Source organism: Nicotiana sylvestris, chromosome 7 (genome assembly GCF_000393655.2).
Source record: "Nicotiana sylvestris chromosome 7, ASM39365v2, whole genome shotgun sequence".
NCBI lineage: Eukaryota > Viridiplantae > Streptophyta > Magnoliopsida > Solanales > Solanaceae > Nicotiana > Nicotiana sylvestris.
This window is the reverse complement of record NC_091063.1, coordinates 145,901,899-145,973,987: the sequence shown is the minus strand read 5'-3', so window position 1 is coordinate 145,973,987 and position 72,089 is coordinate 145,901,899. Positions and strand designations below refer to the sequence as shown.

At 37.6% G+C, this 72,089-nt stretch overlaps 4 protein-coding genes and 1 long non-coding RNA gene across 5 annotated transcripts; 4 read left to right on the top strand and 1 right to left on the bottom strand.

The window, feature by feature from the left end:
- Positions 1-15,496: 15,496 nt before the first annotated feature.
- On the top strand, positions 15,497-21,293 carry LOC138874182 (uncharacterized). Its single transcript, XR_011401211.1, has 2 exons — positions 15,497-16,196; positions 20,989-21,293. It is a non-coding gene; the product is annotated as an uncharacterized lncRNA (long non-coding RNA).
- A 9,620-nt stretch (positions 21,294-30,913) lies between these two features.
- On the top strand, positions 30,914-33,833 carry LOC104246088 (uncharacterized). The gene is made up of 5 exons (XM_009801829.2): positions 30,914-31,074; positions 31,200-31,320; positions 32,069-32,172; positions 33,354-33,485; positions 33,576-33,833. The coding sequence occupies exons 1-5, from the start codon at positions 31,072-31,074 to the stop codon at positions 33,600-33,602; spliced, it is 387 nt and encodes a 128-aa protein (XP_009800131.1). The 5' UTR covers positions 30,914-31,071; the 3' UTR covers positions 33,603-33,833.
- Positions 33,834-36,566: 2,733 nt separating this feature from the next.
- LOC104246089 (uncharacterized) lies at positions 36,567-36,956 on the top strand. Its single transcript, XM_009801831.1, has one exon. The coding sequence runs from the start codon at positions 36,567-36,569 to the stop codon at positions 36,954-36,956; it is 390 nt and encodes a 129-aa protein (XP_009800133.1).
- Positions 36,957-38,368: 1,412 nt separating this feature from the next.
- LOC138873906 (secreted RxLR effector protein 161-like) lies at positions 38,369-39,058 on the bottom strand. Its single transcript, XM_070152394.1, has one exon. It carries the CDS (start codon positions 39,056-39,058, stop codon positions 38,369-38,371), a length of 690 nt encoding a protein of 229 aa, XP_070008495.1.
- An 11,788-nt stretch (positions 39,059-50,846) lies between these two features.
- Positions 50,847-56,891, top strand: LOC104243828 (probable proteasome inhibitor). The gene is made up of 9 exons (XM_009799091.2): positions 50,847-51,141; positions 52,090-52,261; positions 52,454-52,600; positions 52,691-52,777; positions 55,693-55,770; positions 55,888-55,919; positions 56,006-56,069; positions 56,151-56,228; positions 56,575-56,891. The coding sequence occupies exons 1-9, from the start codon at positions 50,967-50,969 to the stop codon at positions 56,648-56,650; spliced, it is 909 nt and encodes a 302-aa protein (XP_009797393.1). The 5' UTR covers positions 50,847-50,966; the 3' UTR covers positions 56,651-56,891.
- The last annotated feature ends 15,198 nt before the right edge of the window (positions 56,892-72,089 follow it).

Genomic DNA, 72,089 nt, shown 5'->3' with positions numbered 1-72,089 from the left:
GTACCGCTACTCAGGACTACCATCCTTGAGGGAGGCGACTGCTCTAGAGACTTCGAGGTACATCTGCCGTGTCCGCAGACCGAGGAGTCACTTTCTATTCTAGTTATTAAACATTGCCCTTCTGTATTTTCTTTCTTGTTAGATATTCTGGAGTTAGATTGTTAGATATTCCAAAGGCTTGTGTTTTCCGTGAGTTTCTGATTGTTGGGATAGTGTACTTGGTTTTGAGAATGTTGTTTTGTACATGCCGAGCGACATTATAACTATTGTTTCCATTCAGTTATTTTGGTTTTTGATTATTTCTTCCGCCATTTTCGTTTATGTTCCGCATTTGTTAGGCTTACCTAGTCGTAGAGACTAGGTGCCATCACGACAGTTCACGGAGGGCAAACTGGGGTCGTGACAAGTTGGTATCAGAGCTCTAGGTTCATAGGAGTCATGGATCACAAGCTGTTTTATTAGAGTCTCGTTGATCGGTACGGAGACATCTGTACTTATCTACGAAAGGCTATGTAATTGTTAGGAAAATTTCACTTCATTTGATTTCCTTGTCGTGCAATATTTTGAGATCACAATTCTAAACTTCTGTCTTCTATTCTCTCATAGATGGTGAGAACACATGCTACCCGAGATAATCAGGCACCCACGCCCCCTACTGCATCCGTTAGAGGCCGGGGCCGAGGTAGAGGCCGAGGACACGTGGTGTAGCCAGTGCACCTGCGCAAGCTACCGCCGAGGTACCACCAGTAGTTCCAGCTGGAGTTCAACCACCTGACACGCCTACTGCTACTACTAGTCCAGCTCTTCAGGAGACTCTAACACAGTTCATGAGCATGTACACCACTCTGGCTCATGCAAAATTGCTTCCCCTTGCTGCAGCTACATCTCAGGCTGGGAGAGGAGCACAGACTCCTGCCGCCCTCACTCCTGAGCAGCGAGTGCATGTTGAGTAGGTCCTTGAGATTATTCCTATACCGCCTGCAGCGCCAGCTCAGCCCGAGGATAGGGCAGTGGCTTCCGAGGAGGAGTAGCTGAGGCTTGAGAGGTTCAAGAGGTACAAGCCTCCTATATTCAGTAGTCTAGCATCGGAGGATGCTCTGGGATTTCTATATAAGAGTTACCACATTCTCCGTACCATGGGTATATCAGGATCGAGCGGGGTTTCTTTCACTACCTTCCAGCTTCAAGGAGCCACCTATGAGTGGTGGCGCACCTATGAGTTAGACAGTCCGGATGAGGCTGCTTCACTGACTTGAACTTAATTTTCAGATCTGTTCCTGAGAGAGTATGTTCCTTAGAGCCTCAGAGACGCATGGCGCATAGAGTTTGAGCATTTGCGCTAGGGTACTATGACTGTCTCAGAGTATGCTGTATGTTACACCAGTTTGGCTAGGCATACACCAGCCTTGGTTTCTACTGTTCGCGAGAGGGTTCACCGATTTATTGAGGGCCTTATTCCCAGAATTAGGTCTAGCATGGATCGTGAGTTAGAGATGGATATTTCTTATCAGCATGTGGTGAGCATTTCTAGGAGGATTTAGGGTATGCATGATAAGGAGAGAGAGGAGAGAGAGGCCAAGAGGTCTCGAGAGTCGGTCTATTTCTCTAGTGCCCATGCCCCAGCAGTAGGTCGTCATGGTAGGGGTTATATGAGTCGCCCTATTCATTTAGCTCTTCTAGCAGCCAGTGGTATTCCAGCTCCTCCTCGACCTCAGGAGCCTTATTATACACTTCCGGTACCTAGCGGGGGTGCTTTCAGAGGTCAGTCCAGTAGACCTGGCTCGAGCCAGCCATAGCCGCCACGTCCTCCCAGAGTTTGTTTTGAGTGTGGTGACACACGTCATATGGTGAGGGATTGCCCCAAACTTGGGAGGGGTGCGCCTCCACAAACTTCTCAGCCACAGCGTGCCCCGCAGAGTTCTCAGGCTTTGGTTACAGCTCCAGTTGCTACCCCCACCAGCTCAGCCAGCCAGAGGTAGAGGTCGGGGAGGTAGAGGTCACCCTAGAGGGGGAGGCCAGGTCAGATACTATGTCTTTTCTGCCCGTACCGAGGCTATTGCCTTCGATTCTGTCTTCACAGGTATTGTACTAGTTTGTCATAGAGATGCATCGTTCTACTCGATCTAGGCTCCACTTATTCTTATGTATCTTCTTATTTTGCTCCGCATTTGGGTGTACCTCAGGATTCTTTGAGTTCCCCTATTTATGTTTCTACTCCTGTGGGAGATTCTCTTATTGTGGACCGCGTTTATCGATCGTGTTTAATTACTCTTAGTAGTTTTGAGACTAGAGCCGATTTATTGTTGCTCAGTATGGTAGATTTTGATATTATCTTGGGCATGGACTGGTTGTCGCCCCATTATGCTATTCTTGATTGTCACGCCAAAACCGTGATGCTGGCTATGCCAGGTGTACCGCGTGTTGAGTGGAGGGTACTTTAGATCATACTCCCAGTAGAGTTATTTCTTTTCTTAAAGCTCAGTGTATGGTTGAGAAGGAGTGTGACGCGTATTTAGCTTATGTGAGAGATGTCAGTATTGATACCCCTTCAGTTGATTCAGTTCCAGTAGTACGGGATTTTTCCGATGTGTTTCCAATTGACCTTTCGGGCATGCCGCTTGATAGAGATATTGATTTTGGCATTAATCTGTTGTCGGGTACTCAGCCCATTTCTATTCCTCTGTATTTTATGGCTCCTCTTAAGTTGAAGGAGTTGAAGAATCAGTTACAGGAATTGCTTGATAAGGGTTTTATTCATCCCAGTGTATCACCTTGGGGTGCTCCTGTCTTGTTTGTAAAGAAAAAAGATGGTTTTATGTGCATGTGTATTGATTATTGCCAGTTAAATAAGGTTACAGTGAAGAACCATTATCCTTTGCCTCGTATTGATGATATGTTTGACCAGCTTCAGGGCGCACGGGTGTTTTCTAAGATTGATTTGTGCTCAGGTTACCATCGGTTGAAGATTCGGGATCCAGATATCCCGAAGACTGCTTTCAGGACTCGGTATGGTCATTACGAGTTCCTTGTTATGTCATTTGGGCTGACCAATACCCCAATAGCCTTTATGCATTTGATGCACAGTGTGTTCTGGCCGTATCTTGACTCGTTCGTCATTGTCTTTATTGATGATATTCTGGTTTATTCCCGAAGTTGGGAAGATCATGAGCAACACTTGAGGATTGTGCTTCAGACTTTGAGAGAGAAGAAGTTATATGCTAAGTTCTCGAAATGTGAGTTTTGGTTGGATTCAGTGGCATTCTTAGGCCACGTGGTATCGAGTGAGGGTATTCATGTGGATCCGAAGAAGATAGAGGTCGTGCAGAGTTGGCCCAGACCATCCTCAGCTATAGAGATCCGTAGTTTCCTTGGCTTGGCAGGTTACTACCATCGTTTTGTGGAGGGGTTTTCATCGATTGCAGCCCCTATGACCAGGTTGACCCAGAAGGGTGCTCGGTTCCAGTGGATGGAGGAGTGTGACGCGAGCTTTCAGAAGCTCAAGACAGCTTTGACCACATCCCCAAATTTGATACTGCCTACAGGTTCGGGGTCTTATACGGTCTATCGTGATGCCTTGAGGGTTGTCCTCGGAACGGTGTTGATGCAGGACGGTAGGGTGATTGCCTACGCGTCCAGACAGTTGAAAATACATGAGAAGAACTACCATGTTCACGACCTCGAGTTAGTTGCCATTGTTCACGCCCTGAAGATTTAGTGTCATTACTTATACGATGTGCCTTGTGAGATTTATACTGACCATTGGAGCTTGCATCACCTCTTCAAGCAAAAGGATCTAAATTTGCGCCAGAGGAGGTGGTTAGAGTTGCTGAAGGACTATGACATCACTATTTTGTATCACCTGGGCAAGGCCAATATGGTGGTTGATGCTTTGAGTCGCCGGACAGAGAGTTTGGGGAGTTTGGCTTATTTACCAGCGTCTGAGAGGCCTATGGCGATGGATATTCAGGCCTTAGCCAGCCAGTTTGTGAGATTGGATCTTTCAGAGCCCAGTGGGGTTCTAGCTTGCGTGGTTTCTCGGTCTTCCTTATTTGATCGTATCAGGGAGCGGTGGTATGTGTAGACATGTGATTTTTGACTTTCCCCAAGATTTTTCATATTTTAGCACGTAAATATTTAATTTAGGCTTAATATAGCTATTTCAACTAATTTTTACGCTTTTGCTTTATTTTTATTACAAGAAAAATGAAAATTACAAAAATTGTTCCATTAATGTTTTGTTAGTCATTTTTAACCTTGAAAAATACAAAAAAATAGTTTGTTTTAATGGTCAGTCTTATTTTAACAGTAGGACTAATTAATAAATAAGATCGTATTTTAGTCTCGTTCACGGAGAAAGTATAAAACTAGGGCTCGAGCAACCCATTTTTAGGTCTAATTTTGGACCTAGCCCATAATTCCCAAACCCATAATTCCTAGGCCCATACCCCTAACCTAATCCCTACCCCTATATATAGTATCTAACACCTAAAATAAATGGGACCTAAAAAAATCTTATCAACGGTTTTCTTCAGCGAATAATACAACAAAAAAGAGCTAAATTCGCCGTTTCTGATGGGGGATAAGACCCAATTTCCTAAAAGCTAAGAAGAGGTCAGCCGCATCTCAGAGAAAAAGCCCCTCCATTTCACTGCTTTGCTCGTTCCCAGCTTTCCGATTCTAAGTGAATTGTCGTTTCCTGTCACAAATTTTCCAAACGTTCAAGGATAAGTACTTCACTTCGTGGAATCAATTCTAATGACCCAAAAGAGGCCCGCCGATCTTCTTCAGATTTTCACAACCTAAGAACACCCCTGGCTTTCTTCTTCTTCTTCAACGACACCCCTCCTCACCAGACCCGCAACCATCAAGAGGGAAATAGTGGTTGATTGCTTGGTATTTTTCCGTTAAATTGTCTTTGAAATTGTGTTGCAAAAGCTATTTTTCACGCCATGGTTCGTTCGTTGTACTAAACAGTTGGATCGATTTGAGAGATTCCACAGATAATCCAATTTCAAAGTTCTTTTATTTTCTGTTTTAAGGTCAGTTTCCATTTCCTAGTGTTTTGATAATAGTATTGTATCGGTTGGTCAAATTTTTGTTGCTATTTGATTTTACATCTCTTTGTTTAGCTCACATATAATATGTTATTATCTTTGGCTTTTTGATTGTTGAATAGGTACATGCTTTTTTTGTGATTTTAAACTCAAAGTTCAAATATAGAAAATGGGTTATATGAACTGTTTGCTAAAGTTAAAAGTTTTGTTAAGTGATTAGACGGATACCGATTTATCTTTTAACGTGAATTACTCATGTGCGTCATGTAGTTGCCAAGATTAGTGTCTTCATGTTAGATTTAGCAGTTAATTTTAGAGGTGTAAACGGAAATTACATAGTGTAAATGACCCTTGCGATTTCAAATAGTTAAAATCATATACTTATCCCACAAATAAATCCCATAACCTATGGCCCTCGCATTAATATTATAGTTTAGGTATTAAGAAGAAACTTTGTAGTTTGCTTTAGGCACGTTAATTATATAATTATCATGGCTACTATTAAAATTCGGGGGTGCATTTCATGTGACCCGGTTCTAATTTCCAACAAGGTTAAATAGAATGTGTCGTGAATCACTGGTGCATTTCATGTAGTGTAGTTTGCAATATGTTTTAAATAACCTTGGAATAATCCGTTAAATCAATAAAAGCAGTTTTAAAAGTTAAAAAGGCACATAAGTTTAAAAGTGTTTAAAATCAAATAATAGGCCAACTATAACAGTTGAGCGACCGTGCCAGAACCACGGAACTCGGGAATGCCTAGCACCTTCTCCCAGGTTAACAAAATTCCTTACCCGGATTTCTGTGTTCGCGAACTGTAAACAGAGTCAATCTTTCCTCGATTCGGGATTTAACCGGTGACGTGGAACACCATAAATTATCCCAAGTGGCGACTTTGAATTTAATTAATAATCTCATTTCAATTGTCACTTAAATTGAAAAAACTCCCTTATATCCTCTTACGGGGGTGTAGTAAAAAAGAGGTGGGACAGCTCTGGCGACTCTGCTGGGGAACAGAACCCAGAATCTCTGGTTCAGGGTTCAGAATTCGAGCTTAGAGGAATTGTTATATTTGGCTTTATTTATTATCTGGTTTTATTCACATGTTTGGGCCTTATGTGCTAAATGTCGCTTATACCGCTTTGATATTGTGTGAACTGTATATAGACTGCTACGAAACCCTTCTTCTCTCTGAGTCTTCTAAATTATTTGGGGAGTGTGCACTTCATGTGACTTCTCTCCTGTCTAGAGTCTTATCCAATTTTAGAACGAGGTTCGGACAAGTTGCAAAGCCGGTAAAGCTTCTGTATTCCCGGTACGCTGCCCCCCCTCGGCTCGAGCTGTCCGCTGGGTAAGCCAGGTCTAGAACAATAAACCCAGGTTTTCAAACCTAGTATAACATACCCTCATGCCGGATCCCTAGTAGGAACGCTTGTTTGCATCATGTGCATTTTGACTTTGGGGACTCAACACAGGGGTTGGGTCCTTCTAGGACAGGTGTACCCAAAATAACAGACCATCTTGATGTATCCTATGTGCTACATGTTGCATTTCTTCAAGGGTAAAAGGGTCATTTGGCGGACTAATGATAGTTGAGGGCAAATGAAAAAAAGAAAGAAAAAAAAAGAGAGGGTGAAGTGTGAAGAGAGTGAGGCCCAATTATGTTTTCTGTCACATTTTTTGTTAAGGAAAAAGAGCTTGAAAATTCAAAAAAAACGATTTTGCACTCTTTCATCATTTTCCGAAAATCAGGAAATCAAAAAAAATCCAAAAAGAGCTTACATGTTCCATCATTTTTCAAAAAAAAAAAAGATAATTTTTTTTTTCAAATTAGTGTTTTTATAATTCTCGCCCGTATCCAATCTACCCGAACTACGCAAACCTGGTTCTCATCTTTCAGGGCGTGATACGTAGGCAACCCACATAGGGTTCAGTCTTCCTAGTAAACCTTAAGTTCTTGGCTTTGCGGGGTCTTAGCCAAATTTTGCACTTCTAGCCACCTTTTAGCCAAACAAACTATTTTGTAAAAATAGCCTCAACCATGTCTTGCATTGTGTCTAGTAGGGAATGTTATTTATTGTCTCACATAGTGTTGGTTTAAGTTTTCTCATACATGTGTGGATTTACATACCGGAGTTTGAGCATAACAGATACCCCAGGATCACTGCATTCAGGAGCTGCTCGAGGAGCCATTTTATGTTTTTGAGTCAATTGTTCATGTTTTACTTTCTAGTCCTGTATAGTAGTATCCAGTCTTTTAGGTGATGTTAGAGTTTGTAATAGTCTAGTTAAGTTTGCCAAATCTTTTGTTATTGTATTTCTTATTTTGTATTTGGAAATGTGTTACAAGTCAAAAATCAAAAAAAAAAGAAATTTTGTGTTTTTATATTTCCGTTATAAGTTTTATTGTAGTACTTCTTTAAAAGTTTTCTTTAAGATATTAATTCCAAAAATCCAAAAGATTTTCTTTTGAGGTTATTTTTTGGGAAATTAATGAAAAAAAAATTCTTTTTATTTTACAAGAACTTTAGGACATTGTACATAGAAAAAATAACATATCTTATCTTCTGTTTATCTTTTAAAATTTCTCGTTTAGGTAATTAAAAATTGAAATCCAAAAACAGTTTTTTTTGTTTATCTTTTTCATTTCTCATTTTGAAATCTTTCTTCAAGGATATCAAATGAAAATTTAAAATATTTTTCTTTGGTTTATTGTTTAGATTTCCTTCCTAAAAAAAAGAATCAAAAAATATTTTTCTCTTGTAGGGTTTTTTCTTTAATAATTTCTCATAGAGTATTTATTTCAAAAAAAAAAGAACAAAAATATTTGCTCGTTAAGCTTGAGTTTAGAATAGGTTATAGGTCATTGAGTCTAGAAAATAAAAAAAGGAGGGGGGGTTGCTTCTTTTATTTCTCTTTTCTCATCAGAGTAGTTATTAAGGTAAAAACAAGAAAAAAAAGAAAAAGAAAAAAAGAAAAAGAAAAAGAAAAAGAGAACGTTGGTTTGTTTACTTTATCCCGATCTTCAAGAACTACGCAAAGATCTGATTCATGCGGGGTCATGATACGTAGGCAACCTGCATAGGGTTCGATCGAATCATTTTTTTAAAAGAAAAAGAGAAAAAAAAGGGAGAAGAAAAAGATGGTGAAATTCTGGGACATGAGAAATGAGAGGAAAGAAAAGAGTGATAATTAGGAAAAAAAAGGAAGGAAAATGAGCAAGCCAAGAAGTGCTAAAAAGGAAAGAAAAGGGAAGATTGAAATGAACAAAATCGGGATGATGCCAAGTGACCTTGTGAACCTTGAAGTCATTCTAGAACCGTTAATTGTTGCTAGGTGCATTACACGCAATGTGATATTTTTAGTTGTTAAATACCCTAATGCTAACGGGATGACCCCATTTTGTTCCTTTTGTTATCTTCATTGAACAGTAGGTGGTTGGTTTGTGGTTTTTAAGTAACTCATCCATACAACACAAGGTCAAAGAGCAAGGTAGCCATGGCTAGCAAAGACTTGGACACAGGGATTGTTGATCCGTTTAAGGGAATTGTTGAATCAGAATCTGAGTTGAAAGAAGAGGTCTTAAGTTGAAAAGACAGATGACCGAAATATACCAAGCTTGGATTAGTGGGAGTCCTCCACCATCAGTCCTCGATGCCCAACACTATGCTCCAGAACCAATTTTCAAGGTTTCGAGTCCATACTCTCACGCTCCTCATTTTGAGCCTTCCGGTGAGACTACAAAGCTTGCTAAGACAGTGGAGCAAGATGAGATATCCAGAAAGCTGAAAGGGTTTAAGATGCCAAAGTTTAATTTGTATGATGGGCGGGGAGATCCAGTAGCCCACCTGAGGGGTTATTGCAGTGAAATGAGAAATGTTGGCGGGAAAGATGAGGTGCTAATGGCGTATTGTAGTGAGAGCCTGACTAGGGCAGCTTTGGAATGACATACTTATCAAGATGTCAGTAAGTGGCATACATGGGATGGGATGGCTCAAGATTTTGTCCGACACTTTCAGAACAATATAGACAGTGTCCCAGACTGCTCATCCCTATCTCATATGGAAAAGAAACCCAAGGAAAGTTTTAAGGAATTCTGGTTCAGATGGAACGAACAAGTTGCTCGGGACAGTCCTCCCGTTGATAGAAAAGATGCTGGTAAGCCCCGCCAACGATAGGATCCAGTGGGCATTCCTGCTAGACGCTTTCAGCCTCAATACCAACCCTATGAATATCCCCAAACTCCACATAATCCACCCCAGTGTTATCCTCCGAACAATGTCCGGCCATCTGTCCAACCACTGGGTCACTCCAAAAGGCGAGCACGAGCACCGCAGAATCCCCACCAGCCTCCACAAAATTTCCAAGTACCCTATAACCCACATTCAATCCAAGAGTGTAGAAGGGAACAAAGGCTGAAAGATAATTTTACACCAATAGGAGGGTCCTATGCAAGTTTGTTTGAGAGATTAAAGTATTACGACGTGATTGCACCTATTCCTCTAAATTATATAGACCCACGTGCGAGAAGTTTTGACCCTGCTAAAAGGTGTGAATACCATTCCAATGCCCAGTGGCAGAATGATGAAGATTGGCGTGCTTTAAAAAGGGAAATAGAAAGAATGATTCAAGAAGGAATAATTGTGGTCCAAGGCAGTAATACCCCAAGTGTCATATGCAATCCTCTACAGGTACATGACAATGCACAGATTGTTGGAGTAGTTGGCAATGACGAAGGGTTGGTCAAAGGAGTCAAGGAGCCACTTAGTGAAATTAATGATATTGAAATTGGTAATGGACTTGGTAATATTGATGTGGAACTCAATGGCTAAGATGCCGAGCTTGGTAATTGGAAAGACGCTCCTTTCTTGGCTAGCCAGGAAGGAGTCTTGATGGTTCATTTTGTTGTCATTTCTGTTGTCTGGTTTATTTCAGGGTTGTAATCCGGACATTGTTTTGTGGCTCAAACCCTTCTATCCTTTTATTTTGCCTAGTTTGTTTAGTCGTAGTAGCTCGTTTAGTGTTGTCTAGGTTTGTTCCAGGGTTGTAACCCCAGTTTAGTTTGCTTGTTTTAGTGTTCGAACCCCTTCACCGTTTGCCTAATGCAATTTCCTATTTTCTGTTATTTTTAGCCATTTCTGCTTAGTTCTCTTGTCCTTTTATAGTTCTCTTCTTGCTCGCTCTAGTGACATGACATGCACATAATTCTAGGCCTAGTCTTAAAAGTTAGTTTACTCATGAAGCAATGAAGCAATTTTGAAGATGACTGGGGCATTTGAAGGAAATAAGTACATAATTTTGAGATCATTTGAAGCCCGAACTGTGTGAAACTAGGGCAGATAATTTGGGAAATTAATAGGGTAACAAGAATTCGTCAAAATAAGAGTGCATCCCGGACAATTTGAAGCAAAAAACTTTGAGTTCAAGTGCATCTCAAGTTACAAGATAAAATCAAGAAAGTTGTCTCCGAATTGACGGAGGATATCCATTGTGAAAAGGGAATCACCCAACGAGGGTTCTGCACTTGACAAGGCGCTAAAGAAAAGTGGAAGGCATATCAGTAATACCAATGCCGAAGCTGCAAAAGAAATATTGTTCATGATCTTCAATTTTCATTTCAAGTTGCATGTGTTGCACTTGGCATTTTCAGGGATTGGGAGACCCTCTTTCAGTTACCCAAACACTTATACCATTTGATACCCTCTTGAGCCTGTACTAGTTTCTTTGACCTCCCCTCTTTTGGAATCAAGTTAGAGTCATAAAAAAATAAAAAATAAAAAGTTTATGTCTCAATAGGTTTATTTGAAAAGGTTCATACCAAAAGAAAAATTAAAAAAAAAATAGAGATAAAAAAGAAAAAGAAAGAAAAGAAATAAAAAAAAAAGAGAAAAAGTAAAATAGCAACAACAAAAGTAGTCTTGTGAACTACGTTTGACCTGATTCTTACAGTTCGGTCATACCAAATAAAATATTTCATAATCCCATGAAGTCGAGAGTGGGAGATTCAAAAAAAAAAAGAAAAAAAAAGAATCAAGTTCCCTTATTTTAGAAATTGGGGCAAAGTGTTTAGAATGGATTCCAAAAGCTGTAAATAAGTTAACCCCATTATCTTAGTTATTTAGAGCCTTTACGATATCTTTTCTTTCTACCCCTGTCCAAAAGCCACATTACAGTCCAAAAAAGACCTCCCGGATAATCTTTGAGAGTGCTGAGTTTAGACATGCCAAGAGTATATGATGTTTTACCATGGTTAATGCCTTGTCATCTGCAGAATCAGAGGAAATAGGGAGAAAAGGAACAAAATGAGAGAGTCTTATTGGTGAAAACCTTCACAGGCACCATAAGACAACGGTGAGTCAAGAGAAATAACAAAATGAGAGAGACTTGATGGTGAAAACCCTTCGGGCACTACAAGTCGAATAAGGATTGTGAATTAGATTGGATAATCGGAGCATTGAAGCCCAATTTCACATTTTAGGGGTATAACAAGAGTTGAACATCAGACTTGCTTGACAGATTAGGCCACTTACTCCAAAGGTGCATGTCATGGTCATTAGAGTTGGTATCCACATCTGATAAGTTTCTACTTTGTAGTTTTCTTGTTAGGAATCGTCTCGTTCCATTGTCTTTTACTCTGTTCTTTTTGTCTTGTTTACTTCCTTTTCCTGAGTCTGTTTGGTCAGAACAAGTGAGAAATAACTTCAAAATTTGTCACCATCTTTCCAATTGCACAAAACGGGACCTCGCTAGCATATCAAGGTGGCATAAATCAGGAAAAGAGCAGCAAACGCACTGAGTTGGTAACAATCAACGTGCTTTGAGATTCATGTGAAATACAAAGGATCGGTATATGTCAATTCATGAATAATATAACAGATAGAGGGTGTTGGGTTGGAACGAATCAAAAGTATTTTCTGTGATAAAATTGACAAAAGAAAGTGGTTAACCAGTGACAAGCAAGGTCTTCCAAGCAGAAATCAAAGTTATCATGGCAAGTGATGGAGCAATAGACCTCAAGGCCAAGGCCAGTGGTTTAAGTCAAGAAGGAACAGCATACACACTGAGTGGGTGGAAATTTATGTGTTTTGGGATTCATGTGAGACACAAAGTTTTAGTAGATGTCAGCTCATGAGCAATGCAACAGATAAAAGGTATTGGGTCTAAACGGAGAAGAGGTATTTTCTGTGATACGGGTGACAAAGAAAGTGGTTAGTCAATAAACAAGCAAGGTCTTCGAGTGTAAATCAAAGTTGTCACGGGAAGTGAAGGAGCAATCGCTCTCAAAGTCAAGGCCATAAACCAACCACCATATTTTTAGAACTGACAAGATTTTTCTTGATTTGAAACAGGGGCAGAAAATTTTGTTTGTTCCGAAGAAACCCTCTGTAAGGAAAAGCAAGCACCAGACAGGTTTGACCGTAAATTATCAGGACCCTCCTGGAAAATGTGACCTAGTTTAAAATTCAAAACAATCATGAGTAGCAAAATCTAGCATAATGCACCCCAAAGGAATATAAGTTGGCTTCAAAGTTTTCATGCTTGAGATAGGATTCAATTAAGAGCTTTTAGGACCCTCCTGAATAATGGGGCTTAGCTTTAAGATTTCCATTAGATAACAAGATTTATCGTAAGTTCTGTTGTAGGGTAGTATAATTCAGCCGTAAAAGTTGTCACTCTTAAGATAAGACTTGATTTTTGATTTTCAGGACCCTCCTGGATAATGGGATGTAGTTTTAAGAGCCTCTTAGATAACAAGGTTTAGTAGGAGTCATACCTTTAGAAGATATAATTTAGATGTAAAGTTGTCATTTAACTAGGAGTTCTCAGGACCCTCCTGGATAATGGGATACTTTCAAATTCATAGAGATATTTGGTAACATGATTCAATTAACACTCACAGATGCGCCCAACACCAAACTGGGGCAGAAAAATTTCTTTTGTTTTGTTTTAATCAGGTTCAAAGGCAGTAGTTTCAGAGGAGCAGTTCAAGTTTTGGCAATCAGGCGCCCACCTGGAGAGTAAGGGAATACAGTTGAAGTTTTGGCAATTAGGAGCCCACATGTAGAGCAAGGGAATGCAGTTCAAGTTTCGGCAAGCAGGCGCCCACCTGGAGAGCAAGGGAATACAGTTAAAGTTCAGCAATCAGGCGCCCACCTGGAGAGCACGGGAATATAGTTCAAGTTTTGGCAATCAGACGCCCACCTGGAGAGCACGGGAATACAATTCAAGTTTTGGTAATCAGGCGCCCACCTAGAGAGCACAGGAATACAATTCAAGTTTTGGCAATCAGGCGCCCACATGGAAAGCACAGGAATATAGTTCAAGTTTTGGCAATCAGGCGCCCACCTGGAGAGCACGGGAATACAGTTCAAGTTTTGGCAATCAGGCGCCCACCTGGAGAGCACAGGAATATAGTTCAAGTTTTGGCAATCAGGCACCCGCCTAGAGAGCCCGGGAATACAGTTCAAGTTTTGGCAATCAGGCGCCCACCTAGAGAGCCCGGGAATACAGTTCAAGTTTTGACAATCAGGCGCCCACCTGGAGAGCACGGGAATACAGTTCAAGTTTTGGCAGTCAGACGCCCACCTGGAGAGCACGGGAATACAGTTCAATTTTTGGCAATCAAGCGCCCACCTGGAGAGCACGGGAATATAATTCAAGTTTTGGTAATCAGGCGCCCACCTGGATAGCAAGGGAATACAGTTCAAGTTTTGGCAATCAGGCGCCCACCTGGAAAGCACGGGAATACAGTTCAAATGTTGTAATCAGGCACCCACCTGGAGAGCAAGGGAGTACAACTAAGGTTTTGGTAATCAGGCGCCCACTTGGATAGCAAGGGAATACAGTTGAAGTTTTGGCAATCAGGCGCCCACCTGGAGAGCAAGGGAATACAGTTCAAATGTTGTAATCAGGCGCCCACCTGGAAAGCAAGGGAATACAACTAAGGTTTTGATAATCAGGCGCTCACCTGGAAGGAAAAGGAATACGGTTAAAGTATTGTCAATCAAGCGCCAACCTGGAGAGCAAGGGAATACAGTTCAAATATTGTAATCAAGCACCCACCAGGAGAGCAAGGGAATACAGCTAAGGTTTTAGTAATCAGGAGCCCACCTGGAGAACAAAACAATTCAAGTGTTGGTAATCAGGAGCCCACTTGAAGAACAAAGCAGCAATGCAAGTGTTGGTAATCAGGAGCCCACCTGAAGAACAAAGCAGCAATGCAAGTGTTGGTAATCATGAGCCCACCTGAAGAACAAAGCAGCAATTCAAGTGTTGATAATCAGGAGCTCACTTGATGAACAAAGGGAAGCAGTTCAAGTGTTGGTAATCAGGAACCCACCTGAAGAACGAAGGGAAGCAGCAATTCAAGTGTTGGTAATCAGGAGCCTACCTGGAGAACAAAGGAAAAGCAATTTAAGCTTCAAAGGAAGATAACACAGATTTCAAGGGAAGGCAGTCCAAGCTTCGAAGGAAGACAGTTCAAGTATTGGAAATCAGGCGCCTACCTGGAGAATAAGGGAATTCACTTCAGAATGCAACTCAAGTCAGCAACAAAAGAAGCTCGCGACAAGAATGTGAGTCAACAGTCCTAGATGATCAACAGAAGTTAGTCACAATCCAAAAAAAAGGGAAAGGCAAGAAGTGAATCCAAATACATAAGTTGATGAAAGATGTGAGTTGCTCAAGACATGACTGAAGTCACAAGTATGGTGTGTCCGATCTTGATCCAAAAAGCTGAAGAAGAACGACTAGCACCTGCAACTAGCAAGCGTCAATGTTCAAATACAAAGTCTGCATGAAGAACCATTCAAGACTCAAGATCAAGCTTCAGAAGGCTTATAGATAGGAATCTTGTAACTCGTAGTTAACAGGCTTAGCTAGTCTTTTTCATTTCTTTTGATTTTAATGTAATAACAGGACCGCGAACCGGAACCTCGGCGGAACGGTACCTCGACCTGCTCTCCACCTGGGCATACTCCATCATCTCACTCACCTCTGAACTACACGTGGCCTGATTCCTTTATAGCCAAGGATATGTAGACAGCTCAGATACCAGGGCTCGGTCACATTCCCCTTTTCTCTTAGTTTTAGTCTCTCCAAATAAGGGTCGGGTCAAAAAACTTATCTAGTCGATCTTTGTCTAAAAATACTTCGTCTTTCCAGTCAAAGAGGGGCAGCTGTAGACATGTGATTTTTGACCTTCCCCAAGATTTTTTATATTTTAGCACGTAAATATTTAATTTAGGCTTAATATAGCTATTTCAACCAATTTTTACGCTTTTACTTTATTTTTATTACAAGAAAAATAAAAATTACAAAAATTGTTCCATTAATGTTTTGTTAGTCATTTTTAACCTTGAAAAATACAAAAAAAATAGTTTGTTTTAATGGTCAGTCTTATTTTAACAGTAGGACTAATTAATAAGTAAGATCATATTTAGTCCCGTTCGCGGAGAAAGTATAAAACTAGGGCTCGAGCAACCCATTTTTAGGTCTAATTTTGGACCTAGCCCATAATTCTCAAACCCATAATTCCTAGGCTCATACCCCTAACTTAATCCCTACCCCTATATATATTATCTAACACCTAAAATAAAGGGGACCTAAAAAAATCTGATCAGCGGTTTTCTTCCGCGAAAAATACAACAAAAAAGAGCTAAATCCGTTGTTTCTGATGGGGGATAAGACCCAATTTCCTAAAAGCTAAAAAGAGGTCAGCCGCATCTCAGAGAAAAAGCCCCTCCATTTCGCTGCTTTGCTCGTTCCCAGCTTTCCGATTCTAAGTGAATTGCCGTTTCCTGTCACAAATTTTCCAAATGTTCAAGGATAAGTACTTCACTTCGTGGAATCAATTCGAATGACCCAAAAGAGGCCCGCCGATCTTTTTCAGATTTTCACAACCTAAGAACACCCCTGACTTTCTTCTTCTTCTTCAACGACACCCCTCCTCACCAGACCCGCAACCATCAAAAGGGAAATAGTGATTGAATGCTTGGTATTTTTCCGTTGAAGTGTCTTTGAAATTGTGTTGCAAAAGCTATTTTTCACGCCATGGTTCGTTCATTGTACTAAACAGTTGGATCGATTTGAGAGATTCAACAGATAATCCAATTTCAAAGTTCTTTTATTTTCCGTTTTAAGGTCAGTTTCCATTTCCTGGTGTTTTGATAATAGTATTGTATCGGTTGGTCAAATTTTTGTTGCTATTTGATTTTGCATCTCTTTGTTTAGCTCACATATAATATGTTATTGTCTTTGGCTTTTTGATTGTTGAATAGGTACATGCTTTTTTTTGTGATTTTAAACTCAAAGTTCAAATATAGAAAATGGGTTATATGAACTGTTTGCTAAAGTTAAAAGTTTTGTTAAGTGATTAAACGGATACCGATTTATCTCTTAACGTGAATTACTCATGTGCGTCATGTAGTTGCCAAGATTAGTGTCTTCATGTTAGATTTAGCAGTTAATTTTAGAGGTGTAAACGGAAATTACATAGTGTAAATGACCCTTGCGATTTCAAATAGTTAAAATCAAATACTTATCCCACAAATAAATCCCATAACCTATGACCTTCGCATTAATATTATAGTTTAGGTATTAAGAAGGAACTTCGTAGTTTGCTTTAGGCACGTTAATTATATAATTATCATGGCTACTATTAAAATTCAGGGGTGCATTTTATGTGACCCGATTCTAATTTCCAACAAGGTTAAATAGAATGTGTTGTGAATCACGGGTGCATTTCATGTAGTGTAGTTTGCGATACGTTTTAAATAACCTTGGAATAATCCGTTAAATCAATAAAGCAGTTTTAAAAGTTAAAAAGACACATAGGTTTAAAAGTGTTTAAAATCAAATAATAGGCCAACTATAATAGTTGAGCGACTGTGCTAGAACCACGGAACTCGGGAATGCCTAACACCTTCTCCCGGGTTAACAGAATTCCTTACCCGAATTTCTGTGTTCGCAGACTGTAAAACAGAGTCAATCTTTCCTCGATTCGGGATTTAACCGGTGACTTGGGACACCATAAATTATTCCAAGTGGCGACTCTAAATTTAATTAATAATCTCGTTTCGATTGTCACTTAAATTGGAAAAACTCCCTTATACCCTCTCACGGGGGTGTAGTAAAAAGGAGGTGTGATAGTATGATGACCCTCATTTGCTTGTCCTCAAGGACAAGGTTCAGTATGGTGATGCTAGAGATGTGATTGTTGGTGATGATGGGGTATTGAGGATGCAGGGTCGGATTTGTGTACCCAATGCAGATGAGCTTCGGGAGTTGATTATGGAGGAGTCTCATAGCTCACGGTATTCCATTCATCGGGGTGCCGCGAAGATGTATCAGGATTTGAGGCAGCACTACTGGTGGAGGCGGATGAAGAAAGATATAGTTGGATTTTTAGCTCGGTGCCTCAACTGTCAGCAGGTGAAGTATGAGCACCAGAGACCGGGTGGGTTGCTTCAGCAGATAAAGATTTTGGAGTGTAAGTGGGAGCGGATTACCATGGACTTTGTAGTTGGGCTCCCACGGACTTTGAGAAAGTTCGATGCTATTTGGGTGATTATGGATCGGCTGACCAAGTCTGCTCACTTTATTACTGTGTGTACTACTTATTCCTCGGAGCGCGGATATCTATATCCTAGAGATTGTTCGTCTGCATGGTATTCCAGTTTCCATCATTTCAGATAGAGGTACTCATTTCACATCACGGTTCTGGAGAGCCGTTCAGCAGGAGTTGGGTACTCGGGTGGAGTTGAGTACATCATTTCACCATCAGACGGGCGGACAGTCTGAGTGCATTAGTCAAATTATTTAGGATATGCTCCGTGCGTGTGTGATTGAGTTTAGAGGGTCTTGGGATTAGTTTTTGCCATTGGTAGAGTTTGCTTACAACAACAGCTATCAGTCCAGCATTCAGATGGCACCGTATGAGGCTTTATATGGGAGACGGTGTAGATCCCAGGTGGGTTGGTTTGAGCTGGGTGAGGCCAGATAATTGGGCACAAACCTAGTTCAGGATGCTTTGGAGAAGGTCAAGGTGATTCAGGATAGACTCCGTACAGCCCAGTCCAAATAGAAGAGGTATACGGACCGGAAAGTTCATGATGTTTCCTATATGGTTGGAGAGCGGGTTCTGCTTTGGGTATCGTCTATGAAGAGTGTTATGAGATTTGGGAAGAAAGGAAAGTTGAGTCCAAGGTTTATTGGCCCTTTTGAGATATTGAGGCGTGTTGGGGAGGTTGCTTATGAGTTTGCCTTACCTCCCAGCTTAGTAGGAGTTCATCCGGTATTTCATGTTTTGATGCTCTGGAGGTATCACGGTGATCTGTCGCACGTGTTGGATTTCAGTTCAGTCTAGTTGGACAAGGATCTATCCTATGTTGAGGAGCTAGTGGCAATATTGGATGGGTAGGTTAGAAAGCTGAGGTCAAAGAACATTACATCCGTGAAGGTTTAGTAGCGAGGCCAGCTGGTCGAGGAGGCGACATGGGAGACCGAGCAGGATATGCGCAGCCGTTACTCTCATCTTTTCACTACTTCAAGTATGTCTTTATGCTTGTTCGAAGACGAACGAATGTTTAAGTGTAGGAGGATGTGACGACCCAGCCATTCGTCTTAAGAATTTACACTCTGATCCTCTATTAACTGTTTTCCCCAAGTTTATTTCTGCTATTTTGATTTGCCAGGATGTTCGGTTTCGAGTTTTGGAGGGTTTTGGGACATTAGTCCCTAAACGAGAGCTTAAGTGTTGAAAAGTTGATCGTAGTCGGAACATTGTGAAGACAGCCTCGGAATGGAAATTCGATGATTTCGTTCTCTCCGTTGGGTGATTTTGGGTTTAGGAGTGTGTTCGGATTGTGTTTTGGAGGTCCGTAGCTAATTTAGGCTTGAAATGCCGAAAGTTGAATTTTTGGAGTTTCCGGTCCGATAGTGATATTTTAATCCGAGGGTCGGAATGGAATTCCGGAAGTTGGAGTAGCTCTTTAGTGTTGAATGTGACGTGTGTGCAAAATTTCAGGTCATTCGGACGAGGTTTGATAGACTTTTTGATCGAAAGCGTATTTTGAGAATTTTGGAGTTCTTAGGGTTGAATCCATGGTTAATTCGAGGTTTCGATGTTGTTTTAGGTGTTTTAAGGATTGGTACAAGTTTGGACAGTGGTTTGTGACTTGTTGGTGCCTTTGGTTGAGGTCCTGGGGACCTCGGGATGAATTCGGATGGTTGACGGAAAGATTTTAGAGTTAGAGTTGCAGCTTCAGCTGCTGGTTTTGTCATAACCGCACCTGCGGTTTGGGTTCCACAGGTGCGGCGCTGCAGAAGCGGCTCAGAGGCCGCAGAAGCGAAATTGAGGGAGGTTAGCAGTTTCCACAAATATGGGAGAATTTTTGTAGAAGCGGTACCGAATCTGTGAGTTGGAGACCGCAGGTGCGAAAATTGGCCTTTAAGTGAAAGTCATAGATGCGACGAAGTCCTCGTAGAAGCGGGACCGCATCAGGCCGCAAATGCGGAAATCGCTGGGCAGAACATATAAATTCTTGCCTTCACTAAATTTAGTCATTTTTCATCTTTTCAAAATGGGAAGAAGCTTGGGGAGCACTTTTCAAGAGGGATTTTCAGAGGAGTTCATTGGGGTAAGGTCTTTGGTCCCTAAACTCGTTATTGGAGTGATTTTTATCAATTTAAGCATGAAAAATTAAGGAAAATCAGGGGTAATTGGGGGGTTAGGGCTTGTCTAATTAGAGACGTTTGAGTGATGATTTGAGGGAGAAATTGAGGTCCGATTGTGGTACTTTTGATATGACTGGACTCGTGAGAGTACGAGGTTTCTGGAAATATAAATTTTACCCGATTCTGAGACGTGGGCCTGAGGGGTGTTTTGATCATTTTACATAATTTCGCGTATTAGTTTAGAATTTGATTGTAGAATCAGTTACTTGAAGTGTTATTTATATTATGCAATTGAATTGAATAGATTTGGGTCATTTGGAGTCGAGTACTCATGGCAAGAACGTGGTCTCGGGTTGATTTTGAGCCGGTTCAAGGTAAGTGGCTTGTCTAACCTTGTGTGGGGGACCTTCCCCTTAGGATTAGTATATTTGGTAATTTAAATGCCTTGTATGTGAGGTGACGAGTGCGTACTTGTGCTAATTGTTGGAAATCCGGTTTTCTTTAAGTAATTACTAATATGTTTCCTTTCCTGTTTCTATTACTTGCACTATTAAGCCAGTTGTTAACTTAGGAAAGCATGTCTAAGTGACTTAATTGCTTTATTTTCTCAACTTACCTTACCTGAATTCTATACAGCATGCTAGGCTAGAATCACTTGTTCCTTTAACATGAAATTTTGCCATTTATGTATATTTTCTTGTTGTTGCTATGTATTTATTTTGGGACTGCGGATGTGGGATTCCGGTAGCTCCCCCTTGTCTGTTTATTTTGGGACTACAGATGTGGGATTCTGATAGATCCCCTGCATAGTTATATGGAACTACGGGAATGCACCCGGTAGATTCCCCCAGTACTGGGTATTTACATTTGGGACTACGAAACGGGATTACGGTAGATACCCGCGCACTATGAGTTAGACTACGGGACGGGATCTCGGGAGATCCATTAGATATGTACATATGGGACTACATGACGATATCCTGGTAGATCCCCGATTGTTATTATTGGTGTTGAGCTGTATTTCCTTTCCGTGTTTACCTTGTTTCTGTATAGTTGTTGTTGTCCTGTACATCTTGTGTTATTTTACTGTTGTACTTATTTATATTGTTCTGTTCTATACTGCTGATCTTTATATTTTATTTAACCTCAGTAGGGCCCTGATCTTCCTCGTCACTACCCAACTGAGGTTAGGCTTGGCACTTACTGAGTACTGTTGTGGTGTACTCATGTCCTTTCTACGCATGTTTTTCATGTGCAGATCCAGGTACCGCTACTCAGGCCTACCATCCTTGAGGGAGGTGACTGCTCTAGAAACTTCGAGGTACATCTGCCGTATCTGCAGCCCGAGGAGTCCCTTTCTATACTAGTTGTTAAACTTTGTCCTTCTGTATTTTCTTTCTTGTTAGATATTCTAGAGTTAGACTGTTAGATATTCCAAAAGCTTGTGTTTTTCGTGAGTTTCCGGGTTTTGGGATAGTGTACTTGGTTTTGAGAATGTTGTGTTGTACATGCCGAGCGACATTATAACTATTGTTTCCATTCAGTTATTTTGGTTTTTGATTATTTCTTCCGCGAGTTTCGTTTGTGTTCCGCATTTGTTACGCTTACCTAGTTGTAGAGACTAGATGTCGTCACAACAGTTCACGGAGGGCAAACTGGGGTCGTGACAACCAATCACTAATTCTACAAATATTCAATCGTACCCAATATCCTTTCAACTATCGCCTTAGGGCCATAAGTGTCTAGTATTAAATAACAAATAACTTATCAATTACTATGACGATCTCAGGTCAAAGGAAACTCTTACATCACATTCTTAAAGAGAATATCCTATTGAAAGTTTATGATAATTCTAATCATTAGGAATTATCCAATGAGTCAGTTCAATGATCATATCTCTATATGCATCATCTATCTATGTGATTCAGTTAATGAGATCAAGTAATCTTTATCCCATAAAGACAATCACATAAATATTAATCTAACTGGATTACTAATGTCCAAATTAATAATCATACGATCAAGAACAAATTCAGATTAAATTGTAAGAGACTTTGCTCTCATTATCATGATCTCTATCACGATGACAAATCTCAAAATTTAATCAAAGACCTTATCAAATTAATCAAACAATTAATAATAACTATGATAAAAGAATATTAGATGCCATATATTTTTATATCAAATAACGTTAATAAAAATATGTTCAAATCATCAAATATGAGATTGGATCTAGGGCATATCTACTATATCCCTAACAATCTCCCACTTGCACTAGAGTCAATCGCTCTTGTACTTCATTCCCAATTTTCACTTGTGCTTGTCAAACTCTTTTGCACCAAGAGATTTAGTGAATAGGTCTAGAGCATTTTCCTTTCCATCAATCTTTTGAATCTAGACGTCTCCACGTTCAGTGATTTCTCTTATCAAGTGATCCCTTGGCAGAACGTGTTTGGATTTTTGGTGTGATTTTGATTCTTTTTCATCCATACAACTTTCTTAGCAGCTTTACTAGCTGTTATATACTCTGCTTTAGTCACTGAATCAGCTACTGTAGTTTGTTTGGAACTTTTCCAACTCACCGCACCACCATTTAAGGTGAATACATAACCAGAAATAGATTTGTTAGCATCTCTATCTGAAGAGAAACTTACATCAGTATAACCTTCAAGTTTCAACTCAGAACCTCCATAAATAAGGAATTGGTCTTTAGTCTTTCTCAAGTACTTAAGAATGGTCTTCATCACCTTCCAATGTTCCTCACTAGGATTTGCCTGATATCGGCTAGTCACTCTAAGTGCATAAGCCACATCAGGACGTGTACATGTCATGGTATACATGATAGCTCCCACTACACTAGCGTATGGGATCCTACTCATGTGTTCTCTCTCTTTAGGTATTTTAGGACAACCCTCCCTACTGAGAGTAATTCCGGTTCCTATTGGTAGATAGCCTCTTTTGGAATTATCCATGTTATATATCTTTAAGATGGTATCAATGTACAAAGACTAGGAAAGTCCAAGCAGCTTCCTAGATCTATCTTTATAGATTTTTATTCCTAATATATAAGCTGCTTCTCCCAAGTCTTTCATGGAGAACTGTTCAAATAGCCAAATCTTGGTATTTTGCAATGCCGGTATGTCATTTCCTATGAGCAATATATCACCAACATACAATACTAAGAATATAATTGTGCTCCCACTAACCTTTTTTGTACACACAAGGTTCTTCTTTGCATCTAACAAAATTGAACTTTTCAATTGTCTTGTTAAAGCGAATATTCCAACTTTGAGAAGCTTGATTTAGTCCATAAATAGATCTTTGTAGCTTGCAAATTTTATTATGATCATAAGAAGATGTGAAACCTTCAGGTTGTGTCATGTATACATCCTCTTCTAGCTCACCATTAAGGAAAGTTGTTTTCACATCCATTTGCCAATTTCATAATCATAGTATGCTGCTATAGCAAGCAAAATCCAAATTGATTAGAGCATTGCCACGGGAGAGAAAGTCTCATCATAGTCTACTCCTTCTTTCTGACGATATCCCTTGGCAACAAGACGGGCTTTGTAGGTCTCCACCTTTCCGTCTGCTCCAATCTTTTTCTTAAAAACCCATTTACAACTTATAGGTTTTATATCCTTTGAAGGTTCAACTAAAGTCCATACTTTATTTTCCTTCATGGATTCCATTTCGGATTCCACGGCCTTTTGCCACTTCTCATAATCAGAGCTTTGTATAGCTTCTGCATAGGTCTTAGGGTCATCATCATTATGATCGACCTCATTTGATACATCATCTTGTACCATTAAATTTAATCTAGTTGGTACATGACATTCTCGTGTAGACCTTCTAAGAGGTACTTGTACAACCTGTTCACCTTGTGCTGGATTTGGTTGTTGTTCAATTTGGTTTGGAACTGGTTCATTAACCTGTTTTTGAACTTTATTTAGTTCTTGAACTTCAGCCGTTGAAGATGGCAACTTCCTTGGCAACTTTAAAACATCTAATAAAGATTCTTCAACTTGGGTCTCATGATCTTTATATTGTGTTGATTCATTAGTTTCTTGAACTTCATCAAGTTCTATTTCTCCACTATAATTTCCTACTAAAAGAAATTTACTTTCCAAAAAGGTTGCTCCTCTGGCCACAAACACTTTATGGTCAGAAGGGTGATAGAAATAATATCCCATTGTTTCCTTGGGATACCCAATAAACCTACACTTATCAGATCTTGAGTCAAGTTTATCATACTGTAGTCTCTTAACATAAGCTGGACAACCCCAAACTTTAATATGTTTAAGGTTAGGCTTACATCCTTTCCATATCTCATATGGTGTTGTAGAGACTGACTTAGTGAGAACTTTATTAAGTAAGTATGTTGCTGCTTCCAAAGCATATCCTCATAAATCTATTGGAAGATCAGTGAACCCCATCATAGATCTCACCATATCTAATAAGGTTCGATTTCTCCTTTCAGATACACCATTGTGTTGTGGTGTTCCTGGAGGTGTCCATTGTGAGAGAATCCCATTCTCTTTGAGATATCTGGTAAATCTTCACTAAGATATTCTCCACCTCTATCAGATCTTAGTACTTTGATATTTTTACCAATCTACTTCTCAACTTCACTACGGCACCTTTTGAACATTTCAAAAGATTCAAACTTGTGTTTCATATGATACACAAATCCATATCTTGACATATCATCAGTGAAGGTGATGAAGTAAGAATATCCACCTCTAGCTTGAATTTTCATGGCCCATAAACATCTGTACGAATTAGTCCCAATAATTTAGAAGCTCTTTCTCCACTTCCAGTAAATGGAGATTTGGTCAATTTTCCTTTGAGATAAGATTCATAAGTTGGATATGATTCAAAATCATATTTGTCAAGGTACCCTTCCTTGTACAATTGTTAATTCTTTTCTCTCTCCAATATGACCAAGCCTACAATGCGAAAGGTATGTTTGATTTACATGATCATCTCTTTTACTCTTAAGACTTGAAACATGCATAATCGAATTAGCATTCGCATTAAGTAAGACATAAAGATCATGTTGGAGATAGCCATTCACATATAAATTATCACCATAATTAATAGAGCAAATACCATTGCCTATAATAATGTGAAAAACATGTTTGTCTAACATAAAAGCTGAAATTATGTTCGAAACAAATTTAGGAATGTAATAATAATCATCCAACATAAGTACTTTGCCCGTAGGCATTATTAAAGAAATTGATCCTACAGCTACGGCCGCAACTTTTGCACCATTTCCAACTTGTAGATTAACTTCTCCTTTCTTTAGCCTCGTACTTATCTTGAACCCTTGCAACATATTGTAGATGTTATAACCACTGCCACTATCTAATACCCACATTGAAGAATTAGTAGTAGCTAAAGAAACCTTGAAAATATTTTTCATTAATGTCTCGCCTTATTTCTTGTCCTTTAGAGTTGCAAGATACTCTTTGCAGTTTCTCTTCCAATGTCCTTTCTTCTTACAGTGAAAACATTCAGCATCACATACTGACTGCAAGATCAAATCTTCACAAAGCTCTTTACCAAGCTTGTACCCCAACTTCTCATGTTCTTCGGTAAGAACAATCACATGATTGATAAGGAGTCCAACTGGAGAGTTTTCAATGTCCAATTGTGTATCAACCATCTTCTTAAGATATTCAATGATCGTAGTTGGATCCATATTCTAATGTTTCCTATAGAGTTCAGAACTCATAGAAGCGAGAATATTGCGTTTAATAACAAGGAATTCTTCCAAGTGTTTCTGATAAACCTTGGTGCCTTGAGCATGATTCTCTGGTGAGATTATTTTTGCAGGCTTATCGATCACATCAATGAGCTTTTCATGCATGAGAACCATTCTCAAATTTTTATACCAGTCATCAAAGTTTGGTCCTACCAACTTATTGGTCTCAAGTATTTCACACAGTGATATAACAGACATATTAAGAAATCTAAAATATAGAAAAGAAAAGGCAATAATATAAGAACATATTTACATATATCATAAAGACATGGACTTTTATCTAAATGATATTTCCACTAATTAATTTAAACTATTTACCCTCATTATAGTTTACGAAATCTTTATTTCTATTAGTGGAGTAAAGGAATCCTTTAACAATATGTATGAGCCCCTTGAAAGTCAAGTAGTTTCTCACATATATTTTAAAGGTAGGTACTCTTACCAATTGTATCCCCATATAATTTTCTTAAATAGCTTTATGTCAAATAGTCCCCTGGTAGTCAGGTCGATCCTATTGGCATAGTTGAGTTCAACCATCATGATAGCAAAGAACTTATTAAATTTTATACTCCCCGGGTAGTCCAGGCGTCTAGTAAAAAATTGAATAATTCTCTCAATCCATGCATCTAATGCAATAAATAATTTTAACATATTCTCGAACTATAAGTCTCCCGATAGTCAGGCCACTCCTTATAAACAAAAAATAAGTAAAACTATTTACTTTGATGGATAGCTCTATAATAAAATTTCTTATATTTTATTATTTAAGAACTCAAATTTTAGAAAGAGAGAGTTTTTACTAAAACAGTTTTTAATAACATGAAGATCAAAATTTAGTTCAAGTTGTCTACATGCTTGGTCCTAAATTAATTTACATCACATGTAATAAATAATTCAAAATTATGTAACGGACAAGCATGCGACATAAAAACGAAATTCAACATTCTTCTAACATGTTTATCTTATATATCACATATATCAAATAAAAATAATTCATGCCAAAATATTATTATTAATTAACATCTCATGAACTAATAACAATTAAAAATAACAATAGAATCCAATAACCTATTATAGATACCTGTCGTATCTAATACAAAATTTCAAATTCAAGTTACGAACTATCTCAGTAGTTTAACTTGTATAAATACATATTTTATTTACAATAAAATAATATCAATGTAATATGCATTCAAACAATTTGAATATTGCACAATACACACGTATTGTGATTTTAGCTCTTCAAATATAATCTTAAAATGTTTCGTAAATAAATTTTAGACACGAGAAACCATCGCTCTGATACCACAGTAGGATTGCATATAGGTGTTCATAACACGCAACGGAAGACAATAACAATCCTAGGCAGATCTTTTCGTGTTTAAAATTTATTTACATGTCAATAGATCGGATCTAAGACGTACCTGGTGAAGAAAGTCTCGTTTCAAATCCTTCGATAGTGCGAAGAATCTATGCGTATTCACACCGAGACCTATCCTTGCTATCAACTATGTCATCAGCGAAACCCGCGAATAAATAAAACGAAAATACCAGGCTGAATTTTTCTCAAAATTTCAGCTTTAACGTAACAGTACAAGGAAACTAATTTTCCTTCTCAAAGTATACTCTCTTTTATTTGTGCAGCTCTTCCAAACCTTTTTGTACACTGTTTAGTTTTCACCGTGATTTATATATATACATATTTGTATCACGTAAATAATACTTTTCCACTAGGTTAAGGAAAAGTAAGCCGTGCTTTTCCAATTTTTTTTTTTTTTTGCAAAGTTTGTTCCATAATTGAACTTCATAGAATCTTTCAATTGGAAAATTGAATTCCATTCCAAATGGGTATATGACAGCCAGCTTACACGTTGAATTAACATTAATTACTTGATCCAATTCAAAATTGGATTACAAGAATAAATTATATTGTATATACAACCTTTATATAACTCAATATTAATATATATCACATATATATTTTAATCCAGAGATACAATTCAAATTTCTATTCTAAATAGAAAGCGTCAATTTGTTCACAATATTAATTATATCCCATGTGCTAGCAAAGAATATAATAATATTTCATTTGGACTAATAACTAAATTTATTTGACTAATCAAATTCTTTAATTTAATTATCAAATAATAAAGTAATTAATCTTTTAGCAAAGATCGGAACACTCGTTAGTATGCGACCCCATAGGTTCAATACTAAGCCGGTAGTACATTAATCAGATCAATATACTAATCAAGGGTGGCGTCTAGCAACACTCCTTAACGATCGGATAACATGAAGTATACAATTTACCCTCACAAACCTGTAGAAGAATAAAGTAGTACTTCCTTCTGTCCTTATAACTCTGGATCACCCTAGAATATGGTTCAACTGTCAAATCCTAATAGGCGACCAACTATGTGTTCATGTCATGTATAATCGACCATTGAATGACCTAAGAAACTCTTTTCTTCTTTCATTCAATTGCCCTAGCCAAGGTTTTAATTTGGTCGTTTATAATTCATGACAACATAGAGCTTAAACTCACTACCAAGAGTTGACAGATTCCATCTTGATCAATCACTGATTCTACAAATATTCAATCGTACCCAATATCCTTTCACTATCGCCCTAGGGTCATATGTGTCTAGTATTGAAGCACAACAAATTAAGAGAATATCTTATTAGGTCAAAGGAAACTCTTACATCACATTCTTCAAGAGAATATCTTATTGACAGTTTATGGTAATTCTAACCATTAGGAATTATCCAATGAGTCGGTTCAATGATCATATCTCTATATGCATCATCTATCTATGTGAGTCAGTTAATGAGATCAACTAATCTTTATTCCATAAAGACAATCACATAAATATTGATCTAACCGGATTACTAATGTCCAAATTAATAATCATACGATCAAGAACAAATTTAGATTAAATTGTAAGAGACTTTGCTCTCATTATCATGATCTCTATCACGATGACAAATCTCAAAATTTAATCAAAGACCTTATCAAATTAATCAAACAATTAATAATAACTATGATAAAAGAATATCATATGCCATATATTTTTATATCAAATAACGTTCAGAAAAATATGTTCAAATCATCAAATATGAGATTGGATTTAGGGCATATCTACTATATCCCTAACAATAGCATCTTGGTAGAAGTGTTTGATGTCAAGGTCTTAGGGTTCAGAGTTGTAAAATCAAGATTCTTGGGAACAAATCGTACATTAGTAGTTTGATAGAAGACAATTTGAATATTTTTACTAATGCCTTAATGTTTAAGCTGTGGTATTATTTATATAATATCAATGACTTAACATTACTTGCAGAGATCTATTTGATAATAATTTACATGCATCAACTGTTAACATATGCAATTTCATCTCAAAACAAGTTTGATAAAAAATGACAGTTTTAACTTTTATAATATTGGGCCCGTGTTGACCTGAGTTATCACTATGACTGTCCAACGGGACGGAACGGGCCGAAATTAACAGGACGGGACGGGACGACATTTAAGCGGGACGGTGGCGGGACGGGACGAAACGGGACAGGACAAACGGGACGAAACGGTCGTGCCATCCCGTCCCGCTAACAAACGGGACGGGACGGGTTCGTGGGCCTTAAGTGTATTTTCTTTTAAAAAAAATGTCTAATTTTTTAAAAAATTACTATGTTTTTAAAGTTTGCAACGGCTAGATTTTTGACTTATTTAATAAACTTAAATGTTATTATGTTTAAACGAAAATTAGAAAACTAAGTACAGAATTGTAAAATATTAAAACAAAAGACTTGTAATGAAATATTCTAGTAATTGTAAATTTATAATAGCGTTATAATTTATTTAATATCATTTCAAAGTATTAACTATTAAATAACTAAGACAATTCATATAAAAAAAATTCAACGCTTAGATCCTTTTTTTTATTAATGGAACTTTCAAATCTCAAATACAAATATAATTCTTTTGAAGAGCACATAATCTACGCAACCACCTTCTAGGAAGGGTTCTGTTTGAACTAGGCCTCTTCGTAGCCAATTACAAATTATCATACTAATATTTGTAAGCTCCTATATAGCTTCTTTGTAACTTATCAATAATATCTCTCGGACATTGTTCTGGAATTGGCAGTATTGATTGATGTTCTATGAGCTCCATGCCGTCATCGGTCCCAGTGCTAAATATCTCATTGTATTTTTCTTCTTCCCTAGTGTTTAATTTTTTAAAACCAAGATTTCTTCTTTCTGCATAATCCAATCTCTGAATAATACGGAAATCTCTAGGTTGTCCTCTGCTAATGAATGTCTATGATCTCCGATTTGAAATATTGTTGCACTAAAAGCATTCTCCGGTGCTAAGAATCAAGTTCATCATCAATAGAGGAATCAAAACATGTTATATCATCCATATCTTCCCATAAGAATTTCTACTCTAGACTTAGAAGTAGAAGGAGCAGTTTCGCCACTTGTTGTTTCTATAGATTTATATTTATCAAACATTGATCTAGATTCTAGCATAAGAATATATGTTAACTTGGAAGTCTTCGAGAGATGGTTGTTCATATTCTTGAATTGCTAAATTTTGATAAATTTTACGAACAAGTCCATTTGCACCTCTTAATTTTAAATATGGGTTAAGTATTGTAGAAATTAAATAAACTTGGGGAATAAAGAAAAAATACTTTTAAAATTTTGCAATCATTTCATTAATGGCCGGTGCATAAGTTGGATTTATTGTATACTAACCAAATACAACAGAAATTCCACAAATATACCATAAAAACTCGCGGGACAAAACGGGACGTAATGGGACAGGACAAACGGGACGAAATGCTCGTCCCGTCCCATCCCATGTCCCGTTTAACATTGGCCATCCCGTTTAACTTGGGGCGGGACGGGACACGGGACGGTAAGAGCACGATAGTTTCCAAAAGTTCCTCTTAAGTTAAGTTAGAATAAATGTAAAAAAACATTAACTACATTAGATAAAAGCACATAAATAAATGAAGAAGTAATCTATATTTCAAGTATCATTTGGTAAATAAATTTGAATTTGGTATAAAAACATTTCAGATGCTGAGGAAGAATAAATTATTCGTAAAATATTTTAAGAGAATATTTCAACGAATGAAGTATTTGTAAAACAATCTAAAAATTTCAATTACCAACTTTAAGTGACCTCATTCGTTCTAATCTTTATGAATAAGTTTACCCGATACAAGTTATAAGAGCTGACTCGTGAATTAGTCTGAGACGAGCATAATTGACGTAATACAATTATAAAATTGAATAAAGATTTTTTCATCCGTGGGATAAAGCAAAGAAACAAACGAAAAATAAAATAAAAAATAAACGTGAACGAAAAAAGAAAAAGAAAAGGGAAAAGTAATTGAGATATTATGGCTTTGACAATAGACAGTAGCTCCGCAGAATAACCTAATTTATAGACTGTACGGCAATAACTTAAACAGAGCCCCCTTCGTCCCCCTTAAACCTTAGCATTTTCCATAAACCCTAAATTCCTCTTTCTACCAACAGTTCTCTCTACTCGCGGCTACCATGGTTCTCTCTCTCTCTCTCTAATTTTGTGTTCTTTTGCTGAACTTTATTGAAACTCATTCTTTTTATTGCTTGTTCTAATACACAATTAAATTTTTTGTTTTGTTTTTGTAATTGATTAATTGCAGGCAACAGAAACTGTGAACCCAAAGGCATACCCACTTGCTGATTCGCAGCTTACAACGACTATAATGGATTTGGTTCAACAAGCTGCTAACTATAAGCAGCTTAAAAAGGGTGCTAATGAAGGTCATATATATTTTATATGGTCTTTTAATTATTGTTATGCTGCTTTTATAATTTTTGTATTTTACTGCTTAACTTAACTAAAGATAAAGAAAATTGGGTTAGTTTCTTTTCAGCCCCCAAAAAGGAAAGAATCTTTTTTTGGGGATAATAGGCACAAAGAATGTACATCTTTTAACATTTATGATATGGTCTTTTGGTGAATAAGTTACTCTTATGGTTAGTGCTTAACTAAAAATGGAGAAACTGGGTTTGCTTTCATTTCAGCCACAAAAACTTTTACTCCCTCGTCACATTTTATTTGATGGTGTTTGACTAGGCACAAAGTTTAAGAAAAAAAGATTTTTGAAACTTGTGTATAAAAATAATCAATAGACATTTTCTTGACTATAAATCTTTTTCACTAAGGATAAAATTGGAAGTTTGAAGTTAAATTGTTTCTTAATATAGAAATGTATTGTGTTTCTTGGAACAGACTAAAAAGACCATCACAATAAATTGGGACAGAAGAAATATTGTTTTGAAACTTTATTATATGGTCTTTGCTGAATGAGTTGCGCTTATGTTTAGTGCTTAACTAAGGATTGGGAAAACTGAGTTAGGTTTTGTTTCAGCCACTAAGAATGTTATAATGTTGAGACTTAAAGATATGATTTTTTTTTTGTTGTGATGCGAATGTGTTGCTCATGAGTTGTATGTTTACTGCTTAACTGAATATAGAGAAAACTGAGTCTTTTTGGTTCTGTTTCAGCCACAAAGACACTAAACAGAGGAATTTCAGAATTTGTTGTAATGGCAGCAGATACTGAGCCCCTTGAAATCCTTCTTCACCTTCCGCTCCTTGCTGAAGATAAGGTGATTTATTGTTTGCCTTTTGCTTTTTTCCTTCAAAAAGTCTTTATCTTTTCACCCTTTTTGGGGTTGTGACTTTTTTATTCAGTAGTGGACTAACTCTGGCTAAATCAAGATTAGAACTTGACCCCTTTTTTTAGGTTTTAATTATTGCACTTTTCAAGAGTTATGTCTGTAAGTCTTTTGTGTGATGTTACGCTATTGTGATATCAGGCTCTATTGAAACCTGGTGTATGTTATCTGCAGTCCAGTTTATAAACTCATTATTTTGAAGAGTTTGTATTAAACAAGAGTCTTGTAGCTGTTTCCTGTTTTATTCTATGTTTTGACATGTAATATTTCTTTTTGTCTTGAAAGTAAACCTAAAAAGACGAAGCTAGTATCTATGTATAGATTTTCTAGTCATTTTGTGACACGAATTATGAAATTTTCAGCGACTGTTACTATAAGGTGACTTGTGAATCCGTTCACTTTCTTAAATAGTATACTTGGTTAACCAGCTAGGATTTGAACTCATGACATGCGCCTACCATACATCACTTGTAGTGTACCTTTTCCATTGAACCAAAGCAAGCCCTGGGGGTAATCTTTCATCTACAAGGAATTGTTGCACTGCTTATCAGCATTAAGGGGTTGCTACTCTGCTTATAAACAAAGAGAATTGTATAACATAACTTACTCCCATACAGTTTTATTTTGTGAGTGTATTTAAATTGGAATAAGGACATCATTATCAATGATAAGAAAATGCACTGTACTTCTGATTACGTCTGGATCATCATATGTGGAAAAAACATTGACAGCTAAAAAAGGAGAAATCATATTAGGAGTAAACAGTTGTAAGGGATGTTATTGTTGATATAATAGGTTAAACTAACCTGCTTCTACACAAATATATTTATTTGTTATTGATTTATGTAGTCTTTTACGATCTCAAACTGTTTCTTCAGTGCATCTGCATGGTCTGAGTGATAGTTATACCCATAATTTTGATATGTAGTCTTTGAACAATGATCTGAGTATGAATGCTCATATCTTTCAATTTTGCAATTTTCCCTACTGTTTCCAATATTTGGTGCTAAATAGCTACATTATTCAAATAATATTTTAGATAACAGGCAAGCTTGGATTTAAATAAAGAGTTCTAACTTTTTGCTGTCATCGTTCCCTCCTCGTACTTTCAGAATGTGCCCTATGTCTTTGTCCCTTCAAAGCAAGCTCTTGGCCGGGCATGTGGTGTCACCCGACCTGTAATTGCTTGTTCAGTGACAAGCAATGAGGGAAGCCAGTTGAAATCTCAAATACAACAATTAAAGGTAATATTCCAAAGGGTTTGTTTGTCTATTTATATACTTATTCTTCCCCTGTGTAATAATACTAAAATCCTTGTTTCTTCCCTTGTGCAGGATGCCATTGAAAAGCTTCTCATCTAAATGTTGAGCCTTTGCAGCATGATGGGCCTTTTTGAGGCTTGGACTGAAGTAGTTGTCCTGTTGGCACTTTTCTATCCTTCTTTCTTTCTTTTTTGTTCCTGGATTTTATGATTAATGTTATAATAGTACCAATAGACGCATGAAAATTTAAAATCAGGTTTACATTATAGTTAAGCTTGAGTTTTATTATATCATGTATCTATGTTTAATGTAATTCTGATTTTCCTCTGATCATTTTGTTCCGCAGCTCCTTTGAAGCATTTGGTTGAATGATTTGCTCATTTCTAGTCGGAGTTAAATTTTTATCAAAGTCGATAATCATAGGTGGGAAATCTCCCTAATTTTCTTCAATTAAGCAGTCATTCTCTAGTGTAAATTTTGATGTCCTAAGAATCGCACATGCCATAGATTTGGTTGGTGCAAGGAAGGATCCTCTTTGGTTTCTCTTCGATATAATTTTGTCAGCTGGTAGCTTCTAAATGATCAGCTCAACCTATTAATCATGAAATTAATCATTTAATCCCAATTTTAGGCTCAGTTCATTTCACCAAGTTTTGGTATACTTGGTCCCAACGATTTTATAATCATGGTTATCATAAAAGTGCATTATAAAAAGTTGTCCAAGTTCACCATTTTTGTTACGTGCATAATCCAGTTGTCAACAAATAGTGCATAATGTTGTTCTCCGAGTAATTGTAAAGTTGTTTATGTGTGACCTATACAAGCTGTGAAAGCAGTCACTAATTAGGGTAGGTCTACTACGTGAATGCCGGATTTATGAGAACATACATGTGGCCTTCTGCCCCATTGCTACATAATTGAAAACATCAGCTCCAGACCGGTGTGCACGTGCAACTAACAAACGCATCGCCCCTGTTGGTTTTGATAATTGCAGGATCTTCAACTGGCCTTCACTTTGCCAGCAAATATCTCTGTTTTAAAATGAATGCAACAAGTTTTTCATAATAGAAGATGGGACAGTGAGCTGGCATGCAAGTAATAGTAAATATTATGGAATTATTATGGCGTCTTTGGTCCAAATTTGCCTTTATTTTATACATCGAGTGTTTCCCATTTGCTGGGCATCATAGTTATTCAAATCCATAAAAAAAGGGTTCTGCAAATGCTTTCCTTGACTAGTAATGTTATAAATTGCTTATTATGTCGTAGAAATTATATCAGGTAGCCACTCTAAAAGGCTGCTATTTAGTAATTAGCCAGCATGTCTTGAATTTCAGTTTTCCAGGACAAAAATGTCCAGAGTTGTACTGAAGTTGGAATTTTTAGTTTAAAATTTTAGGACAAAATAAGTACTGGCTAATCTTTAAGGAGTCCCTCTTAGAATGATCATCTCTGCACTTGCCCCTATTATGACCTAGGATTTGAAGGGCGCGATTGTATTTTTTGCATTCAACCAAAATCTACTTTGTATATAGAGTTTCACTATTAATATCACTATTTTTTAAAGATATATATTTGTATAGATGAAATTTTTGCCAAACTTTTCGGGTGTCAGTGATCCCTGTCTTTACAACATAAGTCCGTCTCTGATCATGTCCGTTTCTGAGGTGTTCCTTAAAAGGGGAATTTTTCTGTTTCACCACATCCCGGATTTCCTTGATACAGAGTTGCAACATTAACAAGACAACAATCGAATTTTGTGAAATGTTGTTTTAAGCTATCACATTATAAAGAACAAATGATCCAAAGCAAAATTGTATGTTTTGGCTGCATCATATATATGGGACAGTAGCACATTGATAATAGAAATTTAGTAATCAATTAGATTCAGATTCTCATTTTGGTGAAATTTTTCCATGTTGGTATATTCGTGTACCCTTTGCAATGTTTCGCATAAAATGTTTATAAATTGTGGTTTTGGTCGAGGAAAAAATTTCAGATATTCGTAGATTCTTGGTTCAATTATTGTAAAGTCACGCAACTTCTGAAATTTCATATTGGAATTTTTTGTTGAAAGAAAAATTCACAAACCTGTTTTTGCTCTTAATACTAAGTTCAATAAAAAGATTTGGCTATTGTTTCCTTTAACACTATGGACAAGAAAATCTCACTTACTGGTGATTAATTTTCCTTTGTGAAAACCCGTATCTGCACCCGGTGTTTACACACACATATATAGAATGAACACAGGGGCAGAGCTAGAAGCCCGCATGCCGGTTCGACGGAACTCGGTAACTTTTGCTCAAACAGTGTATTTCTGTTAAGAAATTCATTAAATATGTATAAATATTAAATTTAGAATCCAATTAATAGTACTTGAAGTTGGTTCTAAAATTCAAAACCCACAAAGTTAAAATCCAGGCTCGGCCTATCAACGAACATGACTAAAACTTGCTAAAAGCTGAAGCTCAAAAGTTCTTTACTTAGGAACAGGAACCCTTAGGTTAAGGATAGTACAGCACGATTCATTAGTGTTTAATATAGAAACTTCATCTCGGTTTCTTTGTGCATTTTGCTAGATTACAACTGTCAAATTAAGTTTAACTATTAGACACAGCTGTTTAGAGTTTCTAATTATAAACTAAGCCAGGGAAGGCCACAGCCCCCAATAAAAGATTCAACTTTACATTTATTGAGATCTGTACCTTCCATTATACTAATCAAATTTAGAGTAATATTTCAAAGTAAATGCATCACAAACATTACAATGAAACATCATGTTCCCTTCATTAATTCAGTAGGTATTTCAAATATTCTATCGGTTCCACGTGCATTTTCTTTGATTTCCCCCACTTTGCAGACAATTACATAACAACAATTAAATTATTCTTCAAAAAACAGTCTAATTAATACAAAGGGAACTTTCCATCCTACCACATGAATGGTTATGAAATCTTCCATTGAAAACCTCTATATATAAGGTTATCAATACACTGTCCTAAGCAACATTACCTCAAAGAACAAGCCAAAAATCATCAAACATATCAAGAATAATACACAACCATGTCTAAGTTTCTTGTTCTTTTCTTGATCCTAACAGAAACATTTGTGTATCTTGCCATGGCTGAAAATGCAACAAATTTTGCAAGTTCTCCTGCTTCTAGTCCATCACTTTCGATTCGAAAACTTGGAAAACATCATCAAGAAGAAGGGAGGAACAATTTTTCTAAAGAAGTTGGTTCTCCACATCAACAAGAGATTAATGAAGTTGATGAAGCTCATGAAATCAAGATTAAGCATCATCATTTAATTGATAAGTCAATTTTTGGAGGTGGAATTATTCTTGGAGGCTTAGCAACAACATTCTTTGTGGCAATTTTTTGTTACATTAGAGCAACTAGAAGGAAACATATTGAGCCAAGTTCCCCTAGTGCTTCTTCCTCAGCAGCATAATTGGACAGTTGATATTAGAGATTACCCCCCCCCCCCCTCCCGGGTAGAAAATTGTAAAGATACCATAAGTCAATTCTGATTTTGGAATTTTTATTGTATAAAAATGAAATAAAAATATAGGTGTTTTACTCTCTTAAAAGTATATCGCATCTATGCTTTTTTGGTCATCTTCTATCTACTTAGCTAGATCAGTTAGTTGAAAATATATATGTTTTAGCCATATTAGTATGTTTACTTTTGCGTGCGTTTTCTAATAATCTTTCGGTCTGATATGTTTTTAAATACTTTTATATTTATTTGTATGGTATTGGTTTGAGATAAATTTAAATGAAGCATTTGTCAATGAGAAAGCATAGAGCCGACTACTCGTTTGAAATTAAGGCATAATTGTTGTTGTCATCGTCTAAACCAAAAAGAAACAAAATGGTGGATAATTTCTTCTGGGAGCTAGAACAAACTCAAGGAGAAGCAGGTGGAAGCCAGAAGATCTGCGGCAGAATGGGTAAATTCAATATATGAATTATGAACTTATTAAAATCAAAGATTATTACTGCTGAGAGGGTGAATTTTAATCTTATGAATGTAAAAAAAAAAATTGTTAGTTATAATAAAAAGTATTTTGGCCTTTTTCTTTTTGAAATTTGTTTAAGGATAATTTTATGTGATACTACTGTGTGCCAAGTTTGCCAATCAGTGTAAGCATAAACTTTAATTCATACCAGGATCTTGAATATGATAATCTTACATGTAATTGCCATAGAAAACATATCTGAAGCGGAATCCATTATCTTGAAGCGGAAGCGTTAATTCAAAACTGGTTTCTCGCCTCTTGCCCTAACTTTATGTTACCGCCGCCTTTAGAGATGGAAGAGAGAATAAAAATACGGTAACCCTAATGGGTGGGGAGAGGACCAATTTATAGAGGTTCTCACTTAATCCGGTACGTCCATCAAGTAACCGATCGGACGGATGAGATTTGCTCATTAATTAAATATTAATTATGGGCCTAATCTTATTGGGCCACATACACGTAAGAAAATAGTTTACATTCTCCCACTTGGCCCAATAATCACATAATATTAATATTTAATATAGGAACATTAGTTGCGCATAAACAAATCTCTTCTATAATGTCCATCATAAATACCACAATACGATAAACTAGTAAATGTGAGTTATGGCGGTTATACATAATTTGTCTACATACTCCCTTCCATATACTACAACATTAGTAATTTATCATATCAGGTTCATAAGCTATAAAATATTATGGTCCACAATAATGTCTCCTTGAGACTTATCCTGTAATATCTCAAAACAATAATGTGTACACCATTATGAGAAACAGGAAATCATTAATGTATATCAGAAACATATAAATGAGCTCAGAGTGTCAAAACATCAGAAATACATCAATCATAAGTACAGCCAAGACCCATTCGATGTACATGTTCTTTAAATATCTTTGGTTGTAAACCTTTCGTTAACGGATCTGCAATCATGAGATCAGTTCTAATATGCTCAAGTGACACTCTTTGTTTCTGAACTTCCTCCTTGACGGTAAAGTACTTCAATTCCATATGTTTGGCACCTTGGGAGTACTTATCGTTCTTGGAGAAGAATACTGCTGCAGAATTATCACAGTAAATTTTCAGCGGCTTGGTAATGGTGTCGACAACCCCAAGTCCTGAAATAAAGTTTCGCAGCCATAATGCATGAATTGTGGCTTCAAAACATGCCACAAATTCTGCTTCCATCGTGGATGTAGCAATAACAGACTGTTTGGCACTCTTCCACGAAATTGTTCCTTCAGCTAATTGGAACAAATAACCAAACATGGATTTTCTAGTGTCAATACATCCAGCGAAATCTGAATCCGAGTATCCAACAACTTTCAAATGCTTGGATCTCCTATACATGAGCATGTAATCCTTCGTTCCTTTCAGGTACCTCAAAACTTTCTTTGCAGCTTTCCAATGATCAATTCCTGGGTTACTCTGATATCTTCCTAGCATTCCGACCGCAAAACTAATATCCGGTCCTGTGCAAGTCTGAGCATACATCAGACTACCAACAATTGAAGAGTAAGGAATTGATTCCATTTCCTTTCATTCTACATCATTCTTAGGGCATTGCATGAGACTAAATTTGTCCCCTTTTTGAATTGGAACAATTTCTGCTGAACAATTATTCATGTTAAATCTCTCTAGAACTCTTTCGATATAGCCTTTCTGAGACAATCCCAATAATCCTTGTGATCTATCACGGAATATTTCTATTCCTATCACATAGGATGCCTTACCCATATCTTTCATTTCAAAATTCTTAGAGAGAAAATCTTTAGTCTCACGCAATATACCTAAATCATTAGCAGCAAGTAGAATATCATCAACATATAGGACTAAAAATATAAACTTGCTCCCACTTATCTTTTAGTATATACACCGATCAACGGTATTTTCCACAAATCCAAAAGATGTTATGGTATCATTAAACTTTATATACCATTGTCGTGAGGCTTGTTTAAGTCCATGTATTGACTTCTTTAGTTTACACATCATTTGACCTTTTCCTTTAGTTTCGAAACCCTCTGGTTGGTCCATATAAACTTCTTCCTCGAGGTCTCCATTAAGAAAGGCAGTTTTCACATTCATTTGGTGTAACTCTAAATCATAATGAGCCACCAAAGCCATAATAATTCTTAAGGAGCCTTTCTTTGAGACCGGCGAAAAGGTCTCCTTATAATCAATGCCTCCTTTCTGAGTATAACCCTTGGCAACAAGTCTAGCTTTGTATCTCTCAATATTGCCATTTGAATCGCGCTTGGTCTTAAAGACCCATCTACACCCGATTCTTTTAGAACTTTCTGGCAATTCAACAAGATCCCGGATTTTGTTGTATTTCATGGATTTTAACTCTTCCTTCATGGCATCAATCCATTTGTCAGACTCATTACTTTCTATGGCTTGTGAAAATGAAACCGGATCCTTATTAAGACCAATGTCAAAATCCGACTCTTGCAAATAAACCACGTAATCATCCGAAATAGCCGATTTTCTAACTCTTTGAGATTTTCTTAATGGCATTTCTTGTGGTTCATTTGTGTCAGATATTTGTGAGTTAGTTTCTTCATGAAGTGTTTCATCCAAATGTTGCTCGGTGTTGTCAAAGTGTTCTTCAACAACTGGAACAATATTTGGTATTTGTGTGGAAGTAGGCACATTCGTGGGTAATAGAATATTGACCCTCACCTTTTTTATTTCCACACTTTGCTTTTCAACACTCCCACTAACTTCACCATTCTCAATGAATCTTGCATTACCGGTTTCAACAATTCTCGAACTATGGTTTGGACAGTAAAACACATACCCTTTAGATTTCTCTGGGTAACCAATAAAGTAACCACTTACTGTTCGAGAATCTAATTTCTTTTCTTGTGGGTTATAAACTCTAGTTTCCGCTGGGCAACCCCAAACATACAGGTGCCTTAAACTAGGTTTCCTTCCTGTCCATAGTTCAAAAGGGGTCTTTGGAACTGCCTTACTAGGAACCCTATTTAATAAATATACAACGGTTTTAAGAGCATACATCCCCAATGATTTGGGTAATGAGGAATTACTTATCATGCTCCTAACCATATCCATAAGTGTTCGATTGCGTCTTTCTGCAACACCATTTTGTTGAGGTGTTCCTGGCATAGTATACTGTGCACATATGTAATCCAATCTATTAGGATGATGAGTAAAATGGTTTTGTTTACAATCTTTCTTAACTTCATTGGTCGTAAAGAGAATCTATGTGTTGCAACAAAAGGTCTAATAATTTAATTGTAAGTACATTTTCTTTTAGTGAGAGGCGCTGCATTTGGTACAATCCTTTGCCCGTGTCGTGTTCGTCTAATTTCTCTGTCATACATAAGATGGCCTATTCACAAACCTTCATATTTTACCTTTTTTTCTCCTTCATGAGTCAAGCTTTGTCGGGGATAAAGCCTTTTTCTTGTTTCCTCTCGATAATAGAATTTCTTGTTGTTTATTTTTTCTCTAAGTTGGTTTAGTATCTTTTTCTCAAAAAAATAAATTAAAAAAGAGAATTTTTGTCTCTGTGGTAAGTTTCTACCTTTCATATTATTTTTCTTTCCTTTTTTTATCATTTTTTTCCTGATTTTTAGTTATTTCCTTTCATAATTAGATCATTAATTTTTTTTCCTAGCATTATGTAATAGCTACTATTCAGTGAACTTGTTTTCTAGTGACATATTTTAAGATCGATAAACATCAATCGTGCCGATTGGTTATGATATTAGAAGATAACGATTATACGATATGCAAGAATTTGATGATACAGGAGTAACGTTAATGATGCCTTAATGTCATAAATTGATTTGAAACTTTTTTTAAAATTCTTGGACAGTATAGTAATCTGTTTTGGGCTATTAGGTTGGTGAAATTATTTATTGTTTATTTTATATATGTGATCAATGTATATATAGTTTGTTAGTCACCAAAGTGACCAAACTAGATTGTTTAAAGTATTCACATGCATAAAAACTTATGATCTCTATTTTGTGTGTGCACTTATGTTATATAGTTTGTTAGTCACCAAAGTAACCAAACTAGTTTGTTTATGAAAATACGCATACATAAAATTATAGTTTATCCATGAAATTAATGAAATGCCTATAATAAAAATTAGTGGATAAATTAATTTTCACTATTGCTAGAACTTAAGGATTTACCCAAAGGTGAATCAATTATTCTATGAATAGTGAATATGATGAGGTAAATTAATATTCTTAATCAAATATATATTGTCTGTTCAAAGATTGCATATATATTTGGTTAAAAATATTTAATTACCTATTAAAGACTAAATGGCATTTAAATTATGATAGTGTGTCATAGTATCTACCCAAAGGAGAATTGCGATATGCTTTAATTGTTTTGTTGAATCCATATTGATTTGTGAGCATGTATTATCTATTTTACAGCTATTCCTTTTCATTCGCTTGCTTCGTCTGTTACTATGTTCAATGGATTGAACTTCTCTGAATGGCGTGAACAAGTCCAGTTCCACTTAGGTGTGATGGATCTTGACTTGGCTCTGCTGAATGATAAGCCCGCTGCCATTACTGATTCGAGCAGTGCGGATGAGAAGTCTTTCCATAAAGCATGGGAACGCTCTAACAGGCTAAGCCTTATGTTTATGCGAATGAATATTGCCAACAACATTAAGAGTACTATTCCACAAACAGAAAGTGCCAGGGAATACCTGACGTTTGTGGAAGAACGTTTTCGTTCTGCAGATAAGTCTCTCGCTGGTACACTAATGGCTGAACTCACGACCATGAAGTTTGATGGGTCGCGTAGTATGCAAAACCATATCATCGAGATGACTAACATTGCAGCAAGACTTCAGACCTTGGGGATGAAAGTGGATGACTCCTTCTTGGTTCAGTTTATTCTGAACTCGTTACCTCCTGAGTATGGACCTTTTCAAATTAACTATAACACTATTAAGGATAAGTGGAATGTTAGTGAATTGTCCAGTATGCTTACTCAGGAGGAGTCGAGACTTAAGAAACAAGGGAATCATTCAATTAACCTCATGGGTCAAGGAGCTGGTAAAGGACTTAAAGTGAAGGCCAACAAGTTCAAGAAGAAGAAAGCACCTGCTAAAGCTCAACAGGATGCTAACAAGGAACATAAGGCAGATACGTGTCGTTTCTGTAACAAGGAAGGACACTATCAGAAAGATTGCCTGAAACGTAAAGCTTGGTTCGAAAAGAAAGGTACAATTAGTGCTTTTGTATGTTTCGAATCAAATTTAGTAGAAGTTCCTAATAATACTTGGTGGCTTGATTCTGGTGCAACTGCTCATGTATCTACTACGTTGCAGGGATTCCTTACGATCCAAACTACAAATCCAAATAAGGATTTCTTGTTCATGGGAAATCGCATGAAGGCTCCAATTGAAGGCATAGGGACTTATCGTTTGATCATGGAGACTGGACGTCACCTTGATCTATTACAGACTCTTTATGTACCTTCAGTTTCTAGGAATTTGATTTCTCTTTCAAGACTTGATGTTTCTGGATTTGATTTAAAGTTTGGAAATGGATGTTTCAATTTATATAAGAATGCTATTTTTTATGGTTCTGGCTTTCTCAGTGATGGTTTATATAAATTGAAACTCAATATTGCTTTTTCTGAATCTCTTCTTACTGTTCAACATAATGTTGGAATGAAACGTAGTTCACTAGATGAAAGTTCTGCTTACTTATGGCATAGACGTTTGGGTCATATATCCAAAGAAAGGTTAGAAAGATTAGTAAAAAATGGGATTCTTCCGAATCTAAATTTTACTGATCTTACTATGTGTTTGGATTGCATTAAGGGAAATCAAACCAAACATAGTAAGAAAGATGCCACAAGAAGCACCCAGCTTCTTGAAATTATACACACCGATATTTATGGACCCTTTGATGTTCCATCTTTTGATGGAGAGAAATATTTTATCACTTTTATCGATGATTTTTCACGTTATGGATACATCTATTTGCTGAAAGAAAAATCTCAAGCAGCAGATGCTCTCAAAGTGTTTGTTAATGAGGTTGAAAGGCAATTAGATAAAAAGGTGAAAATCATTAGGTCAGATAGAGGTGGTGAATATTATGGAAAATATAATGAATCAGGACAATGTCCATGTCCATTTGCAAAGTTGCTCGAGGAACTTGGCATATGTGCACAGTATACTATGCCAGGAACACCTCAACAAAATGGTGTTGCAGAAAGGCGCAATCGAACACTTATGGATATGGTTAGGAGCATGATAAGTAATTCCTCATTACCCAAATCATTGTGGATGTATGCTCTTAAAACCGCTGTATATTTGTTAAATAGGGTTCCTAGTAAGGCAGTTCCAAAGACCCCCTTTGAACTGTGGACAGGAAGGAAACCTAGTTTAAGGCACCTGCATGTTTGGGGTTGCCCAGCGGAAGCTAGAGTTTATAACCCACAAGAAAAGAAATTAGATTCTAGAACAGTAAGTGGTTACTTTATTGGTTACCTAGAGAAATCTAAAGGGTATGTGTTTTACTGTCCAAACCATAGTTCGAGAATTGTTGAAACCGGTAATGCAAGATTCATTGAGAATGGTGAAGTTAGTGGGAGTATTGAAAAGCAAAGTGTGGAAATAAAAGAGGTGAGGGTCAATATTCTATTACCCACAAATGTGCCTACTTCCACACAAATACCAAATATTGTTCCAGTTGTTGAAGAACACTGTGACAACACCGAGTAACATTTGGATGAAACACTTCATGAAGAAACTAACTCACAAATATCTGACACAAATGAACCACAAGAAATGCCATTAAGAAAATCTCAAAGAGTTAGAAAATCGGCTATTTCGGATGATTATGTGGTTTATTTTCAAGAGTCGGATTTTGACATTGGTCTTAATAAGGATCCGGTTTCATTTTCACAAGCCATAGAAAGTAATGAGTCTGACAAATGGATTGATGCCATGAAGGAAGAGTTAAAATCCATGGAATACAATAAAGTCTGGGATCTTGTTGAATTGCCAGAAAGTTCTAAAAGAATCGGGTGTAGATGGGTCTTTAAGACCAAGCACGATTCAAATGGAAATATTGAGAGATACAAAACTAGACTTGTTGCCAAGAGTTATACTCAGAAAGGAGGCATTGATTATAAGGAGACCTTTTTGTCGGTCTCAAAGAAAAACTCCTTAAGAATTATTATGGCTTTGGTGACTCATTATGATTTAGAATTACACCAAATGGATGTGAAAACTGCCTTTCTTAATGGAGACCTCGAGGAAGAAGTTTATATGGACCAACCAGAGGGTTTCGAAACTAAAGGAAAATGTCAAATGGTGTGTAAACTGAAGAAGTCAATATATGGACTTAAACAAGCCTCATGACAATGGTATATAAAGTTTAATGATACCATAACATCTTTTGGATTTGTGGAAAATACCGTTGATCGGTGTATATACCAAAAGATCAGTGGGAGCAAGTTTATATTTTTAGTCATATATGTTGATGATATTCTACTTGCTGTTAATGATTTAGGTATATTGCGTGAGCCTAAAGATTTTCTCTCTAAGAATTTTGAAATGAAAGATATGGGTGAGGCATCCTATGTGATAGGAATAGAAATATTCCATGATAGATCACAAGGATTATTGGGATTGTCTCAGAAATGCTATATCGAAAGAGTTCTAGAGAGATTTAACATGAATAATTGTTCAGCAGGAATTGTTCCAATTCAAAAAGGGGACAAATTTAGTCTCATGCAATGCCCTAAGAATGTTGTAGAACGAAAGGAAATGGAATCAATTCCTTACTCTTCAATTGTTGGTAGTCTGATATATGCTCAGACTTGCACAAGACCGGATATTAGTTTTGCGGTCGGAATGCTAGGAAGATATCAGAGTAACCCAGGAATTGATCATTGGAAAGCTGCAAAGAAAGTTTTGAGGTACCTGAAAGGAACGAAGGATTACATGCTCATGTATAGGAGATCCAAGCATTTGGTATGGAATACTTTGAAGAGAATAGAATAATATTCTCTCTGAATGTAACTAAGCAGACCATAAATTGTTACATGGGAACCCCTGACAAGGGCTCTAATAAGCTCAACACCAGTAGAGAATCCAAGGGCAAATGGTATGGAATGGAACTTTAGAAGCAGTAGTGGTGAGCTGATTGAGTAATGGGCAAGTGGTATCTCTTTAGAAGCATACACCACTAACTCCTTATCAAATTACTAGCATTATTGCAAGGCTTGCAGTTTGCCGTGGATAACAATTTCGCTCCGCTTGAAGTGATTATTTGCTCGCCATAGAGGTAATAATACATATGATTAACCAGTGGCGGATGTAGTATAGTATCACGGGTTCAACTGAACCCATATTTTTTGATACAGAGTAAAAATTTATTTTTAAAAATTCATTAAAATGACAAAAATAGTAAATATGAACCCACAACTTTAAAAATATAATGGATACAATGCTAAAAATTTAAAAGTTGAACCCATAAAATTTAAATCCTGGATCCGCTTCTGTGATTAACTCAGGGACTTCATTATAACCCTGTCATTTCTGCACGGAGGTCATTGCTAGCAGGGTTGGGGAATCCAGTCGTAAACCACAACTAGCGAGAATCAAATAGGGTAGAAAATATACTACCAAAGGAAGGGGCCTGAAAGCAGGTTTTAGACAACACCACCTCAAGGATTGCATGTAAGTGTTCGTAACACGCAACGGAAGATAATAACAATCTTAGGCAGATCTTTTCATATTTAAAATTTATTTACATGTCAATAGATCGGATCTAAGACGTACCTGGTGAAGAAAGTCTCGTTTCAAATTCTTCGATAGTGCGAAGACTCTATGCGTATCTACACCGAGACCGATCTTTGCTATCAACTCTTTGATCAATGAAACCCGCGAATAAATTGAACGAAAAACTTGTGCTTAAATTTTTCTCAAAAATCTCAACTCAAATTAGAAGAACAAGAAATACTTTTCTTGTAATTATATTTTCTCTCTTGGCTTTGTATTGCACTCTCACTTTCACAAAGTGGGTTTTCTTCTCAAGGAAAAATTGGTAAATTTTCTTCCATCACCCTTTATATAACATCACCTATAAACCCTTTTCATATTTGATTGAGGTAATGATTTACTTAAGGTAAAAGTTTATTTTTATGAAATTTTCAATGGCCGGTTCGAATCCCATTCCATGGGTCTCGTGACAGCCAATTTTTATGGGCATTCCATAAAGTCCAATTTCAAATTGGATTATAAGATCCTTATTAGTATTTAATAGAGAAAAATCATATCCCATTCTTAATGGGTTAAGTCAGCCGCTCGTCCTTTCATGGACTTTATGAGTTAATCCAATTCAAAGTTGGTTTTAACTTATGAGCGTTTTAATTATGAGTATCAAATATATCATATATATTTCAACTAAGAGATATTTCTTGACTTTGTTATGCCTTGAGAATAGTGAGTACTTTGGTTGTGATGCTTAGGCTCAGGTTTTGACTCTTGTAGAAGTACCTTAAATTTTATGATCTTAACTTTGCTTAAGTGCTTTGACTAGAGTGTGTATGAATCCAATCTTGAGTGAGTTATGTGCCATGTGTATGTAAGGTTTTGTGTTATTCTGTGCATTGCATTTGATGCCTAGAACTTGTCATGTGTGTTTGCAAAGCGAAATAGTAGTTTTGTTCACTCTTGGAAGTGATATAGGCATTTTTTTGTTGAGCCAGATATGTATATTTTACCCACATAATTGTATGTATCGTAGTTAACTCCTTTGAGCCTGTAATCATGTTTCTTTGGCAGCCACATTACAAGCCTTACCCATTTGTTTGAATTAACCATCTATTTGAACCATTGTAACCTCTCATGAGCACTTGAATTGTTTATGAACTTTGTAAAGGTTAAAGTGTGTGGTGGTTGGTTTGGCTTTTGAGTGGAACTAATTAAATAAGGAGAAAGGTACACTGTTTTGAAAAAGTAAGTGACACTTGAATTGAAAAAAAATAGTTTGATTGTTGTGAAAAAAAATTCCTTAATAAGTGGTGGCTCTTGATGTAAGTGTGCTTAAAGAAGAATGGGGTAATATACATTGATGTGAAGGCGGAGTTTGGTTTGACATAAGTATGAGATTTGAATGTTAAAGTATATGTATTAAAGTGCTTAGGGAGGTGTAGTCACTCTTATATCTAAATGTATCCTACCCGTCTCCTAGCCTACATTACAACTAAATAAAGTCCTAATTGATCCTAGATTGAATGAGCTCGATTAGTGAAGTAGTACACTACGGGCAAGCTTATGGTGCAACTTTTGTGGCATATGAATGTTATTTCTGAGAGTGAGTGAATTCTTTCTATCTTGAGTTCCTAAGTGTTCTTAAATTTTATTTTGTGGAACTACTCTCTTTTGTTGTGTGAGGGCACTTGATTTATAAAGAAAAGGTAATGTCAGTGACCTCTATGTTAGAGTAAGTGAGTGAGTTGTGAATAATGCGTGGTACTTGTGAGTCAAATCTTGAGGTCAAGATGTTACGCTTTTGTGCTTAGTCTATTTTAAATACTCTTGGTGTGATGAGTTAGGAGAATTGTTTAAAAAGGTCGTGTCTATAAAAAAGTGTAGTTTGATTGTTCGAGGACGAGCAATGGTTTAAGTGTGGGGTGTTGATGATAGGCTATAATTACGTATTTTAGTCGCTTACTACACTCAAATTTACTGCACTTTAATTGAGTTTGAGCTTTAATCGCTAGTGTCTTGCACTAATTGTGTGTTTTATGCCTTGTAGGAGTGATTCCGAGCTATGTAGCTGTTATGGAATGAATTCAAGTGATTTGGAGTTTTGAAGTCTGAGTAAAAGCCCAAGGAATTAAGCGGGGATCGTATTCGGGGATCAACAGATGATAGAGCAACAAAACGAAGAATCGCGTAGGCATATTGCGCATTGTCTAGTAAAATGCACATAACTTTTTGCTTAGAACTCTTTTTGGGCTCCACAATATTGTTGGAAAGCTAACTCAAAGTGCTACAACTTTTATGTTTTATGTTTTTCAAAATTACAAACAGAACAGGGTGAAAAACGCGAGCGAAACCGCGACTGCGGACATGACGCGGCAGAAACAGTAGCCTTGCAATGTACCGCGCTCGGGCCGCGGCAGTCCAGACGTGAAATATTGTCCTTTTTCGCATAGGAGAAGGTATAATTATTTGGGCCCGACCCTACTTGGTATATATACATGGAAAAACGGTATTTTAAGAGGAGGAGAAGTACTTTTGACATAATTTAGACCTAAGGAGGAGAAGAGATCAATTTTTGACACAGATTCGACCTAAGGAGGCAGAGACACAATAAGAGCAAGGCGGCGAATTCTTTTACGAGTTTTTCCTTTCTCTTCCTATTTTTTCATCGTTGGTTATGACTTTTAGTGTTGTACTTTTACATACTATTATGAATAGCTAATTTGTTATCTAGGGTTTTGATAGAACCTTTTGTAGGATAAATTCTTGTTATGTTTTTATATAATTGAGCCGTTGGATTTCTCTACTTGTTTAACTACGTGTTTGTTGTTGTTGATTGAATGGCCATCGATTGACTGTCCTATTTATTATGTGTTGCTTGAGAAAGAGTACATATTTAGGTAGTTGTTGAACAACGTCACTCCTAACGTATGTGAAAAATCAATACAGTGGATTTAAAGGCAGGTTTAGAAATAACAAAGCCTTGACGTGGTCATAATGAGCGGTTAGATAAAGTCAACTAGCGTAGTTCGAGAGAATATGTCTAGTAAATTGTTGTAATTGCTCGAGAGAGAATTACGACACCTAAAGTGCTCACGATCAGTAGAGAATACATTGAAAAAATTGTAGGGAACATAGCTAGAAGGATTCCGACAATTGGGGAAATCATAACTCTAGACCTCCTTAATTTAGTCTCCAATCATTAGTCTAGTTAGTTGATAATTTTATCGTTTTCTAGTACTTGCTAGTTAATTAGTTAGAAATATAAATCTCAATCTTTATAATTTAGAAAATTGTTCAAACTTGTCTTTTTAGTGATATTAAACAGATATAGCTAAACCTTAGTTCTCTGTGGGATTCGAATCCGGACTTTTAGACCGAATTATATTTGCAGCGACCGCTTATCCTTTTTAGGACTAGAGTTGGGCGTGATCAATCAATCACTAATTCTACAAGTATTTAATCGTACTCAATATCCTTTCAACTATCGCCCTAGGGCCATAGGTGTCTAGTATCAAAACACAATAAATAACTTGTCAATTACTATGACGATCTCAGGTCAAAGGAAACTCTTACATCACATTCTTCAAGAGAATATCCTATTGACAGTTTATGGTAATTCTAACCATTAGGAATTATCCAATGAGTCGGTTCAATGATCATATCTCTATATGCATCATCTATCTATGTAATTTAGTTAATGAGATCAACTAATCTTTATCCCATAAAGACGATCACATAAATATTGATCTAATCGGATTACTAATGTCCAAATTAATAATCCTACGATCAAGAACAAATTTAGATTAAATTATAAGAAACTTCACTCTCATTATCATGATCTCCATCACAATGTCAAGTCTCAAAATTTAATCAAGGACCTTATCAAATTAATCAAGCAATTAATAACAATGATAAAAGAATATCAAATGCCATATATATTTTATATCAAATAACGTTCACAAAAATATAGTTTAAATCATCAAATGTGAGATTGAATCTAGGGCATATCTACCATATCCATAACAACACCACTATTTTCGTAGTTCCTTTTGTGTTTGCAAATAAAGCACTATAAGCAGATATTCTAGGAGCTAACTTTTTGAGAAACACTTCACAATGTAATAGCGTAAATATAGCAATAGACTACTCTCGATTTGTGGGCAGCGTAACACTACCTAAACTCATAATTTTTTATTTTATCTATAAGTATATCCAAGTAACCAAAAAAAAGTAAATATCTTATATAATGTGTCATATCTTCTAACTCTACTTATCGTTTTTAATTTTGGAGAAGGAGATTAAATAATTTGTATTAACTTACCCAATTATATAATTAGCGCAAGACAATTTAGGGGGAAAATAGCAACATTACAATTTGAGCTGGTGATTACAATTTACATATATAAGTAGGACTTAATTTGACATTTTAAACTTTATTTTCAGCCAAATGCCACAATATAAAATGAAACAGAGTAATTGTCAAATTTGATAGTCGGAGGACCAAATTGCATTATGTACAAAGTTCGAGAGACGGAGACTCAAGTCGGTGCGGGATACATATATTGGCTGCTAGTACTAGAATAACTCGGGTTTTCCTTTTCATTTGGTCATTTCTTCTTCTACAAGACTACAAAGCGCTAGAAGTTGTTCCACTCATCCGAAATCGCATAAACACTACTCTCTTCTTCTCACATTATTCCGATAACAATGTCGACGGAGCAATCGGTTATGGCAGTAATACGGGCCTCAAGGCCCACTTTCCGCCAGGCCCACGATAAGGTAGCTTTCGCGGTGCACGCTGCGTTCCTAGCTTCTGGGTTTGTTCTCCACGCCACTGGGCCTTCCGCCTCCACCGATGACGCTCTCTCTTCCTCCTCCGCTGGTACGTTTTTCTCGTATTTTAAGTTTTCAGCTTTCCCATTTTTTCTTTGATTTTAAGGTGTAGTATTATTTGAATTTTTGGTATTGGGTTTTTGATATTCCTGCTGCAACTTTAGAATTGTGAGTATTATTTCGTACAATGACGAAGCCAGGAATTTACTCAAGGGTGTTCAAGCTTGAAAGAAGTGAAAAATATTCTCCGAGAAAGAGTGTTCAATTTATATACTTCTAAAATCTTATATTTTACCTATATACACGTAGTGTAATTTTTTGATGAAGGGTGCCTTTATAACATGTAGCTTCACCCATGATTTTGTATATTTCTTGAGCCATAGTATTAGTGCTGGTGATTGTTCTTATTTAGAAGTTTATGGTTTTGGTCAATAATGAATATTTTTTAAAAAAGAGAGGCTATTTTGTCCCAGGCCTTTGGTCTAGTGGTAAGAATGCAGCACGTGATGTGTGGGGGTTAGGTGCACGTCACAATTCGGATCCCGTTGTAGATAAAAGCTTGGTATTTTAGTGGAGAAGGATAGAGGGGCAGGCCCATTTATCCACGAGTTTTGAGCCGTGCTTTACTTATTTCTTATTCCTAAAGACTAGAATTGAGAAACTTTACTAGTATTTGATAAAGATGAATAGACGAACTTTATAGAGAAACACGCACCAGAAGAGATTACTGCATTTTAGTCTGTCCTAATCTAGTTAAAACAGAAAGAAGAGGAGTATCTGCCTTTTAAAGTCCTGTTCCTTTGTACATCTGTGTGGGTGTCAATGATTATTGGAAACTTCAGTTTCTGTTGATATGCAATTATTTTCGCTTCCACCTTTTCTTTTGCAGTCTGTTTCTGAGATTTTCAGGTTATTTCAGATAAACTTCTGTGTAATTAGGAATGATTAGGATGCATCATATGTATTTGCAATGATTGTGTCTATTTCTTTTGAGTAGATGAGGTAGGGATTGATCATTGGAATGAATTTGAGGATAGTTATGCCTTTGTGTATTCAAAGCCTGAGAAGAGCTCCAAAAAGGTGTTGGTGAAGTGCCTTGCAATGAACAATAAGCTGCTTATAGATACACTCAGGGATGGCGATAATGAGCCTCTTCATCTTGAGCTAAGGTAAGTTCCTTTCTTTTGTTACATCAACAACCCTCCAGCTCTGCATTATGACCCCTAAACCAGTGCAAGGAGAAAGTACCTTTTTTCCCTTCCGTTGCTAGTTGAAAAAGGGAATATGTTCTGAGTGTTCCGTTATTTTTTTGATTTGTAACTTTCTGAGTGTTCTAATTGGTCCATCTTGCTAATTTGCAGCGTCGAGGACTACATTGTCGAAGATGGGGGAACGAATTACAATGCCCAGTTCAAGAATTTGGGTAAGCTGGTAGGTGAACTAAACAAAGAAGTCCTTAGCAAATATAGTGGTTCTTCTGTGGTGAATTCGTCTACTCAGACTTCAAGGTACGTGCCATTGGTTTGTTTTTCAACTTGTAATTTGGACTTTGGAGATGTGACAAATTAAATTCATAAGTTACAATTCCCTGTATGCAGTTCTGGAAAAGGAGGACTCGAAGACCAACCTAGTGCTGAGCGCAGATCTGATTACCCGTATCAGCCTGGAAGTTCTTTTCCCTCAGGGTAATGCCAAATAAAAGAGATTTGTTCTTATTCCTGTCAATAATTATTGATATATACCTTGATATGTAGCTTATTGGTTGCTCATACCTAGATAGGTGCAGTAGATCAACACATTTTCAGAATGTCACTTTATATGAATTGCATCATCATATTATGTGAGGTATGATTGTATGATGCTCCTCTACCTTGGTATTTTCAACTTGAGATGCATATACCTTGAAAAAGATGAGAAAATGGAAGGATTCCAAGGTATAGGTTTTTGTTAGAGGTGAAAGATGGAGAGCTGCCACTCTCCTCCTCGCCTCCTCTCGAATCCCTGTACTTGTTCCATCTGTATGACCTTGGATTATGTACTTTCTTCCCTTTCCTTTAGGTCTCGGGAGGGGTGAACTGATTGGGAGAAGACAACCTAGCCTGCTAGCCCTAGATACTATTCACCTCAAAGTACACGTTTCAAGGGGCCATACCTTGGCTCTATACCTAGCTGGCAATGCCTCTTTTTCAATTTCTCATAATAGTTGTTCCTTTAGCTATTTGAGCTACACTGACACTAGCATGCACTCCGGGCTTTCCTTGTTCCCAGACTTTGTGATGTGAAAAGGCTTGGCTTTTTTGAATCTTCCAAGCAGGCCATTCTTTCCCCACATGATTGTTCCTTCATGGACGCTCCTAATTTCAAGGACTAGAGAGATCTAGATTTTCAAGATCCGACAACAAAAGGGCTCGAAGGACTACAGTATGGCATTCTTACTTTAATTCAACTTGTAAAGATGGAGATTCCATAAGGAAAAAAGAGGCACTGGACATGCCACAAAACATAAGAATCAGAATGTTGAAGTGAATCATCAATGTTGGAAGAACTTGAAAGTGGTTTTACTTTCTCACCCGATGTCAACAAAACTGGAATAGATGAAAGGCAATGGATCAATTATATACCAAGAAAGAGCACGTCCGGCGCCTGCCCCAAATGAAATAGCTTCCCCTGCCCCTGTCGTCTCCTTTCCATGTCAAAAAGATGAGATCATAGGGGGTGGCAGTGTAGAAAGCATCCAACAATGGCCTTTGACTTTGAAGAGAACAACCCCTCCTTCTGCTGAGGTCATACATCATAGAACAGAACCGAATTGAAGCCGAAGACCTATTCGAGGTCAAGGTCGTTCTCAAGGTCATGTCTGGCCTTGATCCGGAAGGAGATTGGACGGGAGGGGAAGCTCGGGCCTTCGAGAATCTGCGTATCACCACGGGACAAGTCTCCTTCAAATTCTGCAGTATACCTTTTTTTTTATAAGAATTCTGCAGTATGCCTTTGTAAGCTCTAGGAGTTGAAGTTCATATTTTAACTGCAGTCAACGCCTAATCAGATAGACCGTTACTGCTCAAAATCTAACTCGAAATAGGGGGCCCTGTGGAGGGAATATAACTGTTTCCCCTCATGTTCCATCCACAGGCCAGATGTGGCATGAATCTACTTGGGTGTCATCTGTTGTCGTCTTCCCACTTAATAAAATTCTGGAGCTGACATGGTAATTCCATCTCGGAATAGTCTCTCATCTTTCTCTTATCAAGACCTATATCCTTTACATACAACTAGCTTAATCATTTGGGATGTCAACCTTACACTAGCAGTATTTTGGTATTCCTTGATGCCTTACTCACCTCTCTCATCTCTATGTTGATCCTCGAGGGAGATCGCTCAGCTAGATCCTTGAACAATACCCCTCTCGACTGCTGTTGGAGCTATAGCAGTGCTGACTTGCTCTCTCTATTTTTCCCTGCCTTTTCCTCTTGTTCTGGCTCAGCTAGCCAAGCGGTTATCCTCCTTCTATTCGTTTGGCTTTTGTCTTAGGTTGGGGTCTCTGAAGAGGAGAGCTTTTGATTATCCTTTCTGTAAGAGATCCCCACCCATTTTTCTTCTTTATATGGCAGTTATACTTTTATCATTTGAGGAGTCACTCCCAACACCCCCCTCCCGCACCCTACTACTTTCGCAACCTATGTTGCAGGCTCGTCCCATAGGTACTGTGGTGGTGGTAGGATTAAATTTCCTCATAAAAAGCCTTTCATCCTGCATCTCAGAAAATAATTTTAGGCGCTCAAGGATGTTTCTGTTCAAAGTTGGGATGTATTTGCTCCCCTGTCAGACTGGCAGGCTTTTCAAACACTTCCAAGTCAAGCTCAATGCTCTGTTTTCCTTCTGTATTTTCTCATACAAAGTCCTTGCATAAATCTTCTACTCCTCTTAAGCAATTGCAGTGATTTTCTTCTCTTCCACTCTTTTAACAACTTCTTTTAGTGCCTCTCTTTCTGAGATTATATTAGACCAAATAAAATGAAACCCACAAGGGTGTGTTTCTAGTGTTGTTATTCAAGGGTTATTTGAGGGTTATGCTATTTTGCTAAGTATTCAGATTTAGTTCATTTGTGGGCCTAAGTATGTGATTTGGTGATGAGCTGTTAATGGTCAGCTGTGGCAGTTATCAGTAGATTTTATAGGAAATAGATGGAAAAATTGAGAAGAACAGAAAAGAAAGCAGGTTCTTAGTATAAGTTGCGTGGATAATTTTCTCAACGGAAATCAGATTAGGGATCAAGGGATGGAGGAGCAGGCAGACAGATAAATATGCGATTTATCTCTTTAGTTTCTGAGAGGAGGGTAATTTATACTCAGTAGTTAGGTTGCGGTAGGAGAGATCCCTTATGGTGGGACAGATTGTTCTCGAATTCTGGGTAGCATGTTCTAAAGTCACCAGAAATATGTGTAGTATTGGTTGTTGACATCCCCCCCTCACGCGCACACACAGGCGTTTTAACTTGCCCATCGCAAAATTTTGTGAAGAGTTTCAAGCTCTGATATCATGTTTAATCGGAAGTGGTGGCACAGAATTTTTACTTCCTACATTACATGGATTATACAGATATGTGGTTCCTCCCATTCCTGGCTCTGGTGGCAGTGATCTTTTCCCTGGGCCTGGTGCTGGAGTTTACCCAACCAGGTTTGATATCTTTTTGTGTTTTCCCCTCTCATGTTGAATGGCACTTGCCAGTTGGTGTATTCTGATTTGTATACATGCTAATCTTGTCTTTCCACCATCCCTTTTCTGTCATTGTAGAGGCGGCCCAGGAGGTGGGAGCATGCTTGTAGGTGTGTGACTAGTTTTGTCTTGGTTCAGATAAGGAAGTCCTAATTTTGTCTTTTGCCAACTGAGCTCTTTATGTTTTATGATGCAGGGCCTAATGACCCTCGCTTTTTTGGTGGAATGGGTGGGGATCCTCATTTACCTGGAGGACTGCCGTAAGTCTCTCTCTTTCTCTCTCATTTCAAAGATGGGAAGTGCATATTGTAAGATTGATTTTATTTGGTCTTTTCAAACAGGGGTGTTCCACCAGGTGCTCGTTTTGATCCGTATGGACCACCAGATGTTCCTGGCTTTGAGCCAGGTCGCTTTATCAGGTACTATGATGCATATCTCCTGTCGGTTAGTTTTAGATGAAATTCTGTTCTTCCCATCTAGTGTTTACTTGTTAGATGTAAACACAAAATTGATAGAGCAAGGCTTAATCTCTAAATCTCTATTTTGGTGCCTTATGCCGTTGTCCTTGAAAAACTAAGTGTACATCTCAAGTGCTCTTCTATTGGGTAAGCACGACGTAAAAATCTGTTGTTTGCAAATTATTTTGTTGAGTGAAAATAATCCAGCTTTGCAAGTTGCTTCTGGAAAAGGAAACAAGTTATTTCAGCTCTGCGACTTCTGTTTCTTTGTTCCTCTTTACTAATTTCATTTTAAAATTACATGCAGGGACCCGAGGAGGCCGGGAGGTGGAAGGCCTCATCCAGATCTGCCGCATTTTGGCGGAGATTCTGACTTTATATAGGAGTTGTGACTTTTGTGTTGTGAAAGACAAGTTAGATACATTCACTTTGGTGTTCTTTTTTTGCTTCTTTCTCCCTGATTTGTTCTCCTTGTCTTGTATATTGCGGATTTAGTGCCTGGTTGGTCAACGAGGTGTATATATGTCTTGCCAGCTTTAAATATACCTACGTTACAATTTCGTTGGCCAGGATTCATGTTACTTGGTTTTGTTCATATTCTCACTGCTTTGCGTGGTGTTGTGACATCCCTTTGTCAATATGCTGTCTTGTAGAGGCTTATCGCTCCATTCATTGGTCTAAGCAAAATTCATTTAGATATGCTATCAAGAAGGAAAGTAACTCTTTCTTAACTTGAGAAATCTTACGTGTAGTAATCTGCTCTCCTCATTGAACTCTTGCTGCAATTCTATAAGCCTTTTCTGCGAAATATAGTTTGAGAATACTGCTTTTGGAGACAATTTCAGCTAAATTGCCAAGAGGAATTGGTAGTAGTGGACTTGGCTGTAATCTTCTCAAAGCTGGTTGGGAATCGATAAGAAATTGAATGGGCATTCAAGTTTGGATTCAATTTGTCTAAGATAAAGCCATTCCTATAATAATTAATATTTTTGTGTGGAAGCTCTTATCAGACTTTGTATGTGGTTCTCCTTCGTAAGTAAGAAAGAGGACGGGCATTAAAAGTTTAAAACTAACATGTTAAAAAAGAAAAAGAAAAATAGAAGTTAAAGTGAAGACTTCGAAAAAAAGAGAGGAGACTTCGTAGACCCAGGAAAACAAAACGACAAACGGCGTAGAAAAGATATGAATAAAATTAAATGTGTTTAATACCATCCTGATGGGAAGCATTAGCAATTTTGGACTGTCAATTCTTTATGCAATTTCGGCAAAATCAATAGAATATGAAAAGAAACGAACTGCAGAACAGCTTGTGGGCGAGCCGGAGTGATTATCGGGCATGACTAGAAATCATGTGGGCTCTGCGCGCAGGTTTTTGTCCAATTTTATAGTAAAAGGCGCTCTAGTTAGTCGCTCCCATTTGATTTATATCCATTTTTTTTTAAAAAAGAAATTTAATTTGTACCCATTTTTTAAACAACTTTAGCCCCTTTCTTCTCCTTCGTTTTCTTCTTCTTCTTCTTCTATGGCTAAGCTTAATACTAATTGGGTACAGAAATCAAGGGACCTATATTATCAACCTGGGAAAATTTCACATTTTATGAAAGTATAAAGAATCCAAGCGATAAGACAACAGACAAAAAAAGAAAACCATGAAACCCCCAAGTTCGCAGCTTCCACAAGTCCAGAACAATAGAAAAAAAGGTGATTAATTACTGATTAATCTAGCAGGCGTTGAAGATAATATTTTGTAATGAACTCAATTGAAATAAGGAAAATAAACGACAATAATGGAAATAGACTTGTTCTTCCTTTTATGTTTTGGTTAGAGATGTAAAAAGTTGTTGAGAATTGATAAAGTAAACGTGGTCTTATGGATTCAACTTCAGCTTATATAGTGCTGAAGTTTTTACAAATGAACTAAATAACTTAGCATCTTCTGCTGAAGTTTTTGAAAAAGCTTATCCATGACAAAAAGATTTCAGCACTAAATGCTTAAGTTCAGCAATAGAGAACAAAACTTAAGCGGACACAAGTTAAAACGTGACCCAAAAAGCAGGTATAGATGCAGATGCTCCAATTTTATATACTACCATTTATTTATTTCTTGGATTAAATCATTTGTTGTCATCATTCTGAATTTACTGCATATTTCACCGTTTCTTCTTAGTCATTCCAATATATATTCACTATACTAATTGGAGCATAAAGAAAATTTAATTTCCTGTCATTGGAGTGTCTGTGAAAATGATCAATCAGATATGATGAATTGATTGTTGATAACTTAAGTTAGATGACTATAATAAATTGAAAAATCAATAAAGTTTTTTTTTTTTTTATTACTAATACTTTTGGGGTTCCTAGGGAAAAGACTTTATACAGAAAATAAGAGCTTTAGCTAGATGATAAGCTAATTAATTTTGCAAGGGAAACGAAATTATAATCAAGTGGAGTATAGAAATTCTATTTATTTGTAGGTATGTGTATTAGTACAAGGCACGGGGCAGTGATGAAGCTAGGAATTTACTCAACAGTGTTCAAATTTGAAAGAAGTGAAAAAAATCTCCGAGAAAGAGTATTTAATATATATTATATACCTCTAAAATATAATATTTTACCATATATACAGTGTAATTTTCCGACAAAAGGAATCAGTTCACCACCCTTTACAACATGCAGCTTCGCCCATGCTTGGGGGGGGTAAGAGGGCGGTTTGATCTAGAAAACCAACTACTACTATAAGAAAAGGAAAGTTCCTACTAATTTAACAAACAAATAATTACGTATGAACATTGGACCTTTTCGAAACGTGTGGGTCGGGCTTTTCTGTCGTATTGTACACTCTCTCATCTCTAGAAGCTCACATTATACCTTTCAAGTTTCAATCAAACTAGAGGAAAACAGCCATCTTTCTAGATTTAAAAATGACTTTATCCATTGCTTTATTTAAACTCACTTTCCTTTAAATTCTACACAAGGAACATCTAAGAACCTGCATGTATACAATTTGTCTTCTGCGTTTACAACCATTAGCATATAATAGTTAGGCTGTGTTTCCCAAAGTCTGAAACCCAAAAAAAAAAACATAACATGTCATCATCTAAGGTTTATTTGCTCTTGCTATCACTTTTGGTTATCAATTTCTCATTCCAAGAAAAATCAAGATTTGGACTTGCTGATGCAGCAAGACCAATTTCTCTACAATCCCAGAATAGTAAGTTTTCCTCTTCAGTAGAGTATTTGAAGATGTTTCAGACTCTTGGAATGGTTTGCAAGTGTTGTGATGGTGTAGATTCTGGAGAAGGTAGAAAGCAAGATTTGTGTAGTGCTACTTGGAATGGTTCTTGCTCCAATCTTCAGTGTTTTCCTTGGAAATTCAAATGATACTCTGATGTATTTTGATTTAATTTGTGTACAAGAGGGTTTTTGCTTTGTATATATACTATTCATAGAGATCATTCATTAGCCACGCTGCTGGCCAATTCTTTTTTGCTTATTCGATTTATCATTCGTACCTATAGTTTACTGGCTCAATTAATCAGAATTCATGTAGGTCCATTAAGGGAGTAAAACACGTTCTTTATGAAGAAATTCTCAATTCTTATAGGTCAAATCCTAAAATTTTGGTTTAAGAATGGAGGAAAACCTACCATGCTACCTATACATATACTCAGTAACTTTCCCACCTAGTAAGCAAAGTGGAGTACGTGATAATACGTCGTCTGTATGATTCTTTTTATATATAAAAAGTGCAATAAAAATAGTGTGGGATTCTTATTGAAGCATATACTTGAGGTGGTGTAGGGGGGACGATTTTAGATCGGACTCCCTAACCCAAAAAAAAAGTGCCATTTAGTAAAAATGCAAAAGTTGTAAGTTGTCTCTTTCATTTATCTTTTCACTCCAAAACGTCCAAATAAGAGAAGAGAAAGATTTTCGATATATTTTGGGCGGCATCTAACTGAGCTTTTGACCTAATTTTGCTTCTAGAAACTCAAATTATTGTATTCAAGGTTAGATAGCACAAGTTCTTCCCTCCGTAATGACAGTAACATATTACCTTGATTATAAGGAGGTGTCCTGTGGAATTGGTCTTCAAATAATTATATTTTACTAAGTTTCTTTATGGGTAGGAATTACCTTTGATTATTTCAGGCAAACTCTACTTGCAAATAGAAGCACATTTGACGAATCAATAGTATCTAATAACTCTAAAATATCATCTTTCCCCGTGGAGATAGTTCAATCATCCAAATAATAACTATCTAAAACGTAGCGTGAAGGATTTCAATTTAGTGGCTTTCAGGCCATATCTACCAGTTGGGCCATCCCTTATCCCCGGTTAATTGGCCTCCACGAAGTGGTCTTATTTATGAATCTAAATAAATATCGATAAATGTTTGGCTTGTCTTACTCTTTTTCACTTCAATTTTTTTTAACAAAAAATCATCTTTCACTTCAATTAAGAAAAAATAGATCAGTCTTATCCTTATAATAACTTAAAGACAGACATGAAGGAAAACTATTTTATTATAACTCTCTCCATGTTCTCTACAATTCTCACAAATCTCCACACTTAAAATAAGCTATCAATACTTATAATAATATGAAACCTATTTCAACTAGAAACATAAAAACTTATTCCTATATTTATTCTAACAGCGAATTGTAACGACCTGGCCGGTCGTTTCATGAGTTACCGCTCTGTTTCCCCCATTTCTACTTCCTTGTGTGTTGTTCAGCTGTATTTTATCATATCGTGTTGGTTGTGTTGTGTTCGGAGTGATCTTAGAGTGGAATGAGACACTTAGTCTCTTTTGAGTAAGCTTAGGTTGGAAAAGTCAACCGGATGTTGACTTATGTGTCAAATGTCTCGGATGTAAATTTTGATGGTTCAGATAGCTCTGTTAGGTGATTTTGAACTTAGGAGCATGTTCGGAATGTAATTTGGAGGTCCGCGGTAGATTTAGGCTTGAATTGGCGAAATTGGAGTTTTGGCATTGGTCGGCAGTGGAAATCTTGATATCGGGGTTGAATTGGAATTCCAGAAATTAGAGTAGGTCTGTTGTGTCATTTGCGACGTGTGTGCAAAATTTCAGGTCATTCGGATGAGGGTTGATAGGTTTTTACACCGTTTGCGGAATTCGAAAGTTTTGAAATCCTTAGGCTTGAATCCGAAGGTGATTGATGTTTGATGTTGTTTCGAGTGCTCCGAAGGTTGGAACAAGTTTGAATAGAGGTATGTGACTTGTTAGCGTGTTTGGTTGAGGTCCCGGGGGCCTCGAGATGGATTTGGGTGGTTGACGGAAGGTTTGGAGTGGAATAGGAGTTGCAGATTTTGCTGCTTCTGTAGTTTCCGCACCTGCGGATTAGGGACCGCAGGTGCGATGATCGCAGGCACGGGGAGATGACCGCAGGAGCGGATAGTGTCGCAGGAGCAGACGGTTAACTGCACCTGCGAGCCCGTAGGTGCGAGGCCTTGGGCGTAGGTGTGGAAGTTGGTTCTCTTAAGTGGAAACCGCAGAAGTGGAGAATTTCCGCAGAAGCGGTATCGCAGGTGCGATTATGGGACCGCAGGTGCGGAATCCTTGGAGCAGAAACTATAAAAGCTTCCCTTCGCGATTTTCTGCCTTATTTCGCCATTTATGTTCGGGCTTGGAGCTTTTTGAGAGGAATTGAAGAGGGATTCGAGGGGTAATACTTGGAGGTAAAGTTTTTGAACTCAATACTCGATTCTATGGTGATTTCTAACTGATTAGACATGAAATTTGTGGAAAAATTGGGGATAAATTGGAGAAATTAGGGCTTATAATTGGAGAGTTTAAATTGGGAATTTGAGAGGCCATTTGAGGTCCGAATTCGATGTTTTTGGTACGCATGGACTCGTGGGAGGATAAGGATTCTAATGATGTAATTTTTATCGAATTCCGAGACGTGGGCCCGAGGTTCGGGTTTGGCCAATTTTGGGATTTTTTAGTTAATTTGATTATTGCGCTTGGGCTTTGTTCCTTTAGCATGTATTAATGTTATGATACTGATTTTGGTTAGATTTGGAGCATTTGGAGGCCGAGTCGAGAGGCAAGGGCATCGTAGGTTAGAGTTTGGACCGGTTTGAGGTAAGTAATGATTGTAAATATTCTCCTGAGGGTATGAAACCCCGGATTTCACATTGTTTCACTACTTTGAGGTGACACACACACTAGATGACGAGCGTGGGGGCATGCACCATTGGGGATTGTGACTTGGTCCATCCCGTACGACTATTAAGTCGCGTATTTGATTGAAAACTATTTAATACTATTGTGTTTTGGAAAGTATAACTATGTTTTGGGCTGAATGCCATATTTGGGTCTCGTGCCAACTGTTTTGTACCCTTAAAGGTTTTTTACTACTATTCCTCACTGTTTTTGATGTAATATTTGTACTCAGTCATGCAATGTTTTACTAATTTCACAACTCAGTCTTATTTACTCCGTTTGGTATTATAAATGATATTTTGGGTTGAGCACCCTGTTTTACTGTAGTTCGTGTGGCTTGAGAGGTTTCTGACTGAGTGAGGCCGAGGGCCTATATTGTGAGGATATCATGGGATAGGGCTGTGCGCCGCAACATGTTATACTGATTTGTGATATATGAGAGGCTGATTGCCTGATTTATTATGCCACGAGATGGCTTGTTATAGCTCTTGGGCTGTAAGAGCCCCTTCGGAGTCTGAACACCCCTAGTGAGCGCGGGTACCCGGTGTGAGTGATGTGATATTGCCCGATGGGCTATTTTTGATTTATGTTCTTGCCCGAGGGGCTGATTAGAGGTGATTGTGAGGTAGCCCGAGGGACTGGTTTTGTTAATATTTTGCCCGAGGGGCGGTTTATGGTACATGTCTTGCCCGAGGGGCTGTTTATGTTCCTACCATTTTTACTCATTATTTTCATCACTTGTTTGAAACTATTGAAAGACGTTTTTAAAAGGAAAGGTTTTTATTGAAGCTGAGTTTGTTTTACGAGATAATTGGTTTCTGTACTGTTCTAGAAATGCACTCTATTTGTTGTAGTGCTATGACATGGAATTACATGTTTTGTTACTGCTCAGCTTTCATTTACTTTTATTACTTACTGAGTTGACGTACTCACATTACTCCCTGCACCTTGTGTGCAGATTTAGGAGTTGCGGGGTCACGATAGTGAGTGCTGATCGTTCTTCTAGCAGGTCTTCGGAGTCGGCAAGGTACGTGTTTGGCGTTCGCAGCCCTGCACTTCTCCTTCTTACCTTTTCACCACCCACCTACCCAGCTAGGGGTGGAGGACAGTCAGCTAAGGGTCACCCTAGAGAGAGAGGTCGATCGGGTGGTGGTCAGACCTGTTTCTATGCACTCCCAGCCAAACCCGATGCTATTGCTTCAGATGCTGTGATTACAGGTATTGTCTCAGTTTTCCACAGAGATGCCTCTGTGTTATTTGATCCTAGTTCCACTTTTTCATATGTGTCAACATATTTTGCCCGTTATTTGGATATGCCCCGTGAGTCTCTTGTTTCATCTGTTCATGTATCTACTTTAGTGGAAGATAATGTTGTTGTAGACCGTGTATATCAGTCGTATGTGGTGACTATTGGGGGTTTGGATACTCGAGTGGACCTTCTGTTGCTTTGTATGGTCAATTTTGATGTGATATTGGGCATGGATTGGTTATCCCTGTGTCGTGCTATTTGGGACTATCATGCTAAGACAGTGACGTTAGCTATGCCGGGTGAGCTACAGATTGAGTGGCGAGGTTTGACTGCTTTTGTTCCTAGTAGGGTGATTTTATTTTTAAAAGCCCAGCGGATGGTTGGGAAGGGTTTTCTTTCTTACTTAACCTTTGTAAGGGATGTCAGTGCAGAGACTCCTACCATTGATTTAGTCCCGGTAGTGAGGGACTTTCCGGATGTGTTTCCTGCAGACCATGTCACCGGATAGGGATATTAACTTTGGTATTGACCTGGTGCCGGGCACTCAGCCTATTTCTATTCCACCGTATCTTATGGCACCAACGGATTTGGAGGAGCAGTTTCAGGAACTCCTTGATAAGGGGTTTATTCGGCCTAGTGTGTCACCGTGGGGTGCACCTGTTCTATTCATGAAGAAGAAGGATTGCACTATGAGGATGTGCATTGACTACAAGCAGTTGAACAAGGTCACAATCAAGAACAAGTATCCTTTGCCTCGTATTGATGATTTATTTGACCAGCTTCAAGGAGCGAGAGTGTTCTCCAAGAATGATCTCCGTTCAGGGTATCACCAGTTGAATATCAAGGACTCGGATATTCTTAAGACAACTTTTAAGACCCGATATGGTCATTATGAGTTCGTTGTGATGTCTTTTGGGCTGATCAATGCCCCAGCAACACTCATACATTTGATGAACAACGTGTTTCGGCCTTATCTCGGCTCGTTTGTCATTGTATTCGTTGATGGTATTCTGGTATACTCGCGTAGTCAGGAGGAGCACGTGGAGCATTTGAGTGTGGTATTGTAGTGGTTGAGGGAGGAGAAGCTTTATGCAAAGTTCTCCAAGTGTGAGTTTTGGCTCAGTTTAATGGCTTTTTTGGGGCACGTGGTGTCCAGTGAGGCTATTCAAGTTGATCCGAAGAAGATAGAGGCGGTTCAGAGTTGGCCCATACCGTCCTCAGCCACAGAAATTCACAGCTTTCTTGGTTTGGCGGGTTATTACCGTCGGTTTGTTCACGGATTTTCATCTATTGCATCACCTTTGACCAAATTGACTCAAAAGGGTATGTCACACCCCGTTTTTCCCTCCCTTTTTTGACGGGGAAGAGGTCCGGGTTTTGACATTCATAGGGTATAATGGCTCATTTCCTTTTGGGAATTGGGTATTTGAAGAGTCTCCACCTAACGGGTTATAGTGCATTAGGGAACCTAGAGCGATTAACTCTGAGTTGGTTTGCATTACCAGATATTATGGTAAGGGCTCAAAGTAACCTCGAGGGGAAGGTGTTAGGCACCCCTCTTGGTCCACAATTGTAGGACCTGACTGAACTTATATTTATAAATTAGTCCATATAAACAGTTGAATCAAATAAGTTGCAAGTAAAGCACGTTAGATGACTCAAGTGGGAAGATAAAGGTTTGAACAAGCTTAAATAGAGAGAGAGGATTTGGTAAAGAGGGGTCCTAGGTTGTTTATCCTATAGGATCACCCCACACAATGTCCGATAAACACTTCTTAATGAGGGGCTACACGTGACATTAACGCGTAGTCATCATATCCCATGTCTACCCTTCCCATCCCCTTATTGGTCATGCAAAGCGAGTGTTTGGTCACTGCTTCCTATTGCGTGATACTACCTGTCCCTTATTAATAGTCCCGGATGGGGTTAGGACCTCTACCTATAGGTAGTTCTAGACGTATCCCTAAGGTTTAGAAAGGCGAAAACTCTAAAGTGACAGTCAAAAAATTTAGGATTTTCACACATAATGGGAGCAAATAAGAGGCTCATAGTTTCTCCTCAAGTAAACATACAAGCAGCACTACTCAAATACAATTAAGGTCTTTATTAATTAATGTCCTAAAGCAGGATATCTAAGTGAATATGCAGAAACAGACAAAAGCTTTTATATCCAGAAGTTATAACCTAGTAGTTGCCTAGGGACTCTTTTTTTAAAGCTTATTAGGATCAGAAATGTTAAACGACAGAAACAACTTCAGGGAAATGCAATTTTTTTTGAAAACGCCCTAAGGCTTGCCTATATGCAGTACTGGTATCTAGGTTAATGCAGAAACAACCAGGTTTTTCGAATAGACTCCTTTAATACCTATAGGTATAATATCTAATGAGATTGATGCAATTGTGAAAGAGCTTGTTTCAGGAAATGTTTAACACTTAATAAGACCAGTTTTTTTAAAAGAAATGAACTAGGTGTAGTGAAGTTGATTTATTAGGCCGAATTAAATTACCAGGCAGTATTGCGAGTAGAATCCCTATAGGCATGATGTCTAGATGAATTACTGATTATAATCGATTTGCAGCAACATACAGGAATGCTCATTAAAACTGAATTGGAATTGAGTCCAATAGGCATGGCATCTACTGATTTAAGACATGATTGTTTGGAACCTATAAACATGGTTTCTAACATGACAAAATGCAGAACCTTAGGAACATGATTTCTACTTGATGCGAATGAAATTAGAAATGAGATCCTATAGGCATGATTTCTATTAGGTAAAGCAATCAGTTTTAAAAGAGTAAAACCATATGAGCATGTTTTCTATTGAGTAAAGCGGGCAGATTTTAAAAATAAGATCCTAAGGGTAGGATTTCTACCCATATTACCCCATAAAGTATACATCTACCTACCCTTTTACTAAATACCCAAATATTTGTTTATAAATTATTACAAGCCACTGAATGAATTACATAAGTAAAATAGAAAATCAAGAAACTATTCTATAGGGAGCCTGCAATTAGGCCTAAGTTTCCCTAAAGCCTCCAATGGTCTCATTAGCCTCAATTCCATAGACAAATCAGAGTCTAGGTGCATCAAAGTTCCCTAAGGGTCTCAAGGACCCCAGGCAATGCTTGCACCTAGACTTAGCAACCAAGAATTGATCCAGTGCAGTGTGGAAAGGCCAACCTTAGTATGCTAGAGTTTAGAGGGCTCTCAAGAGGATCCCAAGACAGTACACACACTAGAGGGGGCAGAATTTATTGACTAAGAGTAAAGTAAAAGTGCAGGACACAAGTTGAAAAAGGTTTATTAAGGACTGGATTAGAAAGTCTGTTTTTAAAAGCAATTAGCAAAGCAACAGAGATTGTTTGAAAAGAAGTTGGAGTAGTGAACAAAGCTCAAACACTTTAAGATAGGATTACACACAGCTAGTCTAGAGAATCCAAAAGAATTCAGTAGTCACACAAGGGTCAAAGGGTTTAGGATACATAGACATTTTACTGCAAACACATAACCCAGCAAGGGTCTTAGGACTGGTTTGGACATGCTCAGAAATAGTTGACACTGGCATAATCACAAACCAGTCAGGAAGAACACAAAACACATAGAGAGGGATAAGAATTTTGGGGATTCATAAGATGGTAAGTACACAGTAAGTAAAAGATAATTGACAAGACATGTTTTAAAACACACATAAGGGAATATATTAATCTAAAGGGAACGAGAGACATAACAACATGCTGATAATGTAACTTAACTACAAGTTTCACAACAGGACCACAAGTAGAAACAGACTAGAAATAAGAGAAACTGAAACAATAAGAGAAGCATGTTATTGTTGAAGCTTTAAATTAAAACTAGGACATACCAGTGAAGAGAGAAGTAAGCAGAATGAAAGAACAAGAGAGCACAAATGATTAGCCTTGACTTGCAACCAGCTAATAACAGCAAATAGCACAAGAGAGAGGGGAGAGCAAAGATTTGTTGTAAGAGAGGTAGTTTTGAAAACCAAGTGTCCTCTATTAATGAAAGACTTAGGGTATTTATAATTTTGAAAATTCGCAGAAAATAAGATAACAAGTAAAGGTTTAGCACAATTATGGAAGTAATCATACTTAGAATCCAATTAATACAAGTACTCCCCTTTAATCAAGGAATCACAGCTTAAACGGATACCCACATGGATAACCAAGGAAAGAAAATCAATTGAGAAAGACTGATTTTAAAATATAGAGCATATGATTGGGTCTAAGTATAGAATATACCAATTAAGGAAAGGATTCAGTAAGATTGAAGTATCACAACAAATAAGGAAATGGAATCAGTCAATTTAAACAGACGAGTAGAATTTTAAGGTTTTGAAAGGACATCTTGCAATCAAACCATAAATTAAGAAAATCAGAATCAATCAAGAGGGAGTCATGATTCTGTACATCAACATAGAGGGGAACGAACAGGCGTAGCATCAGGCAAGGTCAGCCATATCGACAGAAAAAAAGCAAGAGATGAACACAATCACACAGAAGTGACATAGGTAGGCTAAAGACTCAGAAGAAAACCCATTCGAAGCATGGTAACCAACAAAAACTTAACAAAATCAGGTAGTCATGCTAACACACAGAACCAAAGCAAAAAAGATCTAGAAAAATTAAGGTTTTTAATAGAGTTGAGTTAACAAGTAGTAGGAACATAAGATCAGTCAAAATAAGCAAGGAAAAAGATTTAATCATAAAGAAACATCGGTTAAAACAAGTGTAGAAGAAACTCCGAGAAACCCTAATTTTTAATGAAAGTAAAACGGTTTAAAGTTGAGGGTTTTTCAGAAGAAGTTCGAGAATAGTGCAAAACATAGGAAGACACAGACTTAAAGCATAAAAATAGCACAGATCTGAGAGATTTAGATGAGAGTTAGGGTTTCAAAGAAAACCCAGATAGAAACGAAAGAACCTATTGTAAACTTCACCGATCATAACATATAAGGTGTGATTTTGCCCAAAATCACACCGGAGAAACCATGAATAACAGAAACAGAAACCCTAGATCCAAATAGGCATGGCCCAAGACCCTTGAAGGCCTTAGAGATGATGAGCAAGGCGGTGGAGTGACCACTGGAGGCTTGGGGTTGAAAGGTATACGTCGTAGATGACCGGAGAAGGAGGCGGTGGTTGAAGAATGATTAAAGTTAGGTTGAGAGAGAAGGGAGACGAGAGCATCTGAAGGCGGAGGGGGTATGGAAATGAGTAGGGTTAGGGGTCGTTTAGGAATTAAAAAGGAAAGGGGGTGTGTGGACCGTTGATCTAGGAGATCAACGGTCATGATTCAACCGGGTAGGTGGGTTCCGGGTTTGGTTAAGGGTTTATAGAGTCTGGGTTGGGTTATTTAATAGGAAATTGGGCTGGGGATTGGGTCCGATTTGGGATACAATTGAAAGCCAAATCTGGCTATTATTTAAATAGCCACTTTCCCTATTTTAATTTATAATAAATAATAGGTAATTTTTGGAAAATGATTTAAAATACATAGTTAACATTTTAAAAATATATGGACCAATAAAATATAATTATACCTTAAAATGAGCTAACATTGCAATTTAGCTTTAAAAAATACTAAATATAATGCATAAAATTACATTGGCTATATTTTGGCACAAGTATAGAAATTAAATGAATAAATCATTATAATAATAATTTAGGAAATAATTATTGGAGATTTTATGGATAAAAAGGGAGAAAATAAATCAATTTAAATCCTTAAAATTATGGAAAAATTTATAAAAACCTTGTTCATGCTTATATATGCATATATATGCTATTTTGAAGGTATTTATGCATATTTAAAATATATAAGGAAAATTTGGGTATCAATAGGGTACGCCTTTCATGTGGTCGGACGAGTGCGAGGCGAGCTTTCAGAAGCTCAAGACTGCCTTGACCACAACTCCAGTGTTAGTTTTGCTATCAGCTTCAGGTTCATATACAGTATATTATGATGCTTCGAGGGTTCGTATCGAGTGTGTGTTGATGCAGGAGGGCAAAGTGATTGCTTATGCTTCTCGTCAGTTGAAGACCCATGAGAATAACTACCCTGTTCATGATTTAGAGTTGGCTGCCATTGTTCACGCGTTGAAGATTTGGAGGCATTATCTCTATGGTGTGTCTTGCAAGGTGTTTACTGATCATCGTAGCCTCCAACACTTGTTCAAGCAAAAGGATCTCAATTTGAGGCAGTGAAGATGGGTGGAATTGCTAAAGGACTATGATATCACTATCTTTTACCATCCGAAGAAGGCGAATGTAGTGGCCGATGCCTTGAGTAGGAAGGCGGTGAGTATGGGCAGTTTGGCATATATTCCTATTGGGGAGAGACCTCTTGCAGTTGATGTTCAGGCCTTGGCCAATCGGTTTGTGAGGTTGGATATTTCGGAGCCCAGTCAGGTCTTAGCGTATGTGGTTTCTCGGTCTTCCTTGTTTAATCGCATCAGAGAGCGCCAGTATGATGATCCTCATTTTTTTGTCCTCAAGGACAGAGTTCAGCACGACGATGCCAGAGATGTGACTATTAGTGATGATGGAGTATTGAGGATGCAGGGCCGGATATGTGTGCCCAATGTAGATGGACTTCGTGAGTTGATTCTGGAGGAGGCCCATAGCTCGCGGTATTCCATCCATCCAAGTGCCGCAAAGATGTATCAGGATCTGAGACATCATTATTGGTGGGGGAGAATGAAGAAAGATATTGTAGGATTCGTAGCTCGGTGTCTAAATTGTCAGTAGCTGAAATATGAGCATCAGAGACTAGGTGGCTTGCTTCAGCGGTTAGACATTCCAGAGTGGAAGTGGGAGTTTATCATCATGGATTTTGTAGTTCGACTCCCACAGACTTTGAAGAAGTTTGATGCTATTTGGGTGATTGTGGATCGGCTGACCAAGTACGCGCACTTCATTCCTGTGTGTACCAAATATTCTTCAGAGTGGTTGGAAGAGATTATATCCAAGAGATTGTTCGCTTGCATGGTGTCCCAGTTTCTATCATTTCAGGTAGGGGTACTCAGTTCACTTGGCAGTTTTGGAGGGCCGTGCAGTGAGATTTAGGTACTCAGGTTGAGTTGGACACAACTTTTCACCCTCAGATAGACGAGAAGTTGGAGCACACTATTCAGATATTGGAGGACATGTTGTCCGCTTGTGTCATTGATTTTGGGGGTTCATGGGATCAGTTTCTACCGCTCGCGAAGTTTGCATATAACAACAATTATCAGTCGAGTATTCAGATGGCTCCATATGAGGCTTCATATGTGAGACAATGTAGATCTCCAGTTGGTTGGTTTGAGCCGGGTGAGGCCAGACTTTTGGGTACAGACTTGGTGCAGGATGCTTTAGACATGGTGAAAGTGATTCAGGAGCGGCTTCGTACAGCACAATCGAGACAAAAGAGTTATGTTAACAGGAAGGTCCATGATGTGTCTTACATGGTCAGGGAGAAAATTCTACTGAAGGTTTCACCCATGAAGAGTGTTATGAGATTTGGGAAGAAGGGTAAATTGAGTCCTCGGTTCATTGGGCCTTTTGAGGTGCTTTGGAGGATTGGGGAGGTGGCTTATGAGCTTGCTTTACCACCTAGCTTGTCGAGTGTGCATCCAGTATTTCATGTTTCTATGCTACGAAAGTATATTGACGATCCGTCTCATGTCTTGGATTTTAGCACGGTTCAGTTAGACGGTGATGTGACTTATGATGTGGAGCCAATCGCTTTTTTGGAGCGGCAGGTCCGAAAGTTGAGATCAAAGGATATAGCTTCAGTGAAAGTGCAGTGGAGAGGTCGACCCATGGAGGAGGCTACCTCGGAGACCAAGCGGGAGATGCGGAGCAGATATCCACACCTATTTGAGGCTTCAGGTATGTTTCTTGACTCGTTCGAGGATGAACGTTTGTTTAAAAGGGGGAGGATGTAACGACCCGGCTAGTCGTTTCATGCGTTACCGCTCCGTTTCCCCCATTTCTGCTTTCTTGTGTGTTGTTCAGCTGTATTTCATTATATCGTGTTGGTTGTATTGTGTTCGGAGTGATCTTAGACTGGAATGAGACACTTAGTCTCTTTTGAGTAAGCTTAAGTTAGAAAAGTCAATCGGATGTTGACTTATATGTAGAAGGTCTTGGATGTGAATTCTGATGGTTCAGATAGCTCCATTAGGTGATTTTGGACTTAGGAATGTGTTCAGAATTTAGTTTGGAGGTATACGGTAGATTTAGGCTTGAATTGGCGAAATTGGAATTTTGGTATTTTTCGGTCGGCAGTGGAAATCTTGATATCGGGGTCGGATTGGAATTTCGGAAATTGGAGGTTTGCTGTATCATTTGTGACGTGTGTGCAAAATTTAA

What these genes read in the sequence shown, in the direction of transcription:
- LOC104246088 (XM_009801829.2), top strand. An exon ending in TAAAAAGGGTGCTAATGAAG is followed by an intron (nt 31,321 to 32,068) that starts GTCATATATATT and finishes GTTCTGTTTCAG; the next exon opens with CCACAAAGACACTAAACAGA. An exon ending in CTCAAATACAACAATTAAAG is followed by an intron (nt 33,486 to 33,575) that starts GTAATATTCCAA and finishes TCCCTTGTGCAG; the next exon opens with GATGCCATTGAAAAGCTTCT.
- LOC104246089 (XM_009801831.1), top strand. Translation starts at nt 36,567, where the DNA reads ATGTCTAAGTTTCTTGTTCTTTTCTTGATCCTAACAGAAACATTTGTG.
- LOC138873906 (XM_070152394.1), bottom strand. Translation starts at nt 39,058, where the DNA reads ATGGAATCAATTCCTTACTCTTCAATTGTTGGTAGTCTGATGTATGCT.
- LOC104243828 (XM_009799091.2), top strand. Translation starts at nt 50,967, where the DNA reads ATGTCGACGGAGCAATCGGTTATGGCAGTAATACGGGCCTCAAGGCCC. An exon ending in AGGTGGGAGCATGCTTGTAG is followed by an intron (nt 55,920 to 56,005) that starts GTGTGTGACTAG and finishes TTTATGATGCAG; the next exon opens with GGCCTAATGACCCTCGCTTT. An exon ending in CATTTACCTGGAGGACTGCC is followed by an intron (nt 56,070 to 56,150) that starts GTAAGTCTCTCT and finishes CTTTTCAAACAG; the next exon opens with GGGTGTTCCACCAGGTGCTC.